The following is a 72,089-nucleotide window of genomic DNA, read 5'->3' on the forward strand; positions in this document are numbered from 1 at the left end:
ATCCGGCCGGATTCAAGGCAGTAGCCTCAAAAATCCATGTTTTCGTCCCCTGTTAATCCGGCCAAGTATCCGGCCAGTTTTGGCCGGATTTGAGGCCGGATTTGCTGCAGAAATTTTTTATTTCTACAGTTTTTCCTTCCCTTTTCTATTTAACCAAGCTTTTAACTCACCCAATTTTCAAATGTTTTCATGTTCTTCAAGAAAAACTCATTTTAAACCATAAAAATGTGCTTTTCTCAACCGAATGCAATTAGAATCATGAAATCATGCATCAATATAATATTAGCATTAATCACTTTACATGCATGATTTGGATCAAATAAACAAGAAAACTCCTTTTTTGCTTCCTTATAAGCGCTTTTGTACTTGAAACAATTTGCATGAACTCTTGCCATTGCCACCAATAAAACACACAAAAACACTAGTTAAACAACTAAAACTTACTAAAAATAAGAAATCGTTGGGTTGCCTCCCAACAAGCGCTTCTTTATAGTTATTAGTTTGACTATATCACCTCATTTTTCAAGGAGGTTTAGTTAACGAGTAATCCACCATTTTAGGCCGTGGTGGATCATTAAAAGGTGGCTTTATAGCAAAAGCCACATGTTTTAATGATAAGAGAGATGGAAGTTGCTTACCTATCTCAAGTGATTCATAAAAATTACCTTGAATGTGTATCACTTGAGAACTTACCAAAGGAAATGCTATGAAAATATCTTGGGTAGCAATACCCTTAGAACCTATACTTTCAATGCACTCCTCAAGAGGGGTGAAAAATGAGTCATTAAAAATCACCTCTTGAGGCTCAAAGTTAGTTCCAAAGATATTATCATGTGAAATAGATATTTGTTCATTAAAATACACTTGAGATTCATCATTTTCATCAAAATGCAACCCATTTTCACATACAACATTCCCACCATTCATGCTAGGATCATTTTGCAAATTCTTAGAGGAAATAACTTCATACAATGCATTCAATTGCTCATGTATTCTACCAAAGTGAGAAGCTAATTCATCTATTCTTTCCTCAATCCTATCAAAACGGTCGGAAGTTGCATTTGCTAGCTTTTCTATTGCTAAAACAAATAGATTAGAAAAATTTTCTACAGCTAGCTCCCAAGATGCATTAGAAGCATTAGCTAATGGTTCACTTTCTAACTCCCAAGGTAGAGATGCATTAGCTAACTTCTCTATTGCCAACTCCCAAGATGGTTTTGATTCATATTGGACACTTTCAAATTGGTAATTATAAAAATATAGATAATCACTACATGTACATTGATTATCCAAACCATAAGCAGGAGAATTGCTCCAATTAGCACTATATCGATCAAAACAAGGATTGTAATGCTCTAATTCATCATGATAATCCACATTTTGTACTTGCATATATGTATTAGTAGCATGATAACCTACACACAAGCCACAAATCACATGATAAGAATTAAAAGCATTAACATTCCTCTCTTGCTCAATTTCATGCATAATTGTGTCCATTAGAACTTGTAGCATCATAACATCAAATTTAACCTTTAAGCACCTTAAACCATCTTCAAAAGACATACATTCAGTAAATTCTTGGTTACCTCTGTTGAAGAAGCTTTGCACTTGCTAACCATCCATTGCCAATCTTCCACTTCTCAAGCATTGTCCTACAAATTGATACATTAAACTCATCCTAATCAAGTTTTACATTTATAAACTCCTAAATACCCCACACGCGATACGAATCGTGAGTGAGTATAGGGTATTAAGGGTCGATCCCACAAGGAAGATTGCAATTACCGGCACTACTAAAGCTTCTCTATCATTTAGACTATCAATGTATTATAAGAAATGAAACCTACTGAATTTTTGCAAAATAACAAATGAAAGCTCCTTAAGTTATTGTACCTCTAGCTACTCATGCAATTGCCATTTCTGGATCATTGACTACTACTATCTAGGCTAGTTATGGTGTAATTTCCTCATGCATATGAAACCTACTTTCGTAGTGAATCAATTATATTCATAACTAATCCATACCTATTCTCATGGTTATGAAATTAGTTACAAGTTCATTTTTTCAGTGAAATTACATGAAATGAATCACTTAAAATCACATAGGTGCATCTCTACTTTCGTGAGTGTACTCTCTATGTTTAGCACTTCTTGAACCAGTGTTAAATCTCAATTTTCATTGCAGAAACAACACCTTAGATAATCACAATTAATGGTACCAGATTAATCATGTTTTAAACAGCCAAAGTGCTAAATAACTTGCTCAAATCATAGCAATCAAATAGCCAAATAATAAATACTAACAATCATAGAAAGTTCAATCAAACCCAAGGCATAAACTTTAAAGATACATATTAAACACAAAATCCATAACTTGGACATTAACTATACTTAAGAATCTGATACAAAAGATAAAGAGTTGGAGAAGAGATAACCCATGTCACTGGAGGTTCAACTCTTTCTTCTTCATCAACATCTTCATCCTAATCTAGCCAATATACAAGAATGGATAAATTACACTTACTCTCTGCTAAACTAAACTAACACTCAGAAAATGCAAGAGTTACATTTCTGCACTCCAAGCTTTCTCCCGTATCTCTCTCTTCTCTTCCTTCAATCTTGCAAGTTTGGACTATATAAAGATGAAAGAAGTCAAGAAAATGAGGCCTACACCACCCTTTTACAGCTGCAAAGGCACTGCATGTGACTTGTTGGAGGTGAAAATAAGTTTTTTGCGTAAAGAGCAGCCTTCACTGACCACAATCCGGCTAGAAATCTAGCCACAAATCCGGCTATGTTCCGACCGGATTGCTATAGTAACATTTTGGTGCACTTTTGTTCAATTTCCAGCTCTACTCCGATTTTGCGTCAACTTCAACTAAACTTTTATTGATGATAAATGCTGATTTAGCTCTTGACCAAAACACAAAACTTGTAACCCTTTGAGTTAGCTTTCCAATGCATCATAAATCACCTCATTTGGATCTGTGTAGGGTGTGAAATGACCGAAATACCCTTGATTGCTCACTGCCCTGTTTCATCTTCGACCAATAGAAATTAGCTACTGTAATTCGCATTTTGACCTAAAAAACCTTCAAACTAGATTCAGATGTCTTCACCAAAGTTGTAGATCTATCGCTTATCTTCAAATTGGTTTAAGAATCATCTCAATCCGATCATTGTAGCTCAAGTTATAGCCAAAATACGAAAATGTGTCAAAACTGTCAAAATGCACAAAATCCAAGTAAAAAGTGATATACGATTTATCGCAAGTATACGAATCGTGAGCGAGTATAGGGTATTAAGGGTCGATCCCACAAGGAAGATTGCAATTACCGGCACTACTAAAGCTTCTCTAATATTTAGAATATCAATGAATTATAACAAGTAAAACCTACTGAACTTAAGCAAGAAAATAACAAATGAAAGCTTCTTAGGTTGTGGTATCCCTAACTACTCATGCAATTGTCATTTTTGGATCATTGAGTACCACTATCTAGGCTAGTTATGGTGTAATTTCCTTAAACATGTGAAACCTACTTTCGTAGTGAATCAACTATACTCATAACTAATCCATACCTATTCTCATGGTTATGAAATTAGCTATAAGTTCATTTCATCAATGAAATTACATGAAATTAATCACTAAAACCACATAGGTGCACCTCTACTCTCGTGAGTGTACTCCCTATGTTTAGCACTTCTTGAATCAGTGTTTAATCTCAATTTTTATTGCAGAAACAACACCTTAGATAATCACAATTAATGGTACCAGATTAATCATGATTATAAAGAGTTAAAGTGCTAAATAACTTGCTCAAATCATAGCAGTCAAATAACCAAATAATAAACACTAATAATCATAGAAAGTTCAACCAAACCCAAGGCATAAATTTTAAAGATACATATTAAACACAAAATCCAGAACTTGTATATTAACTAAACTTGGAATCAAGTACAAAAGATAAAGAGTTTGGAAGGAATATAACTCTTGTCACATGAGTCCATCTCCTTGCCTTCTTCATCCTCCATCTTCATTTTTGCCTAACTAATAAACAAGACTGGAAAATGAATCATTTTGGCTATAATTGGGGAAAATGCTTTTAAGTAATTAAATGAGGTTTTTGTCACTTTCCACTTGGATTTTGTGCATTTTGACAGTTTTGACACATTTTCGTATTTTGGCTATAACTTGAGCTACAGTAATCAGATTGAGATAACTCTTGAACCAATTTGAAGATAAAAGATAGATCTACAACTTTGGTGAAGACATCTGAATCCAGTTTGAATGTTTTCTAGGTCAAAAAGCTGAATTACAATAGCTAATTTCTATTGGTCGAAGCTGAAACAGGGCAGTGAGCAGGCAATGGTATTTCGGTCATTTATCGCCTACACAGATCCACATGAGGTGATTCTTGATGTATTGGAAAGCTAACTCAAAGGGTTACAAGTTTTATGTTTTGGTCAAGAGCTAAATCAGCTTTTATGGATTAGTTATGAATATAATTGATTTACTACGAAAGTAGGTTTCATATGCATGAGAAAATTACACCATAACTAGCCTAGATAGTAGTATCCAATGATCCCAATATAGCACTTGCATGAGTAGTTAGGGATACCACAACCTAAGGAGCTTTCATTTGTTATTTTCTTGCATAAGTTCAGTAGGTTTTACTTGTTATAATGAAATGATAGTCTAAATAATAGAGAAGCTTTGGTAGTACCGGTAATTGCAATCTTCCGTATGGGATCGACCCTTAATACCCTATACTCGCTCACGATTCGTATACTTGCGATAAATCACGTGTGGGGTATTTAGGAGTTTATAAATGTAAAACTTGATTAGGATGAGCTTAATGTTATATGTATACCCCGCGCTCGTTAAGTTTTTTGCACCGTTGCCGGGGAAGATTTGGCAATATCGGTGTGAAGAGCAACTTTATTAGTTTAAACATTTTATTAGTTATAGTGTGAATGTTATTTTCTATAATTTTAGTGTTTTATGTGTGTATGTGTTTTATCACCTATTCTTCTTACTAATCTTGCTCTTAAATTGTTTAAAAGCAATTTTAGGTAATGAGGAGGGTAGGTCTATTTGGAGGACAATGCTTGAGAAGTGAAAGATTGGGAATGAATGGTTACCAAGTGCAAGGCTCCTTCAATAGAGGTAACCAAGAAATTACTGAATGTATGTCTTTTGAAGATGGTTTGAAGTGCTTAAAGACTAAATTTGATGTTATGATGTTACAAGTTCAAATGGACACAATTATGCATGAAATTGAGCAAGGGAGGAATGTCAATACTTTTAATTCTTATCATGTAATTTGTGACTTGTGTGGAAGTTATCATGCTACTAATACGTGTATGCAAGCACAAAATGTGGATTATTATGATGAATTAGAGCATTACAATCCCTGTTTTAATCGATATAGTGCTAATTGGAGCAATTCTCCGGCTTATGGTTGGGATAATCAATATACTTATAGTGATTATTCATATTTTTATTATTACCAACCTGAAAGTGTCCAATATGAATCAAAACCATCTTGGGAGTTGGCAATGGAGAAGTTAGCTAATGCACCTCTACCTTGGGAGTTAGAAAGTGAACCATTAGCTAATGCTTCTAATGCATCTTGGGAGCTAGCTGTAGAAAATTTTTCTAATCAATTTGATTTAGCAGTAGAACAGCTAGCAAATGCAACTTCCGACTGTTTTGATAGGATTGAGGAAAGAATAGATGAATTAACTTCTCACTTTGGTAGAATACATGAGCAATTGAATGCATTGTGTGAAGTTATTTCCTCTACGAATTTGCAAAATGATCCTAGCATGAATGGTGGGAATGTTGTATGTGAAAATGGGTTGCATTTTGATGAAAATGATGAATCTCAAGTGTATTTTAATGAGTAAATATCCATTTCACATGATAATATCTTTGGAACTAATTTTGAGCCTCAAGAGGTGATTTTTAATGACTCATTTTTCACCCCTCTTGAGGAGTGCATTGAAAGTATAGGTTCTAAGGGTATTGCTACCCAAGATATTTTCATGGCATTCCTTTGGTAAGTTCTCAAGTGATACACATTCAAGGTAATTTCTATGAATCACTTGAGATAGGTAAGCAACTTCCATCTCTCTTATCATTAGAACATGTGACTTTTGCTATAAAGCCACCTTTTAATGATCCACCACGGCTTAAAATGGTGGATTACTCGTTAACTAAACCTCCTTGAAAAATGAGGTGATATAGTCAAGCTAATGACAATAAAGAAGCGCTTGTTGGGAGGCAACCCAACGATTTCTTATTTTTAGTAAGTTTTAGTTGTTTAACTAGTGTTTTTGTGTGTTTTATAGGTGGCAATGGTAAGGGTTCGTGCAAATTGTTTCAAGTACAAAAGCGCTTATAAGGAAGCAAAAAGGGAGTTTTCTTATTTATTTGATCCAAATCATGCATGTAAAGTGATTAATGCTAATGTTATATTGATACATGATTTCATGATTCTAATTGCATTCAATTGAGAACAACACATTTTTATGGTTTAAAATGAGTTTTTCTTGACGAACATGAAAACATTTGAAAATTGGGTGAGTAAAAAACTTGGTTAAATAGAAAAGGGAAGGAAAAACGGCAGAAATAAAAAATTTCTGCAGCAAATCCGGCCAAAACTGGCCGGATACTTGGCCGGATTAACAGGGGAAGAAAACATGGATTTTTGAGGCTACTGCCTTGAATCCGGCCAGAAATCCGGCCCAGATTCCGGCCGGATATGCAGAATATAAAAAAAAAAAAAATTTGTTTGCCAGAATCCGGCCGGAAACTAGTCGGATTCTAGCCAGTGTTGTGCAATAAGGGGAATCCGCGCACGGATTCCCCAATTTTCTTCTTCCTCTCTTCTTCAACCTTCACACACACTCACACCTAAAACACACACTACTCCTAAAAATCCATCTTTTCACTCTCAAATCTCCAAACTAAATACACCAAAACACTCCCCTTTCCCTTGAGAGCTGATTCCATAGCTTAAACTTCTACAAAAACAAGTTTAAATTCGCATTTGAGCAACTCAAGAACAAGGGTTTCACATTTTTGAACTCTTCATTTGAGGCCGAATTCGAGTGAAATTTTTGGGGGTTTCTTCACCATTTGCATCCATAATCATCAACAAACAAGTTTGAGGTAACAAATCTTCACCAATTGTTGTTATTTGAATTTTGCCATTTATCACTTTTTTCTAATTTTTGGGCAATTTCGAATTTTTTTCATTTTGTGAAGTTTGGTGCTTTACAGTGTGCTTATTGAGCATATTGATGATTATTGGTGATGTTTAACTCATGGGTTTGTGATTATTTGGTGAATTTAGCAATTTCAGCTAATTTTGAGGATTAATTTGATTTGATACTTATTAGCTAAATTCTTGAGCTAATTGGATTAAAGAAAAATGTAGGAGATTAATGGATTACTCTAGGATATTTACATGCTAAATTTAGGCTTAATTAGCTTATCCTTTGATTTTTGGCATGTTTATTCTAGAAAATTTGGTTAAAGGTGAATTAATGATCTTTTTAAGTCTAAACTCATGGTTAAGGTGCTTTTTAGCATTTCATTATGCTTATTTAGGTCATTAAGTTGGGAGTGAGTTGTGTGATTGTTTAGTTGTTTCCTCTAATTATTTGGACATTTTATGCTTAAATGTTTTATTTGGGAAAATGATAAGAGCACTTGTTGTTCTTGATAATCAATTTTGATACTTACTTATGGTACTGATTGCTACTTATTAAGTAAGTAAGTTGATAAGTTGTCTCTTTAAAGAGAAAGATAAACATGAACAAGTGTTTGTTATCATTATTTAACAATGTACCTATTAAATGAAGTTAACATTTAATAATTTTAATTAGGTACAATGGCTTGCAGTAAGAAAGGTGTGGTGAAATCTCCACCTCTCAATAAGAGAGGAGAAGCTTCGACGTCTAAACCACCGCGCATGAAAAGAAAAGCAAGTAGACATCTTGTACTTGAAGACGAACTCTCGTCCGAAGAAGAGACTCAACAACAAGAAATTCAACAAGAGGCACAAGAGGAGCAAGTCCCATATGATAAGTCGCGTTTCACCTCCACAGAAAATGAAACTTGGTATAATGCTAGAAGGGGAGCTAAGGTATTGGTGGAGAAAGATGTCACTCCAGATGTTGAGGAGGTCTACCATCTCAAGGCTTCTTTTGCCAAATTGGGATGGGAAAACTTTTTTAACATCCCAAACTTCTATTATGAGGAGCTTGTCCGAGAATTTTATGCGAATGTGGAGAACAAGAAGGTTTTTCACTACGACACGGAAGTGATTACCAGTACAGTGCGAGGGAGAAAAGTTCGAGTCCATAGAGCTGATTTGGAGCGCTATCTTCATGTTTCGGATGTGGGGTATAAGGTAGATTTGAAGAAAGCTTTCAAACCCAGTGATTTGGACTCTTGGAACATGCTAGAGGCACTTGTACGCTTGAGGGTTGAGTACAAGGCTACTCGGAAGACCAGGCGATATTCAGTATTGACTTCATCATTTCCGGAATCGGAACGTCTTCTAATTTACCTGTTTGCCTCCAACATTATTCCGAGGGCAAGTGGAACCAATGAAGCGCACACAAGTGATATCTATTTCTTGGATAAAATGGAGCATGGCTTAGGAAACATCCAAGGCATTCCATTGGGAAGCATTATCACCAACCACATGTGGGCTGTGGTTCGCAGTAACGACATCAAACATGCTTTCCCATATCCTCGGTTCTTGACCTTTGAGTTTCAAAGGGTTGGAGTGGATTTTTCTAATGCTATCCCTACAGGTCTCAAGAAGAAGGATGTCTTTACACTGAATTTTTGCAAGTTTATTTTGAAGAGTAAAGACGTAGGTGGTCTTTCGACTCAAGAAGGTGCTTAAGGAGACATTAGACATGCACTACAAGAATTTTGGTCATCAGTGATAACTACTTTTCGTCACAAATAATCAAAAAGTCGTCACTGATGACCATTATTGACAACATTTCAGTTGTCGCAAGGTCGTCACTGAATCTCCGTCGGTAAAAGTATACAGTGACGACTTTAAAGTCGTCAGTAAATAGAACCTTTTTTATGACAATCTATGTCGTCAGTAAAAGATGAAAGTATACAGTGACGACCTTAGAGTCGTCAGTGAATGAAACTTTTTATGACAACATATGTCATCAGTAAAAGCTATAAATCTAGTGACAACACCTTCTCTTGTCAGTGATGCAAGTGATGCATGAAGGGACGATAGTGAGGGCATAGGGGAATTAGTGACAACTTTGTTGTCAATAAACCCCTGATCAACTGTGGCAACAATCCCTTATCAATAGACAGTTTTGATTGAGTGACAATAACAATTGTCAATAAAGACATCCTGCCTAGAAAAATACTACTCATTTACAACACCTTACACATGACTTTCCTACTACAATAATATCTAAAAAATGAAAATATCAGCAATGTTTAATAAATAACAAATGTAGGCACCGTTACAATAGAATATGCCAAAATAATATATTAAATATTCAAATGTCATAAATAAGTGCAACATCATAGTACAAATAGTTTCATAAGTTTGAGTAGAACAAATACTACTCATATAAGTCAAGGCTGCACTAAAAAACATATTCCAAGTCCCAAAACATTTCCTACGCTTCTGAAACATTTTCTAAACTTAAGACAGCACTATAACCACAGTTTTTGAGCCGACATGTAAGCCGTACTGCTAATCTTCTTCGAAACCTCCAAAATGAGCAATATATCTGCAATAAAGTAGTAAAGTTATTAGTAAAGTTATCAGGTGACAAAAGCAAAACAGTCTCTAATTGCTAAATAAACAACAAAAGTAACAAGCATTCACTAATCTGATACCACCGTAATGAATGCAGCAATTGCAGCAGAAATAGAGTGATAAGGGGGAGAGAAACTAGACTTGAGGAAGAAGAAAGAGAGATATTATTCAAAATGATTTTTCCATGTTGCCCAATCCAGATTTCTGCATTCTTATACAGCTCAAGAATAACAAAATAACTACTTGATTGTTGACTCAGCACAACAGTCTAACTAACAAGGAAGATTCCCTTTAACTACTTGAAGGAAATACATTTCGCATGTACTATACTGGTATTCTTCAAGTGAAATACTATACTAGAAATACATTAATTCTTCAAGTTGAAACTGACAATCCACTGCAGAGAGACCAAACAGTACTATACTGGTATTAAAGGCTAGACGGACACAAATTAATGGAAGGGGAGAAGATGGAGAAGGGGAGTATATGTGTAACAGGTGAGCAAGGAGGACTAGGTAGGTAGGTGGCAGTTCTTCTCATGGCTGGTAAGACATAACAAAACTGTTTACCCCAATGAAGAAAAAGCAATCTTTAGAACTGAAGTCTGTAGAGCTGAATCGGATTCCACCCTGCATGGCATCTGGAGGATTGTAAATGGATTGATGGTCTGTGGAAAAAAAAAATTAGTGCACAGGAGTGTGTGTAGGAGGGAAGAGTTGGTGGATTGGATTGATGATCCGAATTTGATTGCTGAAGACATCGGTGGGGTAGAAAAATCTTGTTTCTGCAAATTTTGCCTGGATGTCAAGAAATGATATGTTTTTGCTGCAATGGATGGAAACAGGGAAAAACTGGGAACTGTGATAATTGCAGGCCTTATCTACTACACAAGATGCCTTGGTTGACTACCAAAGAACGAGGAGTGTTAACGGTTGTAAAGAGGAGGTCTGTCACAAATGAAGACCAATTTTGGCATCAGCAATGTTTCTTTAATCTGTCAAAATACTGTCAAAGATGAATAAATCTTCTGTTTTGTTCGTCCATCACTACTATACTACCACTCTGCTATACAAGAGGAATATTCCTTTTAGAATAGTCACGTAATCAAATCAGTAATCTTACAATACAAGTCAGCGATTGATAAAATGTTCACGTAATCAAATGCAGTATTCTCCCAACCCAACACAAGTCGGAGATTGATTAAATTGTTCACTTAACACTTGGGACTGTATATCTTGTTCCGTCAAAAGTTTTTAGCTAACTCATTGGCCATGAAAAGTTTTTAGCTAACTCATTGGCCAAATGACAATAATAATCTTTTCTATTCTTTAGCCCTTCTGTGCTCCTCAAATTAATATCATGAAACAGAAACACTATTGAAGCTTTTTTTTTTGTGTAATGTTATTGTTTCATGATAACAAAGCTATGATAAAGCCACAAATGTACTCCCAGGATCAAAACACCATCTGATTAGAACCTTGTGTTGACAGAAGTAATTCTTAAATGTCCCTCCTCAGTCTTGATATTACAAGTTAATATTGTCACCTACCAATAACTAATTTGCAATAACTTATGTTAACTTTAAACCATAGCAGCCATTATATCTATTTAGACAAGTATATATAGTTGAAAATTGCTTACCAATCAGTTCGTTCAGATGTGCCTTCATCGTCTTACTTGTTGGCTTGCAGCTGTGCTTTCAAAGATTTAAGGAGATCTTGCATTTCACTTTGTTGGTTCTGCATTTCACTTTGCTGGTTCACAAGCTTCTTCATAAGTTGTTGTTGAGATTGGACCGTTATTTCCAACTCAGCTAAGCGCTTCTCCGCTTGTTCTGCTCTTTTCTTGAAATCATCTATCTCTGCAAGCTTTTGGGCAATTATTCCAGCTTTGGAGGGACCACGGCCATGTACAACACAACTATTAGTAAATTCAAACATGTCACAACTACACATTTGGTTCATAAATACAAAAAGGAAACTAACTGTCAAACATGTCACAAATACATGAAGGTTATCTAATTTTCAAATTTGTTAAGTATAATACTATAATGTGAGCTTCACAATATGACCACTTTGCTTTATTCCAAAAAAAAAGTGATGATAATAAATGGATAGGAACAAAACCATCCGAAATGGGACTCAAATCAATATTCAACATTAATTGGTTCACATTTTCCACAAGTCTACATCCCATTTTTTTTAATCTGGATTTGCTTTGAAAGCAAATTGATACACAAATCCAAGATAAAAATAAGAAGAAAACGAGTGAAATATTTCCTCAATAAGGACAGTCTTCATCCAGCATTTGCTGTGATTGAGTTATTATGGGTCCTAGACAAAAGACATTTTTTCTTTCTTTTTCCTTTTCTTGGTGCGAGTATCCATAAATTGTTATTTACCATCTGGACTACACAACTATAACAAAAAATAGTCCACAATGATGCATAACATCAGCCCCAAAAAATGCTATTACCAGCTATTACCAAAAAAAAGTCCACATTGACCACAAGTTACCCAAAAACAGGTCACATCAGCCCCAAAAAATGCTATTATCAAAAACTCCCCATCAAAAGATACAAAGCACAGCTTTAAGAAAGAACAAAGGAGCATCCAAAACTTCAGGTTCCTAAAATTTCCTAAAGGTTTCTGGGCTCCGGCAGACCGAAGCTTTCTTTGCTCCCACAAAGCAAGCTCTTTCTGCTGCAACAATTGTAGCTCAAACCCAAACAGATTCAGCAGCCAAACCGACATTAACTTTCGTAAACTCATAATCAAAATGCCATGTTGTACATACAAGAGGATAAGAGCTAACAAAGTGAAAGTTTGCAAATTCTAATTCATTCAAAAGGTCTCCACCAGTTCTGAATTTACCTATGGGAGTTCACTTAACAAGTTAACACTCACACTTGGTCGGCATTATGAAAAGGAAAACAGCAGTGAAAGTCTTGTTTCATGGTAAAGCAAGTCAAAATCTCTCAAACGGGCTCTTAAGCAAAACTCCACAGAAACGTAAGAAAACAGTTACTTAAACAAGTGAACGAATAGGAGCACAACAGAAGGTAGCAGGCTTACTGATTGCTGTTTTAAATCGTAGCATACTCATATATGAGATTATTATCAAACAACAAACCAACCAAAAAGGAAATTCAAACCATTCCAGAACCTTCAACAATTCAAAAGATCAAAATTTTTATTGCTGCAATAGAGAATAGGGCTCTAATCTGTCTACATTGCTGCAGCAGGACAAGGAGCACCGTCCTTGTTGCAGCAACTCTCAGCTACTGGAATTGCTCGCATAACAGCGAGGGAATGGGAAAAGAGGACAGTGTGCCTTTAGTTCAAGGCTAATGACTTTCTAAACACAGCCCTGATAGCTGATATGTTCATAGTATCCCACTCCAGTTGCAAACGAAAACAAGATTATCAAATGAAACCACAACTTTAGCAATCCCAGAAAGAAAAGACTGCTATAACAAGGCGATAACTTCGAGCTTGTCGCAGTGCATCCTTCGATTGGACTCCAAAGGCCCTAACAGACCCAGGTTACGCAAATAAGGACCAAAGATGTAGTCTTTGGCTTACCAGATTGGAGAAAGTTAAAACCTTTGGATCAAACAACAAACACAGCATCACATCAAACGCTATCTCAGCGACCGAAAGGCAAAAAAAGATTAAAAAAAAAAAGAAGTACTGGAAACAGTTGCAACAAGCAAAAGGTTTCATCTTGTTGCAGGGGTTCTAACAAAACCATTAATCACTACCACAAGTAAAGGAATGGAACGTTGAAACAGGAAATTTATGTGATTTTTCTGATTTTGGCCTGTCAAAACATAAGAGGGCAACCATAAACATCCAACGAAAGACCTCATGGGTTCATCATAGACTGTACCAAGAACCTTAAAATCATAAGTATGGCAAGGCTACCTCGTCATCGTCAAACAGATAGATAAGAAGTAACATACCTGGACAGCAAAAAGGAAGCGGATTGGAAAGCTCTTTAGCGGACAGCGTTGCCCTTCAACGATGATGGAAACCGATGATGGAAAGCGATGGTTTTCTCCTTCACTCGCTGCTTTCCCTTTCCTTTTGCTTAGAATTTCTCAGCCTTACTCTCGGCTCTCTCGGTTTCTCTTCTCAATTTTTCCTTCTTGTTTCAGTCTTTTTCCTCTCAGCTCCAACACCTTGCTCCCCTATGCTTCCTCGACATAAATAGAGGGGCCAAAAGATTGGAAAAAAAAAGGAGAAAAGAAAATGTAGTAGGGATTTGGAAAAATTGGGGAAAATGTATAGGAAGCTCTGTTTTGTGCTCAGTGCAGTGCAGAAGCTTGTTTGTTTTCAGCTCGGTGAAAGTTTGTGTTGCTCAAGTGTTCCGTTGCTTTAACTCAGACCAAGTGTTCCGTTGCTTTTGTTTTCAGAATGTGTTCCGCTGCTTTGGTCTTTGCTTTGCTTTGGATATTGTTTTTGTTGCGCGGCACTTTCACTATGATTTGATCAAAATTTTGACTTCACTCATTTTCCCCCCATTTGATACCAAAAATCATGTTTTTTTCTGGATTTGTAATATGGTTTGAACCATAGATTTTAATGCTATAGTATTATTCTTTATTTTTTAGCAAAAAATAAAAATTTTCATCAACATAGGTGGCAAAATTTGTTAATTTCATATAATTGAAAATGTACTTTTATAATTTGCTAATATTTTATACTAATTTCTTATAATTGCAGCACTAAAGAACATCATGTAATTCAAAATAATTAAACTCAAATTATATCGTTATAACATAGTTTCAATAAAAATAATCATTTTCCCAACATTTGAGACCAATCATCATGCTTTTTTTTTATTTTTAATTTGGTTTGAAGCATAGGTTTTATTGCTATAGTATTATTCTTTATTTTTTAGTACAAAAACACAAATTTTCATCAATATAGGTGGCAAAATTTGTTAATTACATATAAGTGAAAATATACTTTTATAATTTGCAAATATTTTAGCCCTGCAATTTTTTATAATTGCAGCACTAAAGTACATCATTAATTGAAAATAACGAAAGTCAAATTCTATGGTTATAACAGACTTTCATTAAAAATAATCAAATGCTATTAATAAGACATTATTGTTAAGTCAAAATCAAAGAAAATTTAGTGATGACATAATGTTATCACTAATTTATTCAAGATTATAATGACAAGAAAAGTCGTCACTAATTAAATTGCTAGTTTGTAATATTGTCAATTGCTAGTTTTTAATACTTTTGTGAAAATATTGATAATGGTTGAGAAAATTTTGTTACATTACTGCAAGTGATAAATGTACTTTTGTTCTTTTTCAAACATTTATTTTAATGTTTAATTTTGTTTAAAACTATTGTACTCGTATAGATTTGCAAGACAAAACTTAAGTTCTCAATAGTTAAAAAATTCATTACAGAGAAAACACAAAGTAGTAGTTGCAAAATGTGTATAAATTACAGATATTTTAATGTGTATAAATTACAGTTTATTTTAATGTTTAATTTTGTTTGAAACTATTTTACTAGTATAGATTTGCAAGACATAGATTTATGGGTAATTTCTTTTTTTTTTTGCTTTCACATATTTAATTTATGTTAAATACAAAACCTACCAGTTTCCCTTTCATAAAAATATTAGTGCAACACTTTTTGAATTTTACTTACAGACATTTATGTATTTAACATAAATTAAATGATTCAGAGTGAAATGCCCATAAAGAATAGAATATTTGTTCATGTAATGGAGGAAACCCACAAAGAGTTAGTACTTTATGGGCCATTTCTTTTTTTAAAAAAATTTAATTTATGTTGAAAAGATAACCTGCCAGTTTTCGTTTTGTAAGAAATCAGTGTAACACTTTTTGAATTTTACTTACAAACATTTATAAATTTATCATAAATTATATGTTTGAGAGTAAAATACCCATAAAAAGTTGGTACTTTGAATAGATAATACTCATTTGCCCATAAACTACACTCCCTGAAGGCTATTTTGTTAATTACTTTGTAGTACTTTGCTATTCCTTTGCTAATACTACTTGGCATGTAGTACAAAAGATAAATCTGGCATAAATTTCTTATTCCATTGATAAAAAGACCTGCCTGCCTTATAACTATTGTAATGAAAGATATATCTTTAGAGTTTATAACAAATTATTACTTAAGTTTGAGAAAATTATAAAATATTTATGCATAGTTTATCAAGATACCATTCGCAATTTCCTAATAAAAAATAGGGGCTAAATTGTAAAAGCTAGGGTGCCATAATAGAAATAATAAAATTGGTGTATTACATATGGGGGTTAAATTGCAAAAGTTAGAGTGCCATAGTAGAATTAATGAAATTGGTGAATTACATATGGGGCTAAATTACAAAAGTTAGGGAGTAATAATAGAATTAAAGAAATCGGTGCACTACATATGGGGCTAAATTGTAAAATTTAAGGTATCATAATGGAATTAATGGAATTTTTTACAACATTTGGGGCTAAATCGCAAAAGTTAGGGTGGCATAGTAGAATTAATGAAAGTGACTTAGAAATAAGTACTTTAAACAGTGACGATTAATTCTTGTCACTAAATTCAAATCGGTAGAGTGACAGTGACGATATTAGAAGTTGTCACTATATAGATCATTTTAGTGACAACTTTTTCAAGGTCGTCACTGAAGACTTAGTTGCTTTGAGCAATTATGACAACTTTGTTTGTCGTCACTAAACAACCACGTTTTGTGACGACTTTTGCCGTCACTAATGACCATATTTCTTGTAGTGTAGTTTGTGACGAAAATAACGTGTCGTCACTAAACATTTAGTTGCTTTGATGCAATTGTGACAACTTTAGGTGTCGCGACTAAAGAAGCTCCTTTTGTGACGACTTATTGTCATCACTACAAAATGTTATCACTAATAATTTTTTTTTTAGTGATCAGTGACGACAACAAAAAGTCGTCCGTAAATAGGCCAAGCAATAGTGATGATGTTCTTAATGTCGTCACTATTGTGTGTTCTAAACACTCCCGCGCTCTTGCTAAATCTTGGCGGGAATTTACTAGTGACGACTTTTCTAAGTCGTCACAAATGAGTTGGCTCCCACTAGAGGTTTGTGACGAGTTAGAAAGTCGTCAATAAAGGATCCACTTTTGTGACAACTTTTTTTTGTCACAGAGAAAAGTTGTCACTGATGACCAATTTTCTTGTAGTGAAGAGGAGGAAGCTGAAATTGAATGAATTGAAGAAGCTCAAGGGGTTGAGACAACCACCCCACCGGTCTCAACTGAGCCGTCTTCCTCACATCATCCATCCTCACCTCAAGACACTCGGTCATTTCTCAAGAAGATAATGGATAAGCTGCTTTGCGTCGAGGCTGAGGTGAAGAAAAGTCGACAAGAGAACTAACGGAACTCCGAGCGTCTTCGTCGCATTGAGACCAAGCTGGGTATTGAAGCTCCTCCAACTCCACCCTTTTCACCTGACCAAGTGACTACTTGAGGGAGTGCTCGTCACCACTTGACATTGCTGCTGGCTTTTATTTTATTTTTCGTAGTGCTTGTGTTGTTTACTTTTTACTAGTTTTTCTTATTTTTTTTGTGTGAACTAATCCCAGTGATCTTCATCTCTGTTGTGGTTTTAATGATTTCAGATTTCTTAAGGTTGGAAATTCATCACTTGGCCATGGATTTGGGTAGCGTAAGTTCATATGAGTAGTATTTTCTTTACTCTTTATTTATTTTCCTTTTCTCACATTGAGGACAATGTGACATTTAAGTGTGGGGGAGGAAATATTTGAATTAGCATTTTAAATGCTATGTGATGATATTTTGCGGATATATATGCTTAGAAATGTTGGAATTGTGTTTGAATTATTTGCCATGTGGATAAATTGCTTGAATTTGGGTACGTTGGCAAAGAGTTTCGTCCATTTATAGGGGGAAAATCTATCGAAACTTTTCTAAAATATTTTTCAATACAACATTATGGCCCAAAAATTCTTCAATTTTTTTCATTTTATTTCAAAAAGGGCTAAATTGTTCCAACCTTAAGTGTTTGATTCTTCCAATTGTTGAAACTTTATGTGTATTTTGGAAGGTTTAGTCCTCATTTAGCTTGGAAATGATTATTATGCAATTAGGATTTTTGCATTTTAGAAAGTATATTTGGTAAAGTGAGGAAAATTATGTCTATAAATTTTACATGTTTAATGAGATTTCTTCTCTTTACTTAATTTTGAAGTAAGTGATTGATATAGTCGATAACGGTTATACTCCTCCTTTGATTATTTCTATATATTTTTCTGAGAGGGAAAAATAAAAAAAAAAAAAGAGAAAAAATAAAAAAAAAGAAAAGAAAAGAAAGTAAATAAAAATTGTTCTGCTCCAATGATTCTTGTACCAAAGTAACCGGGGGTTGGCATCTACAAATGTTAACTTTCGCGTAAAAAGGTATTTGAATTAAGAGTATGCTAGCAACTTGAATAAGTGAAATGTTGAGTAACCGGTGATCTTCACCTAAAAGTGTCGATTTTCGCGTCAAAAGGCATTCTCACTATTTAAGTAAAATTAGTGTGAATAAACCCATCTTAGTTGTAAAATTTTGAGCAAAAGATGATTATAGGAGGAGGAAAGTTATAAATTGACTATGTGATTTGCTTATTTGTGAAATTAGGTTGGGGTAAGAGATTAAGTTTAACTTGTTAAAATTAGGGTATAATTATCTTTCCTTTACTTGATATTATGAGTATTTAGTGTAATTTGAACAATTGTATAATGATTGTTTTCCAAGTCATGGGGAATTAAATTTGACAAAAGTGCATATATTGTTTCACCTCTTGAATCATTGTAGTTGATTATGTATGGATTGCTTGAGGTTAAGGACAAGCAATGATTTAAGTGCGGGGGAGTTTGATAAGTGACTAATGTACGTTTTAATTGTATGACATTTTATATTATTTTTAGTCACTTTGGTTATATTACTGGAAGAAAATGAATCATTTTGGATATAATTGGTGAAAAATGCTTTTAAGTAATTAAATGAGGTTTTTATCACTTTTTACTTGGATTTTGTGCATTTTGACAGTTTTGACGTATTTTCGTATTTTGGCTATAACTTGAGTTACAATGATCGGATTGAGATGATTTTTAAACCAATTTGAAGATACGAGATAGATCTACAACTTTGGTGAAGACATCTGAATCCAGTTTGAAGGTTTTCCAGGTCAAAAAGCCGAATTACAGTAGCTAATTTCTATTAGTCGAAGCTGAAACAGGGCAGTGAGTAGTCAAGGGTATTTCTGTCATTTCTCAGCCTACACAGATCCAAATTAGGTGATTCTTGATGCATTGGAAAGCTACTCAAAGGGTTACAAGTTTTATATTTTGATCAAGAGCTAAATCAGCTTTTATCATCAAGAAAAGTTCAGTTGAACTTGATGCAAAATCGGAGCAGAGCTGGAAATTGAACAAAAGTGCACCAAAATGTCATTGTAGCAATCCGGCCGGAACTTGGCCGGATTTCTGGCCGGATTGTGGTCAGAGAAGGCTGCCCTTTGCGCAAAAAACTTATTTTCACCTCCAACAAGTCACATGCAATGCCAGACATGTGAGAACTACTTTGCAGCTGTAAAAAGGTGGTGTAGGCCTCATTTTCTTGACTTCTTTCATCTTTATATGCCAAAACTTGCAAGATTGAAGAGAATAGAGAGGCATACGGGAGAACTTGGAGAGTGCAGAAATATAGCTCTTTCATCTTTTGAGTGTTAGGTTAGCATTAGTGTAGACTAGTATAGTTCATCCATTCTTGTATATTGGCTAGATTAGGATGAAAATGTAGATGAAGAAGGAGGAGTTGAAGCTCAAGTGACATGGGTTATCTCTTCTCCAACTCTTTATTTTTTGTATCAGATTCTTAAGTATAGTTAATATACAAGTTCTGGATTTTGTGTTTAATATATATCTTTAAAGTTTATGCCTTGGGTTTGGTTGAATTTTCTATGATTGTTAGTGTTTATTATTTGGTTATTTGATTGCTATGATTTGAGCAAGTTATTTAGCACTTTGACTCTTTAAATCATGATTAATCTGGTACCATTAATTGTGATTATCTAAGGTGTTGTTTCTGCAATGAAAATTGAGATTTAACACTGGTTCAAGAAGTGCTAAACATAGGGAGTACACTCACGAAAGTAGAGGTGCACCTATGTGGTTTTAAGTGATTCATTTCATGTAATTTCACTGAAAAAATGACCTTGCACCTAATTTCATAACCATGAGAATATGTATGGATTAGTTAAGAGTATAATTGATTTACTACGAAAGTAGGTTTCATATGCATGAGAAAATTACACCATAACTAGCCTAGATAGTAGTATCCAATGATCCCAATATAGCACTTGCATGAGTAGTTAGGGATACCACAACCTAAGGAGCTTTCATTTGTTATTTTCTTGCATAAGTTCAGTAGGTTCTACTTGTTATAATTCATTGATAGTCTAAATAATAGAGAAGTTTTAGTAGTGCCGGTAATTGCAATCTTTCTTGTGGGATTAACCCTTAATACCCTATAGTCGCTCACGATTCGTATACTTGCGATTAATTAAATTAGGTTCGGGTAAGAGATTAAGTTTAACTTGTTAAAATTAGGGTATAATTATCTTTTCTTTACTTGATATTATGAGTATTTAGTATAATTTGAACAGTTGTATAATGATTATTTTCCAAGTCATGGGGAATTAAAATTGACAAAAAGTGCATATATTGTTTCATCTTTTGAATCATTGTAGTTGATTATGTATGGATTGCTTGAGGACAAGCAATGATTTAAGTGTGGGGGGGTTTGATAAGTGACTAATTTACGTTTTAATTGTATGACATTTTATATTATTTTTAGTCACTTTGGTTATATTACTGGAAAAAATGAATCATTTTGGCTATAATTGGTGAAAAATGCTTTTAAGTAATTAAATGAGGTTTTTACCACTTTTTACTTGGATTTTGTGCATTTTGACAGTTTTGACAGTTTTGACACATTTTTGCATTTTGGCTATAACTTGAGTTATAATGATCGGATTGAGATGATTCTTAAACCAATTTGAAGATAAGATATAGATCTACAACTTTGGTGAAGACATCTGAATCCAGTTTGAAGGTTTTCCAGGTCAAAAAGCCGAATTACAGTAGCTAATTTCTATTGGTCGAAGCTGAAACAGAGCAGTGAGCAGTCAGGGTATTTCGGTCATTTCTCAGCCCACACAGATCCAAATGAGGTGATTCTTGATGCATTGGAAAGCTAACTCAAAGGGCTAAGTTTTAAGTTTTGATCAAGAGCTAAATCAGCTTTTATCATCAAGAAAAGTTCAGTTGACATTGATGCAAAATCGGAGCAGAGCTGGAAATTGAACCAAAGTGCACCAAAATGTCACTATAGCAATCCAGCCGGAACTTGGACGGATTTGTGGCCGGATTTGTGGCCGGATTGTGGTAAGAGAAGGCTGCTTTTTACGCGAAAAACTTATTTGCACCTCCAACAAGTCATATGCAATGCCAGACATGTGAGAACTACTTTGCAGCTGTAAAAGGGTGGTGTAGGCCTCATTTTCTTGACTTCTTTCATCTTTATATAGCCAAAACTTGTAAGATTGAAGGGAGAGAAGAGAGACATACGGGAGAGAACTTGGAACTACAATGATTCAAGAGGTGAAACAATATATGCACTTTTGTCAAATTTAATTCCTCAAGACTTGGAAAATAATCATTATACAAATGTTCAAATTACACTAAATACTCATAATATCAAGTAAAGGAAAGATAATTATACCCTAATTTAACAAGTTAAACTTAATCTCTCACCCTAACCTAATTTCACAAATAAGCAAATCACATTGTCAATTTATAGCATTCCTCATCCTATAATCATCCCTTTTTTTTATTATTATTTTACAACTAAGAGGGATTTACTCACACTAATTTTACTTAAATAGTGAAAATGCCTTTTGATGCGAAAATCGACACTTTTAGATGAAGATCTCCGGTTACTCAACATTTCATTTATTCAAGTTGCTATGCATACTCTTAATTCAAGTACCTTTTTACGCGAAAATCGACATTTGTAGATGCCAACCCCCAGTTACTCGGTACAAAAATCATTGGAGTAGAATAATTTTTATTTTCTTTTCTGTTTTTTCTTTTTTTTTTCTTTTTTTTTTTATAAGACAATAAATAGATTTTTCTTTCATACGAAATTATATAAAAATAATCAAAGGAGGAGTATAATCTTTATTGACTATATCAATCACTTACTTGCAAAATTAAGTAAAGAGAAGAAATTTCATTAAACATGTAAAATTCTAGACATAATTTTCCTCACTTTACCGAATATACTTTCTAAAATGTAAAAATCCTAATTGCATAATAACCATTTTCAAGTTAAATGAGGATTAAACCTTCCAAAATACACATAAAGTTTCAACAATTGGAATAATTAAACACTTAAGATTGGAACAATTTAGCCCTTTTTGAATGAAAATGCAAAAATTTGAAGAACTTTTAGGCCATAGTGAAATATTGGAAAAGATTTTAGAAAATATTTTACAGAGTTTCTCCTTATAAATGGATGAAAACTCCTTGCCAGCAAACCCAATTTCAAGCAAATTATCCACATGGCAAATAATTCAAACACAATTCCAATATTTCTAAGCATTTAAATCCACAAAATATCATCACATAGAAAGTATTTGCAAGTTCAACTATTTCCTCCCCCACACTTAAACTTCACATTGTCCTCAGTGTAAGAAAAGGAAAATAAATAAAGAGTAAAAGAAAATAATACTCATATGAACTTGCGCAGTCCAAATCCATGGCCAAGTGATGGATTTCTAACCTTATTTGGGAAAGAATGGAGAGTTTAATTATTGTACCCTGGAAAAAGACAAAATCAAAACAAATCAACTTCTTAAAAATAAAAGTTTGCAATCAACAAAAACAAGCAATTCAAGGAAAAAGGAAAAATGATCAAGCATGTGGAACCATACAATGTTCAAGGGATAAAAACATGAAATGAGCTAATCTTTGCTAATCAAATATATGCATTAGTATCCAAAGCAAAGGGAAGCTAATTTCACACAATAAATCCACCATCATGAACAAAATAAGTTCCATTTATACATTTTGTCATCAATGATCAAGTCCCCTCAAGTACAAAAGTAATCTCAAAATGGAGGCAAACACACCAAACCAAAATATAAATGACCTTCGTGAGAATTCATGAAATACTAAAAATCATTGAACCACAAAAATTGTAAGTGTATTTATGAATTTCATCAATTGAGGCCATCTTCAATTCACCTCTTCTTTTAGAATTACTTAAGAATTCAAGAAATCATTCAATCAAGCACCTTTTCATTCATTAGATAATCTAAATTACTCACATGATTATCAAATACTCCCACTAAGCTAATTAAAATGCTATATTGGCCACTTAATATGCAACTTTGTCACCAAGCCAAATTAAGCATAAAACTAGCAAGAATTCACCAAATAAATACAATAAATGCAAATCACAAAATATATTTATCACTAACAATCACCAATAGCATCAATAAGCTCAAATAAATACACCTAACTTCACATATTAAAAATTGCCTAAAAATAGAAAATATTCAATCATGGCAAAATTCAAATAACAAAGTTAGGTGAAGAATTGTTACCTCAAATTGGTTTGGTGATGTTAAGTGATGAATATGATGTGAAAACCCCTAAGAAACTTACTCCAATTTGACCTCAATTGAGTGATTTCAAGAAGGTAGAACCCTAACTAATGGTAAACTTGAAACCACTTAAGAGTTGTTTTTGAAAGAATATGAACTATGAAATTCACTCTAGAGGATGGGAGAAAGTGATTTGGTGAAGGTTATTTGAAGATTAAATGGTGAAAAGTGATGTTTTAGTGAGTGGTGTGTGTTTGAGGTGTTAGTGTGTGAGTTGGGTTGAAAAAGAAGGGAGAAAAATTGTGAGAAATCCGTGAAACGGATTCATCTTACGCTGGTTACTGCTCATAATCCGGCCAGATATTAGAGGGATTCGTGGAGGGGTTGCTGGAGGGATTCTGGGCAGAAATTTTTTTTTTTTTTTTTCTGTTGCATATTGGGCCGGATTTGCTACAGTGTTTTTTTTTTTTTTTACAATCCGGCCAGTTTTTGGCCGGATTTCTTGCCTGATTTACGGCCGGATTCTGGCCAGTAAGCCCAAAAAAAATTTTCTTTCTCCCCTGACTATCCGGCCTTCAATCCGGCCAATATTTGGCCGGATTTGCTGCAGAAAAAGCTGTTTTCTGCAGTTTTTTCTCCAAATTTCCTTGGCCAACCTTCCGCATTCCACTAGTATCCACTTGCTTTTCATATTCTTTGAATAAAATCCAAGTTTAACATGATCATGCATGATTATAATTTTAACATGAAACACTTTAAATGCATGAAATGTAGCAATTGAACATGAAAACTTCCTTTTTGCCTCAATATAGACACTTTTGTCATTGAAATCATTTGCATGAACCCTTGCCATTGCCACCTACAAAGCACACAAAAACACTTGTTAAACAACTAAAACTTACTAAAAATAAAAAATCGTTGGGTTGTCTCCCAACTAGCGTTTCTTTATAGTCATTAGTTTTTTATATCACCTCATTATCAAGGAAGTTTAGTGAACGAATAATCCACCATTTTATGCCTTGGTGGATCATTAAATGGTGATTTTATAGCAAAAGTCACATGATCTAATAATGTGAGAAATGAAAGTTACTTACCTATTCCAAGTGTTTCATAGAGAAATGAAAGTGACTTACCTATCCCAAGTGTTTCATAGATATTATCTTGAATATGCACCACTTGAGAATTCACCAAAGGAAATGCCATGAGAGTATCTTGGGCAGGAATACCTTTATAACCTGTACTTTTTATACACTCCTCAAGAGGGGTGAAAAATGAATCATTAAAGTTCACCTCTTGAGATTCAAAATTAACTCCAAAGATATTATTATGTGAAATGGACATTTCCTCATTGAAACACAAGTTAGAATCATTATTTTGATCAAAATGCAACCCATCACATACAACATTCCCACCATTCATGCTAGGATCTTTTTGCAAATTATTAGAGGAAATAACTTCACACAATGCATTCAATTGCTCATGTATTCTACCAAAGTGAGAAGCTAATTCATCTATTCTTTTCTCAATCCTATCAAAACGGTCGGAAGTTGCATTTGCTAGCTTTTCTATTGCTGAATCAAATTGATTAGAAAAATTTTCTACAGCTAGCTCCTAAGATGGATTAGAATCATTAGCTAATACTCCCTCCGTCCCGAAATAATTGTCGCACTTCGGGAGTTGTGTTTATTTTCAACAGTGTCTGGATTTCAAACGATTTTGGTGTAACTTCCAGCAATGCCCCTATCCGGTTTCTATGGAGCAGCGTAACTTATTGACTATTAGAATGATAATGGAGTGGTGACAGACCTGTGGGACCCATGTTTCAACAATGTCTCAGCCGCTTTTATGGAATGTTCCTTGCACGACCATTGTTTCCATTTGCTGTGAAACTCACGCATATCAAGTGCAATCCTTGTAATTTTTTGGGGCCCATCAAAATCTTAAAAGAATCTGGTATATTTAAGGGCATGAGATGGAAATGGGGGAAAGTTTTTATTGCCAATTGTGGTAAGTGACATTAATTTTGGGACAGACCAAAAAGGAAAGTATGACACTTTCAATGGGACGGAGGGAGTAGTTCACTTTCTAATTCCCAAGGTAGAGGTGCATTAGCTAACTTCTTTATTGCCAACTCCCAAGATGGTTTTGATTCATATTGGACACTTTCAGGTTGGTAATCATAAAAATATGGATAATCACTATACGTACATTGATTATCCCAACCATAAGCAGGAGAATTGCTCCAATTAGCACTATATCGATCAAAACAGGGATTGTAATGCTCTAATTCATCATAATAATCCAGATTTTGTGCTTGCATACATGTATTAGTAGCATGATAACTTCCACACAAGTCACAAATCACATGATAAGAATTAAAAGCATTGACATTCCTCCGTTGCTCAATTTCATGCATAATTGTGTCCATTTGAACTTGTAGCATCATAACATCAAATTTAGTCTTTAAGCACCTTAAACCATTTTCAAAAGACATACATTCAGTAAATTCTTGGTTACCTCTATTGAAGGAGTTTTGCACTTGGTAACCATCCATTGCCAATCTTCCACTTCTCAAGCATTGTCCTCCAAATTGACCTACCATTCTCATCACCTAAAATTACTTTTAAACAATCTCAAAAGCAAAATTAGTATGAAGAATAGATAATAAAACACAATATCATTGTGACTAGTTTGTTGAGTCAGTCTTGAACAAAACTCCTTCAATAGAGGTAATTAAGAATTTACTGAATGTATGTCTTTTGAAGATGGTTTAAGGTGCTTAAAGACTAAATTTGATGTTATGCTGTTACAAGTTCAAATGGACACAATTATGCATAAAATTGAACAAGGGAGGAATGTCAATGCTTTTAATTCTTACCATGTGATTTGTGACTTGTGTGGAAGTTATCATGCTACTAATACATGTATGCAAGCACAAAATCTGGATTATTATGATGAATTAGAGCATTACAATTCCTGTTTTGATCGATATAGTGCTAATTGGAGCAATTCTCCTGCTTATGGTTGGGATAATCAATGTACGTATAGTGATTATCCATATTTTTATGATTACCAAGCTGAAAGTGTCTAATATGAATCAAAACCATCTTGGGAGTTGGCAATAGAGAAGTTAGCTAATGCACCTCTACTTTGGGAATTAGAAAGTGAACTATTAGTTAATGATTCTAATGCATCTTGGGAGCTAGCTGTAGAAAATTTTTCTAATCAATTTGATTCAGCAATAGAAAAGCTAGCAAATGCAACTTCCGACCGTTTTGATAGGATTGGGGAAAGAATAGATGAATTAGCTTCTCACTTTGGTAGAATACATGAGCAATTAAATGCATTGTGTGAAGTTATTTCCTCTAATAATTTGCAAAAAGATCCTAGCATGAATGGTGGGAATGTTGTATGTGAAAATGGGTTGCATTTTGATCAAAATGATGATTCTAACTTGTGTTTCAATGAGGAAATGTCCATTTCACATAATAATATCTTTGGAACTAACTTTGAATCTCAAGTGGTGAGTTTTAATGACTCATTTTTCACTCCTCTTGAGGAGTGTATAAAAAGTATAGGTTTTAAAGGTATTCCTGCCCAAGATACTCTCATGGCATTTCCTTTAGTGAATTCTCAAGTGGTGCATATTCAAGGTAATATCTATGAAACACTTGGGATAGGTAAGTCACTTTCATTTCTCACATTATTAGATCATGTGACTTTTGCTATAAAGTCACCATTTAATGATCCACCAAGGCCTAAAATGGTGGATTATTCGTTAACTAAACCTCCTTGATAATGAGGTGATATAGTCAAGCTAATGACTATATAGAAGCGCTAGTTGGGAAGCAACCCAACGATTTCTTATTTTTAGTAAGTTTTAGTTGTTTAACTAGTATTTTTGTGTGTTTTGTAGGTGGCAATGGCAAGGGTTCATGCAAATGATTTCAATGACAAAAGTGTCTATATTGAGGCAAAAAGGAAGTTTTCATGTTCAATTGCTGCATTTCATGCATTTAAAGTGTTTCATGTTAAAATTATAATCATGCATGATCATGTTAAACTTGGATTTTATTCAAACAATATGAAAACAAGTGGATACTAGTGGAATGCGGAAGGTTGGCCAAGTAAATTTGGAGCAAAAACTGCAGAAAACAGCTTTTTCTGCAGCAAATCCGGCCATAAATCCGGCCAAATATTGGCCGGATTGAAAGCTGGATAGTCAGGGGAGAAAGAAAATTTTTTTTCGGGCTCACTGGCCAGAATCCGGCCGGATTGTAAAAAAAAAAAAAAAACCACTGTAGCAAATCCGGCCAAGAATCCGGCCGGAAACTGGCGGGATATGCAACAGCAATGAAAAAAAAAAAAATTTCTGCTCAGAATCCCTCCAACAATCCCTCCACGAATCCCTCCAATATCTGGCCGGATTATGAACAGTAACCAGCGTAAGATGAATCCGTTTCACGGATTCTTCACAATTTTTCTCCCTTCTTCTTCAACCCAACTCACACACTAACACCTCAAACACATACCACTCACTAAAACACCCCTTTTCACCATTTAATCTTCAAATAACCTTCACCAAATCACTTTCTCCCATCCTCTAGAGTGAATTTCATAGTTCATATTCTTTCAAAAACAACTCTAAAGTGGTTTCAAACTTACCATTAGTTAGGGTTCTACCTTCTTGAAATCACTCAATTGAGGTCAAATTGGAGTAAGTTTCTTGGGAGTTTTCTCATCATATTCATCACTTAACATCACCAAACCAATTTGAGATAACAATTCTTCACCTAACTTTGTTATTTGAATTTTGCCATGATTGAATATTTTCTATTTTTAAGCAATTTTTAATATGTGAAGTTAGGTGTATTTATTTGAGCTTATTGATGCTATTGGTGATTTTTAGTGATAAATATATTTTGTGATTTGCATTTATTGTATTTATTTGGTGAATTCTTGCTAGTTTTATGCTTAATTTGGCTTGGTGACGAAGTTGCATATTAAGTGGCCAATATAGCATTTTAATTAGCTTAGTGGGAGTTTTTGATATTCATGTGAGTAATTTAGATTACCTAATGAATGAAAAGGTGCTTGATTGAATGATTTTTTGAATTCTTAGGTAATTCTAAAAGAAGAGGTGAATGGGAGATGACCTTAATTGATGAAATTCATAAATGCACTGACAATTTTTGTGGTTCAATGATTTTTAGTATTTCATGAATTCTCACGAAGATCATTTATATTTTGGTTTGGTGTGTTTGCCTCCATTTTGAGATTGCTTTTGTACTTGAGGGGACTTGATCATTGATGACAAAATGTATAAATGGAACTTATTTTGTTCATGATGGTGGATTTATTGTGTGAAATTAGCTTCCCTTTGCTTTGGATACTAATGCATATATTTGATTAGCAAAGATTAGCTCATTTCATGTTTTTATCCCTTGAACATTGTATGGTTCCACATGCTTGATCATTTTTCCTTTTTCCTTGAATTGCTTGTTTTTGTTGATTGCAAACTTTTATTTTTAAGAAGTTGATTTATTTTGATTTTGTCTTTTTCCAGGGTACAATAATTAAACTCTCCATTCTTTCCCAAATAAGGTTGGAAATTCATCACTTGCCCATGGATTTGGACTGCGCAAGTTCATATGAGTATTATTTTCTTTTACTCTTTATTTATTTTCCTTTTCTCACATTGAGCACAATGTGAAGTTTAAGTGTGGAGGAGGAAATATTTGAACTTGCAAATACTTTCTATGTGATGATATTTTGTGGATTTAAATGCTTAGAAATATTGGAATTGTGTTTGAATTATTTGCCATGTGAATAATTTGCTTGAAATTGGGTTTGTTGGCAGGGAGTTTTCATCCATTTATAAGGAGAAACTCTGTAAAAATTTTTCTAAAATCTTTTCCAATATTTCACTATGGCCTAAAAGTTCTTCAAATTTTTGCATTTTCATTCAAAAAGGGCTAAATTGTTCCAACCTTAAGTGTTTGATTCTTCCAATTGTTGAAACTTTATGTGTATTTTGAAAGGTTTAGTCCTCATTTAACTTGGAAATGATTTTTATGCAATTAGGATTTTTGCATTTTAGAAAGTATATTTGGTAAAGTGAGGAAAATTATGTCTATAAATTTTACATGTTTAATGAGATTTCTTCTCTTTACTTAATTTTGCAAGTAAGTGATTGTTATAGTCGATAAAGGTTATACTCCTCCTTTGATTATTTCTATATATTTTTCTATGAGGGAAAAAAAAAGAAAAGAAAAAAAAAAGAGAGAAACAATAAAAAAAAAAGAAAAGAAAAGAAAGTAAATAAAAATTGTTCTATTCCAATGATTCTTGTACCAAGTAACCGGGGGTTGGCATCTACAAATGTCAACTTTCGCGTAAAAAGATATTTGAATTAAGAGTATGCTAGCAACTTGAATAAGTGAAATGTTGAGTAACCGGGGATCTTCATCTAAAAGTGTCGATTTTCGCGTCAAAAGGCATTCTCACTATTTAAGTAAAATTAGTGTGAATAAATCCCTCTTAGTTGTAAAATTTTGAGCAAAAGATGATTATAGGAGGAGGAAAGTTATAAATTGACTATGTGATTTGCTTATTTGTTAAATGAGGTTGGGGTAAGAGATTAAGTTTAACTTGTTAAAATTAGGGTATAATTATCTTTCCTTTACTTGATATTATGAGTATTTAGTGTAATTTGAACAATTGTATAATGATTGTTTTCCAAGTCATGGGGAATTAAATTTGACAAAAGTGCATATATTGTTTCACCTCTTGAATCATTGTAGTTGATTATGTATGGATTGCTTGAGGACAAGCAATGATTTAAGTGTGGGGGAGTTTGATAAGTGACTAATTTACGTTTTAATTGTATGACATTTTATATTATTTTTAGTCACTATGGTTATATTACTGGAAGAAAATGAATCATTTTGGCTATAATTGGTGAAAAATGCTTTTAAGTAATTAAATGAGGTTTTTATCACTTTTTACTTGGATTTTGTGCATTTTGACAGTTTTGACATATTTTCGTATTTTGGCTATAACTTGAGCTACAATGATCGGATTGAGATGATTCTTAAACCAATTTGAAGATAAGAGATAGATCTACAACTTTGGTGAAGACATCTGAATCTAGTTTGAAGGTTTTCCAGGTCAAAAAGCTGAATTACTGTAGCTAATTTCTATTGGTCGAAGTTGAAACAGGGCAGTGAGTAGTCAAGGGTGTTTCAGTCATTTCTCAGCCTACATAGATTCAAATGAGGTGATTCTTGATGCATTGAAAAGCTAACTCAAAGTGCTACAAGTTTTATGTTTTGATCAAGAGCTAAATCAACTTTTATCATCAATAAAAGTTCGGTTGAAGTTGATGAAAAATCGGAGCAGAGCTTGAAATTGAACAAAAGTGCACCAAAATGTCACTGTAGCAATCCGGCTAGAACTTGGCCGGATTTCTGGCCGGATTTTGGTCAGGGAAGGCTGCTCTTTATGCAGAAAACTTATTTTCACTTCCAACAAGTCACATGCAATGCCAGACATGTGAGAACTACTTTGCAGCTGTAAAAGGATGGTGTAGGCCTCATTTTCCTGACTTCTTTCATCTTTATATAGCCAAAACTTGCAAGATTGAAGAGAATAGAGAGAGAGATACGGGAGAAAGGTTGAAGTGTAGAAATGTAGCTCTTACATTTTCTGAGTGTTAGGTTAGTTTAGTATAGAGTAAGTGTAGTTCATCCATTCTTGTATATTGGCTAGATTAGGATGAAGAAGGAGGAGTTGAAACTCAAGTGACATGTGTTATCTCTTCTTCAACTCTTTATCTTTTGTATCAGATTCTTAAGTATAGTTAATATGCAAGTTCTGGATTTTGTGTTCAATATGTGTCTTTAAAGTTTATTCCTTGGGTTTGATTGAACTTTCTATGATTGTTAGTGTTTATTATTTGGTTATTTGATTGCTATTATTTGAGCAAGTTATTCGCATCTTGGCCCTTTAAATCATGATTAATCTGGTACCATTAATTGTGATTATCTAAGGTGTTGTTTCTGTAATGAAAATTGAGATTTAACACTAGTTCAAGAAGTGCTAAACATAGGGAGTACACTCACGATAGTGCAGAATTTACAATCACCGGCAATGTCTCTTTTTCTCCAAGAAATGCATATTTGAGGTGTTTAGGCAGTGGCTTAAGCTCAAGCTGTGGAACTTGCTCACACGATGGTGGAGGTAATCCTTTGCTCAGTCCAAACTCCTCATACGCGTTTCTCCTTTTGTATGGAATCTGTGCCTGCAAAAATTCAATCATTTCTTCAACTTCTTCCTCTTGTAAGCCTATACCATTAAGACAAAGTTCAAGAGAATCATCATCAAGATTAACTTGACTCATCTCTAATGCCAATTCATCACATATGTCAACAGAATAAATATGGTCAGTAAAAGAGGGATATTTCTCAACTTTACTCAAATCAAACTCCACTTCCTCTTCACCAATTTGGAACTTGAACTTACCACGTTTAACATCTATTATTGTACCTGCAGTGGCCAGAAATGGTCTACCAAGTATAATATATACATTGACATCCTCATCCGTATCTAAAACAACAAAATCAACAGGAATAATGAATTTCTGCACTTTAATGAGCACATTCTCCAATATGCCCATTGGATGTCTAATAGACCTGTCAGCCAATTGTAAGGAAATGTTAGTACGCTTTAACTCTTTCAACCCCAATTGCCTAGCCACAGTTAAAGGGATCAATGACACACTCGCACTAAGGTCACAAAGTACTTTAGAGAATTCTACATTACCAATAGTGCAAGGAACTGTGAAACTCCCTGGATCTTTCAACTTTGGTGGCAATTTGTTTTGTATAATGACACTACATTCTTCCGTTAATGCAATTGTCTCACTATCTACTAATTTCCTTTTCTTAGTCATTATCTCCTTGAGAAACTTTGTGTATGAAGGAATCTGCAAAATAGCATCAACAAAAGGAATGTTAATATGTAATTGTTTGAAAATGTTGACAAACTTCTCAAATTCTTTGTCATTTCTCAAAGGTTTCAATCTTTGTGGAAATGGCACCGGTAGAGGAATTGGTGTTGTATCTCCAATTTGTGGTTCATTTTCTTCCATCTTTTCTTTCCCTTTGATTTTCTTGCCATCTTCTCCTAATTCACTCAACTGGTTATTTTCTCTTCTTTCAAATTCTCTTTCACTTTCAACTACAAGTTTCTCCCCCACTTCCTTACCACTGCGGAGGGTTATGGCCTTCATTTGTTCCCTTGGATTCACCTCAGTCTTGATAGGTAAGTCCCCTTGGTTGCGATTGTTGACCGCATTAGCTATTTGCCCCAATTGAACTTCGACATTTCGATACATATTGGTGAGTTGGTCCATCTTTCCTTCAATTCTTTCAAACTGTTGAGTAGTGACACTGGCTAACTTTTCAATTTTATCATTTGATACATCTGCCAGCTTTTCAATTGCCAATTCCCAAGCTAGTTTGGACTCCGGAAGTGGTTGTTTTGGTTGAAAATCCGGTGGATTAATTGGTCTTTGTTGGTTCCCTTGATCCTTCCATCTAAAATTTGGGTGATTGCGCCATCCTGAATTGTAGGTATTAGAGTATGGATTATTTTGGGGTGGACGGTTGTAATTGTTGAGCTATTGAACCTGTTCGCTGCTAGAACATATAGAATCATCATGATCTCCGCTGCAAGTAGTATAACATGCAACAACTACTCTTTGATTAGAGCTAGAACCAACATGCCTATTAAGCATCTTAACCACATTATCCATCTTTGCACTTAACATATTCAAGGTATCTACTTCAAGCATACCTGCGGTTCTCCTCGTATTACCTCGTTCTTTGGCCCATTGGTAATTGTTAGCAGCCATTTCTTCAATTAATTGTTGAGCTTCCTCGGCTGTTTTTTCCATCAATGCTCCTCCCGCTGCCGCATCTACATGCGTCTTTGTTGGATATGTGAGACCATTGTAAAATGTTTGGACCACTAGCCAATTTGGTAAACCATGATGAGGACATCTTCGTTGTAATTCCCGATAGCGCTCCCAAGCTTCGTACAATGTCTCTCCTTCCTGTTGAGAGAAATTAGTTATATCCATTCTTAGTCTAGCAGTTTTTCCAGGTGGAAAGAATTTATTGAGAAAAGCCTTAGCTAATTCAACCCAAGTAGTAAAAGTGTTCGGAGGATGAGATTGTAGCCAAACCTTGGCCTTGTCCCTTAGTGAAAATGGAAACAATCGAAGTTTAATTGTATCATCACTAACACCATTAAACTTAATTGTATCACAGATTTCAAGAAATGTTGACAAGTGAGAATTTGGATCTTCGGTAGCATTACCTCCATATTGAGATTGTTGTACCATTTGAATCAGTGATGGTTTAATCTCAAAATTATTAGCATTTACCGTTGGCCTTGCGATGCTAGTTTGAGAATCTTGTGTTCCCGGTAAAGCAAAATCTCGTAGAATTCGCCTAGTTGGTTCATTTTCCGCCATTTCTTCCTCAAATGGTAATTCTATCAAGATTTCTTCTATCGGCTGCCAAACCTCTTGTTCCTCTTGATGCGGTGTATTCCTCCTTTGTCTCCGAAGTGTCCTCTCAATTTCTGGATCGAAAGGTGCAACTTCTCGATGTGTTCGATGCATACACTACAAATAGAAATAAGAGAAATTATGCAGCTTTAATTGTCAAAAACTATATTAATGCAAAAATCAATTAATCGCAAGTATACGAATCGTGAGCGAGTATAGGGTATTAAGGGTCGATCCCACAAGGAAGATTGCAATTACCGGCACTACTGAAGCTTCTCTATTATTTAGACTATTAATGTATTATAAAAAATGAAACCTACTGAACTTATGCAAAATAACAAATGAAAGCTCCTTAGGTTTTGGTATCCCTAACTACTCATGCAATTGCCATTTTTGGATCATTGAGTACTACTGTCTAGACTAGTTATGGTGTAATTTCCTTAAACATGTGAAATCTACTTTCGTAGTGAATCAACTATACTCATAACTAATCCATATCTATTCTCATGGTTATGAAATTAGCTACAAGTTCATTTCTTCAATGAAATTACATGAAATAAATCACTAAAATCACATAGGTGCACCTCTACTCTCGTGAGTGTACTCCCTGTGACAGCCCCACCTTCCCCTAAGGCGAACCAAAGGGGTTAGCGGACTGCCTGCCCAGCTCTCGCCAGGACTAACGGTATAGTTTACGACAATCTATAACGTTCCGGAACATCCCATTGCGCGCAAACAAGTCAAAAACACAAAATAAAAAAAAAACAAAATTTGAAGCCCAAATGAATAGTGCAGGACACGTCAGAATCCGGCCAGAATCTGGCCGGATTTCCGGCCGGATTCTCGGCCGGATACAAGGCAGAGAGCAATCCGAAATTTTTTTCAAACCCTTCACAATCCGGCCAGTTTCTGGCCGGATTCCTGGCCGGATTCAGTCCAGTGCCTTTTCGTTCAAAATTTTTCTTTTGCCGTTTGAAAGCCGAATCGTTCCGAAGTTCATCCAAACATCAATTTAACATATACACATTGAAATCCAACATTGTCAAGCCAAAATGGCATACCAAAATAGCTATTTAGTTCATACATAAACAAGTAGCCATTTACACACCAAACATTGGTGAATCAAAACACTTAGGGTTTTCACCCTCAAGGAGCTAAGCAAAATACATATACATGAGCTCAACTTGTCATAACCGTTTCCAATTTCTGTAAGGAAAACAAATAACACGGAATGAGCTAAAGCCCAGTGGTACACTATTACATAAGCAACCAAAGTCACATAAGGATGAACTTTTATTTAAAGTGCACAAATAAGCAGTAAAGCAAAACGGTAAAAGGATACGGTCGGCTCTCAAGAGCCCAATTCCACGCTTGCCATCTTGATCCAATCTCATTGACCCTCCGTCAATGTTAAGAGTACCAAACCGTAGACCTCACTATACTTCCATTCCTTCCACCCAACATACCCCAACCGGGCCCGCACTCCAATTCAGTAGTTTTTGGTAATACTCGAGTTTACCGGAACCAAGGGTCTCATTACCACAAGGTTCCCCAGTACAGTCCCCGTGGCAATTCAATCTTCACGACCAAGCCCTCGCCGGCTCGATCCAATTGACTACCAAACGGGGTTGAGCTCAGTAATACAGTAAGGTCGTTGGACATCGTCCAAACAACACCAAATCAGTTTCCATAAAATGGAATTCACCAACCAATATATCAAGTTCAGTAATGCAGTAAAACGGTAGCCAATCAGTGACAATATCAAAAGAGGTGAGGGCGGTCAAGTACACCCTCACCTTAATCAATTTCAATATCCAAGTAAGCCTTCAAGGCATCACTACACATAGCACAAAGCCACATTATAACAAGTAAGTGAGTAGTATACTCACCAAGCAAGAAAGTGGTGTTTCATACACCGTGGTCACCAAGACGTCGTGAGCTACCGTCACGTCCTAACACATGTAACACATTCAATGAGACTCGATTCCGAGCCATATAGCAATGCCAATCATAACCCTAATAGGTTTTTACAACCATATACAAGCATGATAGCAAACCAGAAATTAAGAAAGGCTTTAATGTAAGCCTTGATAAGAAAACCGGTTTTGACGTCATAATGCGGTAATGGCACAACTCTCACTACAATTATCGGTTGGGGGTGTAAAACCCACCGTTTCGAAGCTATGAAACAGGGCTACAACAATGTAGAAGGCCACTCAGTCCAGATCCTAGCACAACTAGGTCAAATACGCCAAATACTAAACCAGCATTACCAAAAACGGTTTGCAAAACACACAAAACTGTAATGAACACAACTCAGGCTATACATGTCCAAATGCCGAAATTCCAAAGGCATATAGCTAAGATATCCAGCTACATTTCATCAGAAGACACCAACTTCAAAATCCAAACCAAATCCAGTCAAAACAGGCAATTACTATCGCAGTTCGGACATTCTGTTCACCAAAAACAGCAACAGTAAAAACGGCATAACTCTCTCTATACTACTCCAAATTCCCTGAAATTTTGCAGGCATATCAAACTCATCAATACCTACAACTTTAATGTTTTAAGTAAAGTCCAATTCGGCCTCTATCTATGACCTAAAATTTCGGACAGATTAGGGGTTCATGAACCCTAACTTCTCACATTTCATTCCAAATCCAAAATTGATTGCATTTCACAACAATTCACACCTACTAGAGCCAAAGCCCCTTATTACCAACCATCATACTAGTCCACAACATAAAAATCATATGAAACCAGAAAATTCCTCATAAAATGGAAAACTTCACCAAATCAAGCCAAACCAAGAAATAAATCATATATTCCAACACTCAAGCCACTTCTAAGCATAATATAACCATCATTAGGTGTAGTAGAGGTTCAAGCATCACTTACCAAGTATCAAGAGATGTAGAGAGGTGTTGGCCACCTTAGAGCTTCAAACAAACTTCACTAATACACTTACTATCACTAGAAGGAAAGATTGTATGGAGTAAAAACTAAGTTAAACACTTGATTTGGTGGATTGGACAAGTTGGAAGCTTGAAATGTTGAAGAACTTTCTTCCTCCTTGCAAGAGAGAGGTTCGGCCACAATGAGAAGAAAAATGGTGAATTTTGTGAAATTTTTGGAGATATTAACTAATTTTGGTCAAAAGTCAAAAATGTGAATAGTGTTTCTTAAAGTCCAACCAATGAGAAGATGACACTTGTCACCTCATTAAATGCATTCTTATCATTCTTTTCTCTCTCACATCAATCACTTCACACACACTACTTATCTCTTAACACCCGATAAATTTTTCACAGTATCCGAAACTTAACCTTATTGGCCGAATTTTCCCGAACTTATCGCACTCGTGGGTCCCACGTCCAATATATATTCTTAATTTTCTAAAAATTCACCAATACTAGAAAAATCATCTTAAAACTATAATTGCTCATAAAATCCACCAAGAAAATATTCCTAGGCCAGAAAATGCAGAAAACATGAAATTTAAGGGAAAAAACCCTAGAAAAAAGAAAAAGAAAAAAAAATTAGGGTAAATCTGGGTTCTCACACTCTCCCCCCCTTAAAAGAATTTCGTCCTCGAAATTTCTCACCTTAGTTCCCGAAAAGGTTTGGGTATTTCTTTCGCATTTCCTCTTCCATCTCCCAGGTGGCTTCCTCAATTCCGTGGTTTCTCCATAGCACCTTCACTAGCGGAATCCGCTTGTTTCTAAGCTCTTTGACTTTTCGATCGAGCACTTGGACCGGTTTCTCTTCATAGGCCAGCGATTCGTCCACTTCAATCTCCTCCGGTTGCAATACATGGGATGGGTCTGGATGATACTTCTTTAGCATCGAGACGTGAAATACATCATGGATTCGAGAGAGACTGGATGGCAGTTCCAATCGATACGCGACCGCTCCTACTCTTTGTAGGATCTTGTAGGGTCCGACGTACCGCGGTTGAAGTTTCTTTCCTTTGCCCGTTGTAAGACTTCGTAAAGGTGTGATTTTGAGAAACACATGGTCTCCAACTTCAAATTCCAAATCTTTTCTTCGATTATCCGCGTAGCTCTTTTGGCGACTTTGAGCGGTTTGGATCCGTTGCCTTATCAATTTGACCTTCTCTTGAGCCTCTTCCATCCATGGAATAGTTGCCGGGTCTAAAGCTTTCCTTTCGCCAACTTCATCCCAGTAAATCGGCGAGCGGCATTTGCGTCCGTATAGGGCTTCATACGGAGCCATTTGAATCGACGAATGGAAGCTGTTGTTGTACGCAAACTCTACTAAGGTCATGTGCTGACCCCAGTTGCCTCCAAAGTCCAGAATGCACGTTCGTAACATGTCTTCGAGAGTTTGAATCGTCCGCTCTGACTGTCCATCCGTCTGAGGATGATAAGTCGTGCTCAAATTCAGTTTAGTCCCCAAGGTTTCTTGAAACTTCTGCCAAAACCGAGATACAAACCGTGGATCCCGATCAGAGACGATGCTCACAGGAACACCGTGTAGTCTCACTATCTCGTCCATGTACAGTCGGGCCAACTTGTCCATTGAATACTTCATGTTCACCGGCAAGAAATGAGCCGACTTGGTTAACCGATCAACGATCACCCAAACGGCATCGTGTCCTCTTTGCGTCCTCGGTAAACCTGAAACGAAGTCCATCGTGATGTTTTCCCACTTCCACTCGGGTATCTCCAAGGGTTGCAATAAACCCGATGGTTTCTGATGTTCCGCTTTCACTTGTTGACAAATGAGACACTTTTGTACATATTGAGCAATTTCCTTCTTCATATTGTCCCACCAATAAGTCCCTTTCAGGTCTTGATAGATCTTGCTGCTGCCCGGATGGATTGTATACTTGGACCGATGAGCTTCCTCCAAAATCTCCATTTTTAACGACTCCTCCTTTGGTACCACTATTCGGTTTCGATACTTCAAAAGGCCTTCAGGATTCAAATTGAAATCCGTTGTTTCTCTCTTATCCACTTTCTCTCTCCATTTCTGTACCATCAAATCCTCGCCTTGCGCCTCTATTATACGTTCCAGTAGAGTGGAGGTCACCCTTACATTGCTAAATATCACCTTATGACTCCCAAGACAGGGTTTCCACTCGCACACGGATTCTAGCAAATCCCACTCCTTAATCATTAGTCCTGCTACTTGCACCTTACGACTCAAGGCATCTGCTACCACATTCGCCTTTCCCGGATGGTAATTGATCGTACAGTCGTAGTCTTCCAGGAATTCCATCCACCTTCGTTGTCTCATGTTCAGTTCCTTCTGAGAGAAAAGGTATCTAAGACTCTTGTGATCCGAATACACTTCGAAAGTCACCCCGTATAGGTAATGCCTCCACTTTTTCAGAGCAAACACCACTGCGGCTAATTCTAGATCATGAGTCGGGTAGTTTTGCTCGTGAAGCTTCAATTTTCTAGAGGCGAAAGCAATCACATTCCGGTTCTGCATCAAAACGCACCCCAGTCCTTCTCGCGACGCATCCGCATATACTGCAAACCCGTCCACTCCATTTGGCAAGACCAGTACTGGAGCCATGGTCAATCTTTTCTTTAATTCCTGAAAACTTGTTTCGCATCGGCCGTTCCAGATAAACTGGCCATGCTTCTTTGTCAAGTCAGTTAAAGGTCCTGCCAGTTTAGAAAAATCCTTAATAAACCGTCGGTAGTACCCAACTAGCCCTAGAAAGCTACGAATTTCTGTGGGGGTTTCTGGCCTCTTCCAATTCGTCACGGCCTCAACCTTCGCCGGGTCCACCGAAATACCTTCGTGGGAGATCACGTGACCCAAAAATGCTACTTTCTCCAACCAGAACTCGCATTTACTAAACTTGGCGTACAGTTGATGTTCCCTCAATGTCTGCAATACCATTCTCAAATGCTCCTCATGCTTCTCACGTGTCTTAGAGTAGACCAAAATGTCATCAATGAACACAACGACAAATCGGTCTAGATAGGGTTTGAAAACCCTATGCATTAGGTCCATGAAGGCGGCGGGAGCATTGGTCAGTCCAAAGGGCATAACGGCGAACTCGTAATGCCCGTATCTTGAATTGAAAGCAGTTTTCGGAATGTCCTCCTTCCTAATCAACAACTGATAGTATCCCTGCCGGAGGTCCAACTTGGAGAAGACCACTGCTCCTTGCAGCTGGTCAAACAACTCGTCGATGTGAGGCAGTGGATACTTATTCTTGATGGTCACGTTGTTCCGCCCCCGGTAATCAATGCACATCCTCAAGGTTCCGTCCTTTTTCTTCACAAATAGGACCGGAGCTCCCCAAGGAGATCCACTCTCGTGAATGAATCCCCGCTCCAAGAGATCTTGTAATTGCAACTTAAGCTCCTTAAGTTCTGCAGGCGCCATTCGGTAAGGGGTTTTCGAGATAGGTGCAGTGCCAGGGAAAAGATCTATTCGGAATTCTATCTCTCTTTCCGGAGGTAAAGCTACTAACTCATCAGGAAATACATCTGGAAATTCTCTCACTACGGCCACATCTTCCACGTTTAACTTATCCGTAGGGGTATTAATTAAAAAGGCCAAAAATCCTTGCGCCCCTCTACTTATCAGTTTCCTAGCTCGAATGCCAGAAATGAGAGCAGATGAGGCTAATCTACCCCTTATATCCAACCTTAAGGTTCCCTCGCCAGGAATGCGAAATTCTACTATTTTCATTTTACAATCCAGTTGGGCGTTATATTTGGCTAACCAGTCCATACCCAGAATCACATCGTACCCCTTAATAGACAAACTAATCAGGTCTCCTAAAAATCTCCTCTCTCCTACCCATACATCGCAATCCTTATAAATCATAGTAGTCACCAACCGTTGATTCCCCGTAGGTGTACTAACTTCTAAGTCATATGGTAAGCTAGCAGGTTTTATATCGATGCCACACATGAAATCAGGGTTAACAAACGAATGAGTGGCACCAGGATCAATTAAAACTTTGGTAAAGCGGTGGAAAATAGGGATCGTACCTTCCACCACCTCGGAAGACTCTGGGACCTGATGGGGCTCTAAGGAGTAAACCCTAGCTGGAACTTTCGGTTTGGACCCATCTCCCTTGGCGGGTCCTGTATTGGTCCTCGGCAGTGGTTGGCTTCCTTTTCCATCTTGTTTCAGGACCGGGCAAGTAGCCAGTTGGTGGTCCGCGCTTCCACACCGCAGACACTTACCCTGCTTCCTCCAGCAGTTATCCTCGGTGTGGTTTGCTTTCCCACAGTGCCCACAGGGACCACGAGGTGCCGAAACTGAGCCACTCTGAACATTGCCCCTTTGTCCACGCCCAGCTTGACTACCCCTAAATGGAGTCCCTCTGCCTGAACCAGAGTGTCGGCCGCCACCCGATCCTCGTCCAAACTTAGAAGGAGTGCTCTTCTCACCTTGTCCAGACGTACTCCCAGGAAAACCACGCTTCTTAGCCTGGAAGTTTTGGACCTGCAGCCGTGCACTCTCAACTCGTTGGGCTTTTTCCATTGCCTCGCTAAACGTGGTAATTTGAGCCGCCGCGAGGTCTTTTTGGATCTCGACGTTCAAACCCTGAATGAAACGCCTAACCCGTCGTTGCTCTGTTATGATTAGCTCAGGCGCGAATTTAGACAGGCGGGTGAACTGACTCTCGTACTCTGCCACAGTCTGAGCCCCTTGCCGGAGCCGGATAAACTCGTCCTCCTTCCTCTCCTGGACTAGAGGAGGGAAAAACTTTGCATTAAATTCGCGGATGAAGTTCACCCAAGTCCTAGGTGTCTGCTCCCGTTCCCATTTCTGTCTAATTACGTTCCACCAGGAACGAGCAGCCCCCTCGAGTTGAAACACGACAAAAGTCACCTGCCGTTCGTCTGGGTAGTGTAGAGCTGCAAAAATGTCTACCATCTTCTCAAGCCATTTCTCAGCCATGTCAGGGTCGGGTCCCCCAACAAACTTTGGCGGAGAAAACTTTTGAAAACGTTCTAGAGCTCTATCTTCGCTCTCGACATGGTGGCCAGGGTTTCCGGGGTTTCCAGGGTTAGGGTTTGGGTTCTGAGCTTGTTGTTGCACTACTTGTGCAAGCAGGTTTGTCATTTGCTGCATAGCAGCAGCTATCTGGGCATTAGGGTCGGCTTGGGGTTCAGGATCAGGTCCAGTCGAGGTTTCCCCCGCACCCCTAACCGGTGTGGGTTGTCTAGCACCGCGCCCACGTCCCCGACCACTCCGAGTACCTTCCATAAGTTTCACTCGGTCTAGGCAAAAGTACTAAACCAAAGTCATAAGACGGCATCGTAAGTAACATGTAAACTTTGCACAATAACACATTTAGACAGTCCAAACATAAGCACAGACACACATATATACAAGCCAAACACATATATATATAATCAGTCAGTCAAGTACGGCCAAGGCACGTACGTACACAAACGATCCACCGGAGGATAGGCCTATCAAAAGAAATTTACACGTAGCTAATCTAACGACCCAAAACGATTAGCTAAGGCGCTATCCCTATCCCTATGAACATACAAAAACCACCACTATCCAAAAGATGCCTAAAGATCAAGGCCTAGTCAGTCGCCGGGGTCTGGGATCCGGGCGATGGGGTAGACTCCTCCCCAGGGTCGGCCTCCGCACACGACGCCTCGTCGCTACACTCTTCCAGGCCATCGTCACACAAGTTAAGGATCGCCTCAGCGCGACCCCTGACCTTGCGAGCTCGCTTAAGCTCTCGCTCTCGGGCTTCCCTTAATTGTGCGCAAAGATCATCTACTCGATCCTCGGCCTCAAGCACATCATATTCTAGCTCCTTAATACGCGCAGCTTGCTTATCGCTGGTCGCCCTATCCTGGATCGCATCGACCTCAAGTCGAGCATTCTCCCTAGCCAACACTTTGCGCTCTTTATCCAGCGCGAACACGAGGGTGTTCGGGTAGGCATACCTCTCCTTACACGGGCACCGTCGAAGACGGTTCGACGGGCTCCAGCGAATGACGGCCCCTCCCGGCCGTATCTGATATGGGATCACGGGGAGTACTTTGCGAGGTCTAGCCCCCGAAGGACTAGCACTAGGGTCACCCTGTCCGGCCATCCTACATCACAAGAACATGTAATCGTAAATATAAGCTTAACGGCCAAAAACAACAATCCTCAAGTCAAACAGTCCTATAACACCCAGGCTAATTCAAACCTAGGCTCTGATACCACCTGTGACAGCCCCACCTTCCCCTAAGGCGAACCAAAGGGGTTAGCGGACTGCCTGCCCAGCTCTCGCCAGGACTACGGCACAGTTTACGTCGATCTATAACGTTCCGGAACATACCATAGCACGCAAACAAGTCAAAAGAGTCAAAATAAAAAAAACAAAATTTGCGCCGAAGATGAATAGTGCAGGCCACGTCCGGCCAGAATCTGGCCGGATTTCCGGCCGGATTCTCGGCCGGATACAAGGCAGAGAGCAATCCGAAATTTTTTTCAAACCCTTCACAATCCGGCCGACAATCCGGCCAGTTTCTGGCCGGATTCCTGGCCGGATTCAGTCCAGTGCCTTTTCGTTCAAAATTTTTCTTTTGCCGTTTGAAAGCCGAATCGTTCCGAAGTTCATCCAAACATCAATTTAACATATACACATTTAAATCCAACATTGTCAAGCCAAAATGGCATACCAAAATAGCTATTTAGTTCATACATAAACAAGTAGCCATTTACACACCAAACATTGGTGAATCAAAACACTTAGGGTTTTCACCCTCAAGGAGCTAAGCAAAATACATATACATGAGCTCAACTTGTCATAACCGTTTCCAATTTCTGTAAGGAAAACAAATAACACGGAATGAGCTAAAGCCCAGTGGTACACTATTACATAAGCAACCAAAGTCACATAAGGATGAACTTTTATTTAAAGTGCACAAATAAGCAGTAAAGCAAAACGGTAAAAGGATACGGTCGGCTCTCAAGAGCCCAATTCCACGCTTGCCATCTTGATCCAATCTCATTGACCCTCCGTCAATGTTAAGAGTACCAAACCGTAGACCTCACTATACTTCCATTCCTTCCACCCAACATACCCCAACCGGGCCCGCACTCCAATTCAGTAGTTTTTGGTAATACTCGAGTTTACCGGAACCAAGGGTCTCATTACCACAAGGTTCCCCAGTACAGTCCCCGTGGCAATTCAATCTTCACGACCAAGCCCTCGCCGGCTCGATCCAATTGACTACCAAACGGGGTTGAGCTCAGTAATACAGTAAGGTCGTTGGACATCGTCCAAACAACACCAAATCAGTTTCCATAAAATGGAATTCACCAACCAATATATCAAGTTCAGTAATGCAGTAAAACGGTAGCCAATCAGTGACAATATCAAAAGAGGTGAGGGCGGTCAAGTACACCCTCACCTTAATCAATTTCAATATCCAAGTAAGCCTTCAAGGCATCACTACACATAGCACAAAGCCACATTATAACAAGTAAGTGAGTAGTATACTCACCAAGCAAGAAAGTGGTGTTTCATACACCGTGGTCACCAAGACGTCGTGAGCTACCGTCACGTCCTAACACATGTAACACATTCAATGAGACTCGATTCCGAGCCATATAGCAATGCCAATCATAACCCTAATAGGGTTTTACAACCATATACAAGCATGATAGCAAACCAGAAATTAAGAAAGGCTTTAATGTAAGCCTTGATAAGAAAACCGGTTTTGACGTCATAATGCGGTAATGGCACAACTCTCACTACAATTATCGGTTGGGGGTGTAAAACCCACCGTTTCGAAGCTATGAAACAGGGCTACAACAATGTAGAAGGCCACTCAGTCCAGATCCTAGCACAACTAGGTCAAATACGCCAAATACTAAACCAGCATTACCAAAACAGGTTTGCAAAACACACAAAACTGTAATGAACACAACTCAGGCTATACATGTCCAAATGCCGAAATTCCAAAGGCATATAGCTAAGATATCCAGCTACATTTCATCAGAAGACACCAACTTCAAAATCCAAACCAAATCCAGTCAAAACAGGCAATTACTATCGCAGTTCGGACATTCTGTTCACCAAAAACAGCAACAGTAAAAACGGCATAACTCTCTCTATACTACTCCAAATTCCCTGAAATTTTGCAGGCATATCAAACTCATCAATACCTACAACTTTCATGTTTTAAGTAAAGTCCAATTAGGCCTCTATCTATGACCTAAAATTTCGGACAGATTAGGGGTTCATGAACCCTAACTTCTCACATTTCATTCCAAATCCAAAATTGATTGCATTTCACAACAATTCACACCTACTAGAGCCAAAGCCCCTTATTACCAACCATCATACTAGTCCACAACATAAAAATCATATGAAACCAGAAAATTCCTCATAAAATGGAAAACTTCACCAAATCAAGCCAAACCAAGAAATAAATCATATATTCCAACACTCAAGCCACTTCTAAGCATAATATAACCATCATTAGGTGTAGTAGAGGTTCAAGCATCACTTACCAAGTATCAAGAGATGTAGAGAGGTGTTGGCCACCTTAGAGCTTCAAACAAACTTCACTAATACACTTACTATCACTAGAAGGAAACTAAGTTAAACACTTGATTTGGTGGATTGGACAAGTTGGAAGCTTGAAATGTTGAAGAACTTTCTTCCTCCTTGCAAGAGAGAGGTTCGGCCACAATGAGAAGAAAAATGGTGAATTTTGTGAAATTTTTGGAGATATTAACTAATTTTGGTCAAAAGTCAAAAATGTGAATAGTGTTTCTTAAAGTCCAACCAATGAGAAGATGACACTTGTCACCTCATTAAATGCATTCTTATCATTCTTTTCTCTCTCACATCAATCACTTCACACACACTACTTATCTCTTAACACCCGATAAATTTTTCACAGTATCCGAAACTTAACCTTATTGGCCGAATTTTCCCGAACTTATCGCACTCGTGGGTCCCACGTCCAATATATATTCTTAATTTTCTAAAAATTCACCAATACTAGAAAAATCATCTTAAAACTATAATTGCTCATAAAATCCACCAAGAAAATATTCCTAGGCCAGAAAATGCAGAAAACATGAAATTTAAGGGAAAAAAACCCTAGAAAAAAGAAAAAGAAAAAAAAAATTAGGGTAAATCTGGGTTCTCACACTCCCTATGTTTAGCACTTTTTGAACTAGTGTTAAATCTCAATTTTCATTACAGAAACAACACCTTAGATAATCACAATTAATGGTACCAGATTAATCATGATTTAAAGGGCCAAAATGCTAAATAACTTGCTCAAATAATAGCAATCAAATAACCAAATAATAAACACTAACAATCATAAAAAGTTCAACCAAACCCAAGGCATAAACTTTAAAGACACATATTGAACACAAAATCCAGAACTTGCATATTAACTATACTTAAGAATCTGATACAAAAGATAAAGAGTTGGAGAAGAGATAACCCATGTCACTTGAGCTTCAACTCCTCCTTCTTCATCTACATCTTCATCCTAATCTAGCCAATATACAAGAATGGATGAACTACACTTACTCTATACTAAACTAACCTAACACTCAGAAAATGTAAGAGCTACATTTTGCACTTCAAGTTTTCTCCCGTATCTCTCTCTATTCTCTTCAATCTTGTAAGTTTTGGCTATATAAAGATAAAAGAAGTCAAGAAAATGAGGCCTACACCACCCTTTTACAGCTGCAAAGTAGTTCTCACATGTCTGGCATTGCATGTGACTTGTTGGAGGTGAAAATAAGTTTTTCGCGTAAAGGGCAGCCTTCTTTGACCACAATCCGGCCATAAATCGGCCACAAATCCAGCCAAGTTCCTGCCGGATTGCTACAGTGACATTTTGGTGCACTTTTGTTCAATTTCAGCTCTGCTCCGATTTTATGTCAACTTCAACTGAACTTTTCTTGATGATAAAAGCTGATTTAGCTCTTGATCAAAACATAAAACTTGTAGCCCTTTGAGTTAGCTTTCCAATGCATCAAGAATCACCTCATGTGGATCTGTGTAGTCTGAGAAATGACTGAAATACCCTTGACTGCTCACTGCCCTGTTTCAGCTTCGACCAATAGAAATTAGCTACTGTAATTCGGCTTTTTGACCTGGAAAACCTTCAAACTGAATTCAGATGTCTCACCAAAGTTGTATATCTTTCTCTTACCTTCAAATTGGTTTAAAAATCATCTCAATCCGATCATTGTAGCTCAAGTTATAGCCAAAATACGAAAATGTGTCAAAACTGTTAAAATGCACAAAATCCAAGTAAAAAATGATAAAAACGTCATTTAATTACTTAAAAGCATTTTTCACCAATTATAGCCAAAATGATTCATTTTCTTCTAGTAATATAACCAAAGTGATTGAAAATAATATAAAATGTCATACAATTAAAACGTAAATTAGTCACTTATATCAATAGTTTTTAACATATTTGTAAAGACAATATTAAGTGATTAGAAGCCAATTTAGGTATATAACTATCATGAGTTTTCCTCTCATTTGCTTTAATTTAACTCTACTCGTGGAACTAGATATAGTCGTTAAATCTCAGACCAACCGTAGCTACCATTTATGAAAGCTTACAAGGTTCGAAATTTGAAGAAATGCTGGTTAAAAGTTGGTTTCTCACGGCTAGCATCTTAGCAAAGTACATTCGGGAACAAAAGGAAAGGCAACGAGAAAGGCAACTTTGCCATCTTCTGGTATTCTGATCATAACTGGAGCTACGGTTATCGGATTGAGACAAATTTTATAGCGTTTCGAAGCTAAGACATAGACCTACATTTCTTATGAAGACATCGACACTCAGTTCTTGCATTTTCAAGGTAAAAAATGTACGGTCAGAAGCACCTTCTGTTTCACTCTCTCGGCTGAAGCTAAAAGAATTTCAGCATGGCTTAGCAGCTGCATTTTTCCCTTTTCATTCCTCCTCAGTTTTCTGTTCTAGATTATGTACAAAACATATTGATTCATCTTCAAGTTAACTTAAGCAAAACGGGGCAGATTATGCTCAAAACTCAAAAGGAAAGCTGACTAAAATTCAGCTCTGCGCAAGGCTGCAAAACTGAAGTACCGCAGCTTGCCTCAGAGTTCTTTCACGTATGGTTCTCTCCATTTCACACTCATTAACCTACGACTGACCCCTTAAACTGAATAAGGAAACAAATAATCTGTTGCATGCATCCCATAACGTTATTAACCCAAGAAATTTGACATCAGTTGCAAGTTCCAGCTCAACACTCAGTTTCTGCAATTTTTCTGAGATTTCACAGTTATTGCCCGGCATTTACTTCAGCTACAAGCTCTTCTCACTCAAGTTATCAACCCTGCTCTAAGTTCTCAGGTAAGACAAGAAAATAGCATATAGTTTGAGCTTCTAGCAGAAGATTTCTCCCTACTTTCGGTTAACAAGCTGCATGATCAGTTTTTTTTTCCTCGGATGGAGCTGAAAGGTAACCACTCCCTAAACAAGTTTTCCCTTCAATCAAACTGAATTTTTCTTAGCTACATTCCAGCATTCCACAGTAATATCTAAGTGTACTAGTTGTTTAGAAGGTTATTGCAGTCACGTACCTCGTTCCTTCCTCCTAACGTTTGAAAAAAAATGCAGATCGCACGTTTGGTTTCCTGCTCCTAGCTTCGTCCCTCTAACTCTTGCACCAGCTCTCCCTTTTTTTCTCACGTTTGGCTCGCGGTGTTGAGGCTACCAGCTGAAGAAATGAAGCGAGCCAGTGCCTCTCTCTCACTCTCACTCTCTCGGTTGCAGACTGGAGGCAAAGAGAAACCAGAAATGTTTTCTTTTCCTCTCACTCGATTATGTTTGAGCTGAATGGGTGTCCAAATCACTCTCTCAGCTTTGCTCCTAGTGCGTGGTTGGTAAGAAAAGAAATGAAATGTTTTTTCTTCACTCGGCCACCGCCCAAACAATGTCACCGCTGTCTCTTTTCTTCCCTGATCATCACTTCACTTAGCAACTAAATGGGCAGCTGTCATCCCAGGTGTTATTCACCGCCCCAGCACACAGCCAACCTACTTGTTTTTGTTTTCCTTCCACCGCTTAGATAGCTTCCATTCGGTTCCAATTCAGTCAAGTATTATGCCTCTTTCTGTTTCATTTTATGTAGTACGTTAGTTGGTTTCTTGGCTGCATGGAAGATTAAACAAAGGTCTAAGGTTGGTTTGGTCTTTTTAATTTTTGTTCATTTGTTTGCCAAGAGTCCGTAATTTTATTGTCTCACACATTGATTCAAAATTTCGTTTATTCTAATTTGCATTTACCCTAAAAATTTCTTACATTGATTTTGACACGTTTAGCTTTAAGAAAAACTTATTAGACATGCACTTGTTAAACTTCTAGTGTATGTTACGTGTCTAGTAATATTTGCAATTAACACAATTTATGATATGCACGTCATATATTTATTTAATTCGTAAAATTTTTCTACACTTCTAGACATGTACTTATTGAATTTATTTTTTAAATTCTCAATTATAGGGATTCAATTAGGCATTTAAGGTAACCGTTTATTCGTTATATATAATTTTTCTAATATCAAAGTAAATAAAATAAAATAATTTTAGGATATACATATAATTTTCTCGGGTTCTCACAGTCCATAAATTTAGAATATTAATAATTAGAGGAAAAAACTCCTTTTTTCTTTAGAAAATACCACCTTCAAAATAATAGAAATGAGGGTTGAAAATGAGTTTGAAATTTTGTGCATGTTCAATAATTTTTGAATAATTTTATAAGAAGGTGAAATGAACTTTATAATATCATGAGAGCATTTTGGATTATTCATTCAAAATTTTAACCATTAAATAGTTTTAGTTACCAAAACGGTAAACTCGAGGAAGGTATATGTAATTTTTTAAATCTCAAGAAAATTAGGTGAAATTGTTAAAAACCTCAAGGGAGGTTTCTGAAATTATCCCTTTTTGTCCCTTCCCACTCTCCTATTCCCTCCTTAACCCCCTACCCCAACCCTGCATGCCATGAGGCGAACTCCTGACTTGATAAGTAGGAGCGTAGGTCCCTCACCAATAGTCCAAAGAGGAAAATATGACACATAAAAAATAGAGATAAAAAATGTAGTAAACCATGCAGTCATTGTAATTACGTGCTTACTTTGTGATTAAGCCCTTAATGACTAACAAATAGGGGATCACGTGTTGAGTTTGTGAAGTGATCAACTAACCTGTTATTCTTATTAACATCTTGCTGACAAGGTTGGAGATTATCTTATAAGTAATCGTGAGAACCAGCTTGTTAATACCAACTAAAGAGGAAAACATGAGAGGCAAGTTTCTTGTTGGGGGAGAGGCAAAGTGAGTCACAAGGAGACAAAATGGGTTTTTGAAATAAGGCATTTAATGAAAAAAATGGATTTTTGAATATTGAAAATATGTGAAAAAGGGCCAAAATGGGACTTTTATAAATGCGACAATGTGGGCCTAATAAAATAGTCTAAAAAAGGATTTTTGAGAAAAAGGGAGTTGATACTTGGTATTAAGTTTAAGTGTACCAAATCAACGATAAAAAGTTTTTCATAGAAAAAATGAGAAACCCCTTATTCAGATTACTTTAAATCTTTGAAATTGAGAGAAAAAGGTTTGAAAGTCATGGTTAAAGAAAGAAAAGGCAAAAGATAGATTGATTCCAACCTAAGACATCTTTTCAACCTAATCTAAGCTAATTGTGAGGTTTATCAAATTTTCCTAATCTAACCCTTAAACTAATAATATTTGGATGTTTTTTACATGAATGCAAATCTAAATCTAAAGGAGACATCAGAAGAAACAAAATGTCCCTATAAGATCTAATTAGTCCCAATCATATTAATTGTGAATCCCAATAATAATCCCTTGAAGGGGTCACAAGCATGTAAGGATGAGAGTTGAAGAAAAGACAATTAAAACTTATATATATATTGTGAGGCCCCAGTCCGTTCTTAGGTTTGATATTAGGTTATATTCATTATTTGTGCGGTAACATTAGGTTTTGGGACTAATTCGAAAACCCTAAGTTGGGGTTAGGATTGAAACCCTAGTTTTTGTATTACTTATAAGTTTGAGTGGTCACTACAAGAAAATTGGTCATCAGTGACAACTTTTCTTTGTGACGAAAAAAAGTTGTCACAAAAGTCTATCCTTTATTGACGACTTTCTAACTCGTCACAAACCTCTAATGGGAGCCAACTCATTTGTGACGACTTAGAAAAGTCGTCACTAGTAAATTCCCGCCAAGATTTAGCGAGAGGGCGGGAGTGTTTAGAACAAGCAATAGTGACGACATTAAGAACATCATCACTATTGCTTGGCCTATTTACGGACGACTTTTTGTTGTCGTCACTGATCACTAAAAAAAAGTTATTAGTGACAACATTTTTTAGTGATGACAATATGTCGTCAGAAAAGGGGTTTCTTTAGTCGTGACACCTAAAGTTGTCACAATTCCATCAAAGCAACTAAATGTTTATTGACAACAAGGAGAGTTGTCATAATTGCTCAAAGCAACAGAGTCTTCAGTGACGACCTTGAAAAATGTTGTCACTAAAATGATTTATTCAGTGACAACTTCTAATATCGTCACTGTCACTCAACCGATTCGGATTTAGTGACAAGAATTAATCGTCACTATTTAAAGTACTTATTTCTAAGTCACTTTCATTAATTCTACTGTGCCACCCTAACTTTTACGATTTAGCCCCAAATGTTGTAAAAAATTCCATTAATTCCATTATGATTCCTTAACTTTTACAATTTAGCCCCATATGTAGTACACCGATTTCTTTAATTCTATTATTACTCCCTACCTTTTGTAATTTAGCCCCATATGTAATTCACCAATTTCATTAATTCTACTATGGCACTCTAACTTTTGCAATTTTACCCCCATACGTAATACACCAATTTTATTATTTCTATTATGGCACCCTAGCTTTTACAATTTAGCCCCTATTTTCAAATTAGGAAATTGCGAATGGTATCTTGATAAACTATGCATAAATATTTTATAATTTTCTCAAACTTAAGTAATAATTTGTTATAAACTCTAAAGATATATCTTTCATTACAATAGTTATAAGGCAGGCAGGTCTTTTTATCAATGGAATAAGAAATTTATGTCAGATTTATCCTTTGTACTACATGCCAAGTAGTATTAGCAAAGGAATAACAAAGTACTACAAAGTAATTAACAAAATAGCCTTCAGGGAGTGTAGTTTATGGGCAAATGAGCATTATCTATTCAAAGTACCAACTTTTTATGGGCATTTTACTCTCAAACATATAATTTATGATAAATTTATAAATGTTTGTAAGTAAAATTCAAAAAGTGTTACATTGATTTCTTACAAAACGAAAACTGGCAGGTTATCTTTTCAACATAAATTAAATTTTTTTAAAAAAAGAAATGGCCCATAAAGTACCAACTCTTTGTGGGTTTCCTTTACATGAACAAATATTTTGCTCTTTATGGGCATTTCACTTTGAATCATTTAATTTATGTTAAATACATAAATGTTTGTAAGTAAATTTCAAAAAGTGTTGTACTAATATTTTTATGAAAGGGAAACTGGTAGGTTTTGTATTTAACATAAATTAAATATGTGAAAGCAAAAAAAAAAAGAAATTACCCATAAATCTATATCTTGCAAATGTATTATAAGAAATTTGGTCATTAGTGACAACCAATTGTTATTCTGTTTTTGCTCTCTAATGATTTTTTTAATTATTAGGAACTCAAATTTTGTCATGTAAATTAATATTAGTGCAATAATTTGAAGTGAAATTAACCATTTGAAACAAATCATCTCTCCTTATTATAAAATAAAAAAAATTCTGGAGTTTTGGGCAAAAATAATGAAAAGAAAGATAAGTAAGTTGTAATTTAGTTCACAATTTTGAGAAAGTGATATCAATATTAATATGGGATCAACTGTTTGATGTCATAAAAAAATTACCTATTATGAATATTTTTACAAAAATATTTAAAAGTTGCAAGTAATAATATATTAGTAAAATGTTAATTCAAAACTAAAAAACTTGGGTTGAAATTTTCGTACGAGTAGGGGGGGAAATGTAAGGAATTGAAATTTCATTCAAAGTCAATAGTTTGAGGAGAAGCGCGGAATTGACTTGAACACTTAGTGAAACCAACAACTCGCGGTCATGTTTAGTCATTCACCGAACAAAAGGCTACCAGCCATGAGCCAACAGCCAACAAGCAACACTTAGAACCAAAAAATTTGTACAACTGCTCCTCATCTCTGCCGAGAACCAAAAAACACACTGCTCATCTCTGCCGGAAACATCTCCTCGCCGAGAACCAAGAAACATCTCCTCGCCATCTGCTAATCGATCTTGGCTGGGAAATGATGAAATAGAAGACCACATTTAGCAGCAACTGTCTACAAAAAAAGGTATGCTGATTCTCTTTTGCCTCCCTAATTTTCCCCCAAATGGTTTGCCCCTAATTAATTTCCCCGTTTAGATTTAAATTCCATCCAGACTCGAGAATGATAAGTTTGATATTTTATCCAAAAACTTCGATAGAACTGAAATCTGAGTTAGGAAACGCTCGTCGTCAACTATAGCTGATCAATTAGCTTTAATTTGACACGTACATTTGGCAAAATTTTCTGCTTTTTGATCTAGAGACTGACAAAATAAAACCTTCCGCTGCTAAAAAAACTTAGTTGTTTGATTGGTTATTCATTGAAAACTTTACAAGATTTCGATCTGCTATATGTTTCTGTAGTATGATAAACAGATTATTTATGGGGTTTAAAATAGAAAGGTCAACTTTAGCTTCTCCAACTGCTATATATTTGCATCTCGCCTTGTGTGTGTGTGTGTGTTCCCCTTGTTTTGGCTAATTTCTTGGTATTCTGTGCATTTCACTTTGTCATTCTTCTCAGTCTATTCTTGTTTAGAGGCTTGTGAAGTACTTGTTAAATGTTGTCGAGTCGAAGGAGGCAGGGACCTAGAAATTTGTTGTTAGTGATACTGATCGGAGGTGGCATGGCATGCTTACAATAACGCTGATAAATTGCAAGGAAGCTTGTGGATCCCTTGATACAGTCTCAAGTTTAGGACTTTTTTCAAGTGAATTGAGAGATAAAACCAGTACAACTGACCAAATATACTTGGCCATTACTATCCAGATTTATTCTTCACCTTTCTTTGTTCTATTTTATTGGTCTTCTGTAGGAAGTAATGCAAAGCATTCTAAGATGTCGTATTTCAGTTTCACATTTTTCATGGAAGTTCATCTGGTAGGTTTTAGAAAGACCGAGTAGTAATGTTCCCATTCGTAATTTTGATTTGTTGGGTAATGCGGAATATTAGTAGCAGCAGACTGCGGTTTTGCACACGGACTTGGATGGCATGGGTGCATTGTGAATTACGTGATGTTCTAGCACAAGTTATTGGATACGGAAGGTGGATGCCATAGCATTGATTTTGCAATTTGACTTCTTAGGGGAATGAATGGTGGTGATTTCAAGTCGTGCAAGCCACTTACTCTTCATGTATAGATTGAAACTTCTTTTTCAGCTTCTCGACTCAGAATAGCTTCTTCTTTAATTTACTTGCACATAAAACGAAACGATGCCATGAATTTGCTGGCAAATTGGAAAGTTATTTGGAACTTGTATGTATGCCTTTCAGACCTTGTGCCCTGCCCTGTGTACGAGTTGGGCGCAAGGATAAAGGTTTCGCTTCCTAGTTATGATGCCTTTTCGTGCACCAGTCATCCCTCATGCTAACACAACGAAAGGGAAAACTTGTTTCCACCCCATTCTGCCCCCTAAACTCCCGCTTGGGTTATCCAGACTTCCCCTGCTACTGGTATCCGAAGTTACAGGTTGACTGACTTTTTGTATTTTCCCCAGCTCCTTACATATATCATCTTGCTTAACACTGGACATATTTTTGCTAAAAAATACAGATGACTTCTCCAAAATGATAATTTGACCTGAGCCTTCCTCGTATCTCTTCAGCAAGTACATTAGCTCCTTAGCCTGACTGGGCTCAGCTTTACAAAATATTAGAGAATCATCAGCAAAAAATAAATGAGAGATTGATGGTCCTCTTCTGCTGATCGTCATTCCAGTGATTTTCTTGCCATCTTCTGCTCTCTTAAGTAGATTTGACAGCCCTGCAGAGCACAAAAGGAATAGATAAGGTGACAAAAGAACATACATACAAACAATATACATACAAAAGAACATCAATTTAGGCACATTATCAGAAACTAGTCATATATCTATATGTATTTTTTTTAAAACCTGTAACTGTAGGGTTCTAGATAGCAGTGCAATCACCGCGCCAACACAAATATTTAATGTCCAAAACTGTAACTAAACAAGACAAATAAAACATTAAACCCAACTCAAAAATTGCAACATCTTACTACTAGTTTTGCAAGTAAAATGTTACCCTCCCAAAGACGCTAATAGTAGCAAAATTAGGCAGTAGTAGCCGCCTGGGCAGCAATCCTTTTCCTTTGTTCCTCTATAACTGACAACTTGATACCTTTGCCCTTTGGGGGAGACACCCAGGGCTTTGCACCTTTTCCAATGATGAAGACATTACCAAGACGAGTAGCAAACTCGTGACCTGTGGCATCTTGGACATGGATGGTCTCAAAGCTTCCCTTATGTTTCTCTCTATTCTTGATTACTCCAACCCAACCTCTGTTCCTTCCCCCAGTCACCATGACAACATTCCCAACATCAAACTTGATGAATTCAGTAATCTTGTTGTTCTCCAGGTCAAGTTTGATGGTGTCATTGGCCTTGATGAGTGGGTCTGGGTAACGAATGGCTAAACCATCATAGGTATTCAGGTATGGCTTGCCCTTCTGTCCAAACTGTACTGATCGAACCTTACACAGCTTAAACTTTGCCTCCTCATCCCTGAAACTTCTGGTTTGATTAGCTGGCCCTGGCTATGTTGTTAACTAAGCTGATATGGTGATCATTGTCTGTGTGGCCCGGGATACAGTAGTGCTTGCCAAGAAAATCTCACAAGACTCCAGAATTAATTCCTATCTGCCTTACATTGTGTTTTGCATTGCACACAGCCTCCTCACATGCTTACATTGTGACATGTTTGAATTTAGTAATAGCTGTGTTGTATTTTGTTTAATTTTTATTATTGTTGTATGGGAAGATTAATTTCCTATATTTATTATATGTGTTGTTGTAATATCATGGTTGCATATTTTTTTGTGTTAGGATCAACGGTGCTTTTGAAAAAACATGGATAGGAGTTGGATGACAATTAAAGATTACTTGCATCCTAGATATTTGGCAGGAGTGAAAGAATTCGTTCAGTTCGCTTATTTAGGCAAGGATCCCACATATAAGCTCCCTTGTCCATGTAAAGGGTGCAACAACTTTGAGGATCAAACTATGGAGGTCATGAAAAGTCATTTGTGTGGGGGAATTGTTGAGAGCTATACTAGGTGGGTATATCATGGTGAAAGGTTTGAGGATTCTGATGAGGATGAAGATGATAACATAGTTTTAGATGAAGAAAACAGTGAGTCAGATGATATTCAAGAAATGTTAAATGACGTTGGTACTGCAAACTTTGGCGAGAATTGGAGAAATTCGGGGGAACATAATAGGGATATACCAAATAAGCAAGAGGGGGAAGCAAGTAAGTTTCTTAGATTATTATCTGAAGCTGAAAAAAGTCTCTACCCGGGTTGTGATAAGTACTCAAAACTTTCCTTTGTTGTCCATATCCTTCATTTGAAAACTATGAATCGGTGGACTTGCAAATCCATCGATATGCTGCTGAAATTCCTCATTCAAGTCTTCCCCATGGCATCAATTCCTAGCTCATACTATGATGCAAAAAATTTAATTCGTGAGCTAGGACTCAAGTGTGAAAAAATACATGCATGTGAAAATGATTGTGCACTTTATTGGAAAGAAAATGAAAGCCTCGATCACTGCCCAAATGAAAAATGTAAAGCACCTCGTTATAAATCCCCGGGTTCTAAAATTCCTAGAAAAGTGCTTCGCTATTTCCCCTTAAAGTCAAGGTTGCAAAGACTATTCATAAACAAGGAGATAGCTCAAGATATGAGGTGGCATAAAGAGAGACGCGTTCCCAAGGAAAACACAATGACACACCCTGCTGACTCAATAGCTTGGAAGGAGTTTGATAACAGTCACCCATCTTTTGCCGAAGATTCTCGTAATGTTAGGTTGGGGCTTTCAACTGATGGTTTCAATCCCTATGGAAACATGAATAATGCATATAGTATATGGCTTGTAATCCTTGTTCCTTACAATCTACCACCTTGGAAATGCTTAAAGGACCCTTTTTTCCTGTTATCAATGATTATTCCAGGTCCTAAGTGCATAGGAAATGATATGGATATATTTTTTAGGCCTCTAATTGATGAGTTGAAAGAGTTTTTTGACACTGGCTTTGAGACTTATGATGCAGCCGTGGGGGAAAAATTTATGTTACGGGCTGCTCTATTGTGGACTATAAGTGATTTTCCAGCATATGCCTATTTGTCAGGGTGGAGTACGAAAGGTTATAAGGCCTGTCCTATTTGTTTAGATGATACAACCAGTGTATATCTGAGAAATGGATTAAAATGTTGCTATATGGGGCACCGGCGATTTTTGCCAGCGGACCATAAATGGCGCAGAGAAAGAAAGTCATTTAATGGCAAGAGTGATCTTAGACAGCCTGTTAGAACTTTATCCGGTGAAGAAATCTTTGAACAACTTCAAGAGTTTGATCAAATGGTGTTTGGTAAGGCACCTGAATTGCTTAAAGAGAAGAAAAGAAAACGCATGCAAAATCAGTCAAATTGGTTGAAGAAAAGCATTTTTTTTGAGCTGCCATATTGGAGTACTAACAAAATTAGACACAACTTGGACATTATGCATATCGTGAAGAATGTGTGTGAAATTTTGTTGGCTACAGTGATGGGTACGGGACACAAAAATAGGGACACTTGGCAAGCTAGAGAGGATTTGAAGGAAATGAGATTGAGGGAAGAATTGCATCTTCAAACTCAAGGGGATTCAAAGGTGATGCCCGCTGCATGCTACACTCTTTCACGCAGCGAAAAACAAAAACTATGCCAGTTTTTGAGCTCACTCAAGTTCCCCGATGGATTTGCCTCAAACATATCTCATTGTGTTAAGCCAAAAGAGTGCCAAATTTCAGGGATGAAGAGTCATGATTATCATGTATTCTTGCAACGTCTACTTCCATTAGCAATTAGAGGCATGCTGCCAAAGGATGTTTCCCAAACTTTGGTAGAACTAAGCAATTTTTTTAGGAAAATTTGTTCCAGGACTCTTTATGTAGATGAGTTAGATGCACAGGAGAAAAACATTGTTGTAATACTCTGCAAACTTGAAAAAATTTTCCCTCCAAATTTCTTCGATGTAATGGTCCATTTAATGGTCCATTTACCTGCTGAAGCAAAACTTGCTGGCCCAGCACAATACCGGTGGATGTTCCCATTTGAGAGGTAGTGTAAAGGCTATTTTAAGACTGAATCTTCTTTTGCTTCCTAGGGTCGTACTGCTGTGACATCTTATGGCTGCATTTTTGTGACACAGAAAAATGGGTCAATACAAAGGTTATGTGCACAACAGAGCTCGACCGGAAGGATGCATTGTTGAGCGTTACTTGGATGATGAATGTCTAACATTCATTTCCAGGTACTTGCACAATGTTCCTACAATATTTAATGAACCAGAAAGAAACACCGAACGCTTTGAGGCTGCTGGAAAGTTGTCTATTTTTTCTGGAATGGCTCGGCCTTTTGGGGCAGCAACATTTTGTTGCTTAAGTGAATCAGAGTTGATGAAAATACATTTATTCATCTTGAAAAATTGTGAAGAAATTGATGATTACATAAGGTAATAAATTTATTACCTTATGTATATGAGAAGTGTTATATGTTTAGTCAATTATAGCACTAACCGTAGCACATAGATAACTAATAATACTATTGTATAGGATGCACAAAGAATTGCTTCAGCAGCAAAATGTGTCGAATGTAGAGCAGATGCACGATTTAGAGTTTCCAAAGTGGTTTGAAGATCGTGTAAGTATGGAACAAACTACTAGAAAACTTGTGGTATTTATATAGTTGTTAATTTGTTCAGTCATTCTAATTTCTTATTTGGGTCATATAGGTCACTTACATGCATACACAAGGCAGATGCTGTGATGAATTGTTGTCTTTGGCCAAAGGACTGGATTTTAGAGTGATCAAATATCCTGGTTGTAATGTCAATGGGTTTAGATTTCATACCAAAACACGTGAGGTAGACAGAAAAACCCAGAATAGTGGCATTATGGTGAAGGGTGAGCATGCTGATGTAGAAATAAACTTCTATGGTGCTATTACAGATATCTTAGAGGTTGAATACTCCTTCAGTCAAAGCCGAGTAGTTCTGTTCAAGTGTGATTGGTGGGACTTGAAAAATAGCTCATGTCTTAAAATAGACAAACAGAGTAATCTAAGCAGCGTCAATTTGTCAAAAAAATGGTATATAGACCAGCCATTTGTATTCGCTTCCCAAGCCGAACAGGTCTTTTACGTAAAGGATATGAGGCTTGGAGGTGATTGGCATGTTGTCGAGTCAGTCTGTCCACGTTCATCATATGCTGTTCTTGAAAAGGATGAGGATAAATCATGTGAAGAAGAACAAGTTTACCAAGAAGATTATCTTGAAGACCTAATTGGGGTTCAAGAGAATGTCGATTTGTCTAACTTGAAAAGAGGTGATATGCTAGCTGATGAAGCTGTAGAAACTAGCATCCTAAATTCTGATTCTTCAGCTAAACATGCCAGGAAAATGGATGATTTTTTTGTTGATGATGATGAGATTCAGCAATTGAGCTCGAGTGAAGATGAAAGTGAAAAATTTGTAGAAAGTGATGACTATGAGTCTGACTAAACGATGTTGTAAATAACATTTTCAGTTTCTATTTATAGTTACAATGTAACTTTTGGTTCAAATCAAGTGTATTTCTTGTCTTGAATTATTTTTAGTCACTCTTATCTTCTAATTTGCAATATCTATTGTAAAATACAAGGCATATTAATTAAGTTCCTCCTTCGGGTGAGCATGCTGGTAATTGTACCTTGTCCTGGCATTTTAGACATATTTAGTCTAAATGCATGGCTGATTGATATCTTTTTATCATGTAGTTACATGGCTGGGCCAGGGAAGAAAGGAAAATGTCCTATGCGACCAACTCGAGGTGCTGAAATACCTAATGCAGCAGAAGCTAGAGAAAAAATAGGTGAACAGGTGATGAAAATTGACTTTGCTATGTACTTGTACCTTCACTTCTTTATACCATTGGTTTTAAACAATTAAGCATCTAAACCTGCTGTGTATTTCTTACCTGCTGAATAGCAAGTTGGTGGCCCAAAAGATAGTCTGGCTAGCAATGCCAATAATGGTGTACAACTCAGCCTATCTAGAAAGTCAGTTCAAATTCGCCTATTTGATGAGACTGAGGTTAGTTCTTACTTTTGGTAGTTGGCAATATTTGAAAAATACATTTCTAATGTGTAGTTGGCTGGATTTTAGGATCCTACTACCTCAAATGGTCGCAAAACTGCTACAGGATCATCAAGACATGAGTTGACAACTCCTACATCTATTGAGCAGCAAAATACTACTCCTACTTCAGTACAAGTCGGATCTAACCAGTCCATTGCTTGTGGAAGTGACCGGATTAATGAGAGCGATGATGTTCAACAGAATGATACCGGTATATGAGATTTACTTGTAATTTATATTACACAGCTAATTTCATTTCAGATTTTTTCACTCACATTCATAACTGTGTACTATGTTTTGGGTAGGTGGTATCAATGTAACTAGGAAAAGAGGATATACTCGCAATATTGCACTGTCCAAGGAAAAGAAGGCCGGCAAAAAGGTAAAAGTCCAGGTCTCTGAAGTTAGTGGAAGAGTAATTGGAGAAGGGGCACAACAGTACATCTCAGAGACAAGTTGTGTCATTCGTAAAGATGGCAAATGGAAAGCAGAAAAATGGTCCAAACTGGCCAGCTCTGATAGAGAAGGAATGCTAAAACTTGTTAATGTAAGTGAAATTGTTTTGAAGGCTTGTTTTTCTTCTTCACTTGGTAACAACTAGTTCTGCAACAGGACATTTATGCACTTTTTCTGACATTTACAATAAATTTTTTACTCATATTTCAGAATAGTTTTGCTTATGATGAAGGAGAACATGTTAAGCCAGCACTTCTTAAGCAGTTAAATACACAGTACAGAAGTCGACGATACAATTTTCACAAGATTTTCAAGAAATTTAGTACAAAAAGAGGAAGCACTTGCAAATCGTCCACAATATGTTGAAGAATCTGATTGGATTTACCTTTGTGACTATTTCTGTAGTCTAAATTTTATGGTATAGACGCCGACTTTTGATCATTTACTATTGTTCTTTCTCATGTTTTTTGTGTGTTAAATTTTGATCACGGCTGAACTTGATAAGTGCAGAAGATAAGTGAGAGGAACAAGATCAATAGATCAAAGCAAAAAACTGCTCATACAGCTGGAACAAAATCCTTTCTTCGTCATAAAGCTGACCGGGTATTTGATTATCTTGAAGACATGTCTTTTGGATTGTTTAGGCAGGTTATTTAACTTCTTATTGTAACAGGAAGCACAAGAAGGGAGGGAAGTTGGACCAATAGAACTTTATGACATCACCCATTACAGCAAGAAGAAGAATGCAATGGTTGACGAAACATCTGCTATGAACTTAGTAAGAAAAATGGAATTGGTACATGGTATATTGTTGTACAACTCTTATGAAAGTCTAACTTCAGAATTTACCTTTGTGACAGAGCATGATGAAGGAGAAAAAGTTGGAATCTGAATCCAGTGGTGCAAATAGGACTGAAGAAGACATTTCCATTGAAGTAACTGGACGTGTAACCGGATACGTACATGGCCGTGGTCCCTCCAAAGCTGGAATAATTGCCCAAAAGCTTGCAGAGATAGATGATTTCAAGAAAAGAGCAGAACAAGCGGAGAAGCGCTCAGCTGAGTTGGAAATAACAGTCCAATCTCAACAACAACTTATGGAGAAGCTTGTGAACCAGCAAAGTGAAATGCAGAACCAACAAAGTGAAATGCAAGATCTCCTTAAATCTTTGAAAGCACAGCTGCAAGCCAACAAGTAAGACGATGAAGGCACATCTGAACGAACTGATTGGTAAGCAATTTTCAACTATATATACTTGTCGAAATAGATATAATGGCTGCTATGGTTTAAAGTTAACATACGTTATTGCAATTTAGTTATTGGTAGGTGACAATATTAACTTGTAATATCAAGACTGAGGAGGGACATTTAAGAATTACTTCTGTCAACACAAGGTTCTAATCAGATGGTGTTTTGATCTTGGGAGTACATTTGTGGCTTTATCATAGCTTTGTTATCATGAAACAATAACATTACACAAAAAAAAGCTTCAATAGTGTTTCTGTTTCATGATATTAATTTGAGGAGCACAGAAGGGCTAAAGAATAGAAAAGATTATTATTGTCATTTGGCCAATGAGTTAGCTAAAAACTTAAAATATTGTCATGTTTAAGACGTTTTATGGTCAAGATACAGAAACGCTTGCATCTTGCAGGTTTCAAAGGTTCATGGCAATTCTGGACCTGTCTCTCCCTTTCATTCTTGTAGGTGCCACTTATTATTCTCAGTGTTTTGAACACAAACTAGTGTAGTGTCTATGTCACTACTGGTCGTTGTGGACAGAGTAGGAAGATTTGATATCTGCTTACTAATTTAGGTTAGGAATGAACAGCAAAAACAAAATACTGATTTAGCTTTTTGAATACTTGCTAAACATTAATTTCATGCAATTTCCAGTTAAGCCTAATGATTTGCTATGTGGTGTCCTGATTCTAGTTTTTCTGTTTTGCAATTGCTGCATTCATTACGGTGCCCTCATACCATAATCTTGTTTTGCCTAAGTTTTGGTTGATCGAATTCTTGAAAACTCTCAAAATAGATGTGTAAAAAAAAATTTATGTTTCTTCTCAAAGAAATTTTGATTTGATTCTTGGATTTTTTGGAACCGACGATACCAAATTCATACAATTATCTTGGGTTAGTTGCTTATGGCTAATTTTACTAGCCATTGAATTTTTTTTTTATTGTTTTTCCGGATGCCAGCAAGTTGGATTTGATTACCAGTAAGCAAGCCAGTAAATAGTAACATATCTGTTTAGTCTAATAAAGCAATTAGAATGGTTCAGCAAAACATACGTAACAGATGAGACTAATTAAATCTCAATCTAGAGTAAATCTACCAATAGGATTCTACTGAAGTTCTGCTTAGGTCCCACCCCCCAAAAAAAGAAAAAGAAAAAGAAAAAATAATTTTCTGTTTGCCGAGACCAAAAATGTGGTGTCATGTACTTTACTTACAAAGGGAGAGAGAGAGACAGAGAGAAGCTAGACCTGAAAGGACAATACATGTTTTTATAGTATTTACAAAACAAAATATTTACGAGTGTCTTGTCGTCTGCGGTTAGCAAATTTTCACATCACAACACACTTGTCTTTGGATGACTTTGTCTCCTGCAATTGCTGCATTCATTACGGTGGTATCATATTAGTGAATGCTGCATTCATTACGGTGGTATCATATTAGTGAATGCTTGTTACTTTTGTTGTTTATTTAGCAATTAGAGACTGTTTTGCTTTTGTCACCTGATAACTTTACTAATAACTTTACTACTTTATTGCAGATACATTGCTCATTTTGGAGGTTTCAAAGAAGATTAGCAGTACGGCTTACATGTCGGCTCAAAAACTGTGGTTATAGTGCTGTCTTAAGTTTAGAAAATGTTTCAGAAGCACAGGATATGTTTTGGGACTTGGAATATGTTTTTTAGTGCAGCCTTGACTTATATGAGTAGTATTTGTTCTACTCAAACTTATGAAACTATTTGTACTATGATGTTGCACTTATTTATGACATTTGAATATTTAATATATTATTTTGGCATATTCTATTGTAACTGGTGCCTACATTTGTTATTTATTAAACATTGCTGATATTTTCATTTTTTAGATATTATTGTAGTAGGAAAGTCATGTGTAAGGTGTTGTAAATGAGTAGTATTTTTCTAGGCAGGAGGTCTTTATTGACAATTGTTATTGTCACTCAATCAAAACTGTCTATTGATAAGGGATTGTTGCCACAGTTGATCAGGGGTTTATTGACAACAAAGTTGTCACTAGGGGTTTATTGACAACAAAGTTGTCACTAATTCCCCTATGCCTTCACTATCGTGCCTTCATGCATCACTTGCATCACTGACAAGAGAAGGTGTTGTCACTAGATTTATAGATTTTACTGATGACATATATTGTCATAAAAAGTTTCATTCAGTGACGACTCTAATTAGAGTCGTCACTGTATACTTTCATCTTTTACTGACGACATAGATTGTCATAAAAAAGGTTCTATTTACTGACGACTTTAAAGTCGTCACTGTATACTTTTACCGACGGAGATTCAGTGACGACCTTGCGACAACTGAAATGTTGTCAATAATGGTCATCAGTGACGACTTTTTGATTATTTGTGACGAAAAGTAGTTATCACTGATGACCAAAATTCTTGTAGTGGGTGATTAAAGCTAGTTATGCTAGTGTGTGTGTTTTAGTACAGGTACGTATAAGATTTGATCCATTTTATATAGGTTAAGTGAGTTTAAAAGTTAGGAAATCCTAAACTAGAAAAGTTTCTAAGTTTAAATCCCTAATTTTGCCCTTGACAAAAAGGTTGTTATTAATTGCTTTTATGTGAGATAAAGTATGTTTAAGGATAGGTGATTAATATAGGAGGGGGATTATTGAAGTAATTAAGTGTGGTTAAGTGTTTTAGATTAGATTAAGTTATAACCTATGGAGTTAATTGAAAGATTATCCAATGTTTAAGGGCAAGAGTGGAACAAAAGCTAAGTTGAAGATGTAAGGGCTTGAGAGCAAATTGGGAGCTTTTATGTGATTGGTGTAGTAGAAAATATCTTCTCATGTCTTGACTAGGCTTATGACTAAGCTTATATCTAGAAGATCCAAGAGAAACTAAGCTATTAAACAACAAAAATAAGAAAGAAATAGAGAGAGAGAGAGGGCCGGATTTGAGAGAAAGGAAAAGGAAGAGAAAAGCTTTTGTTTCTTGCATTTGTTTTCATTAATCTTGAGTTTGGATCTTGGAGGAACAACTTGGAGCTTGGGTTTTGGAAGATTAACCTAAGAAACTTGCAACTTGAAGGTAAGTTATCTCTTTTGAAAGTTAAATTTTGGGGGTTTTAATCTTGAAGTCATGAAAGTGAAGTTTTTGTTGTAATTATGAATTTGTATGGTTTATGTGGTGATTATTGAGTAGTTTAATGGTTAATTTTAGTGAGTTATTGCTGCTGGAATTTCGGTCAAGAGATGAAAGAATTAGGGTTTCTTGTTAAACATTTTAGTTAGCTCTAATCTTGTGTTATTGAACTTGTAGTGGTTGTGTTTGATGATTGGTTTCATTGGTATGGTGAGTGAGTGGTAAAAACTGATTATGGGTTAAGAAACCCTAGGCTTCCTTAGGTTGGTTTAGCTTGGCTAAGGTTTGGTTAGTTAGGGTTTGGTTAGTAGGTGGTTGGATTAAGTTTGGTGATGCAAATGGAGTTAGTCTAAGGATCATGGTTAGTTTTGGCAATTTTGTAGTGGCTTAGAGGGAAAACTTCGGACCATTTGTAGGTCATTTAGAAGTTAGTATATGTGCGCTTAGTTGGTATGAATTTGGTTGGAAACCTTGCATAAGAACCATAGAAATGAACCATGCGTTTGCGACATTGGAAACCGGCAAAACGGGTAACCAGGGCAGTTCAGCATCTGAACTTCGGTTCCATTTTTCTTGATGTTACGTACGGATTCAGGGTTTCCTCAAAACATGAAAGTTGTAGCCCATTAAGTTCTTGTTGTGCCTGAAAAATTTCAGCACAATCTGATCAGCAGATCCTGAGTTATGACTAAAACACTTATAGTCATGCAAAACTGTGGTTTTGGTGACGTTTTTGGGTTTTGCCTCTGACCATGTTTTGTCCGTCTTGATAACGTGCGAAATGGGTGTTGATCCCTTCATAATAAATGTAGATCTTGGTCTTAGCTTCGAAACGGTACAAAGTACATTCAAATCCGAGTCCCGTAGCTTCAGTTATGACCAAAACAAGATCGATTGTCAGAACTGCCTGCGCATTGGACAGTTCTGACAAGAATGTTTGGACCCGTTTTCCTTCATGCTCTGTATTGATTCAGCTTTTGGTCCAAACATGAAAGTTATAGCCTTATGTCTTAGCTTTCTAAAGTCTCTGGAATTTCTTGACTCCGATTTCTGAGGCGTGAGTTACGGTCTTTCAAACAGGGCCCTGTTTGGTAACCCGAAATGAAATAGCTGGAACTATTTTGTGCATTTTTGACCAATACCTATTGAGATCTGGGTTGAGATGTCTAAATAAAAGTTGTAGCCCTTCCTCGTAGCTTCGAACCGGTATCTCACCCACCTTGATCTGATATTCCTAACCTAACTTTTGATTAAAACGGTTTGAGATGGCAGATTTGGCCGTTTCCGTTTGCCGTTTCCGCACTTGCGTGTGTCCAACTTGCCGTTTCCGCACTTGCACGTGCCGATTTTGCCGTTTTGCTTGTTTTGGGCATGTTAGTAGCCGTTTGTGATATAACGTGATGCAATCTTCTATTTCAGACCGTGGTGAGCTAGGCGGAGCCGGTGGGGCCTACTACTAGCTAAAACGCACAAAGTGATTTCCACTCTTGTACTACTTTTGTGTTTTGGGTAAGTATTCGGGCCATTTTGTATATAACTTGCTTATGTGTTTAAGGTGAATGAAAGGGTACCTAGGCGAGGGTGTACTTCATCGCACTGGACCTAAACCCTAATTTACGTGCATATTTATACCGGACATGTCTAAATGAATTATTTTGGGTTTGAACCCCTTGAGTTTGGAGCTCGGGGTGACTTTCGTGAGTTCGTGAAATATGTTGAAGTTGTGGGCCCGATCTCAAGACCTAGATGGACTATTCGAGCCGGTCGGGGCTTGGTCGGAGCCAGTCCAACCTAGTCTGAGGTCACCCAGTTCGTAGGTTCAGGTTATGAACCAAGTTTGTGACCCAAGCTTGTGATTCAAGCTCAAGTTTGTGATTTCGTTCGCTCGAGCAAGTTCGTGAGGTGACTGGCCAGTGAGGGTGATAAGATGTTAGGTGAGTGTACAAGTGGAGTTCTACGGACCTTATTCGTGGTCGACGGAGTGTCGACAGGAGGTCACGCATGGCAAACGACTTGGCTTTGGAGCCAACCTGCATCCTCCCTTTGTATTGTTACTTTTGCACTTGACTTGGCATTTTGTGAAATAGTTGTTTATTTTCATATGAAATTTACGTGTTTACCCCCGTGTACTTACTAAGCATATAGCTTACCCCGTTTCCTTTGTTTTCCTTAGCAGGGGGCGACGCGGGGAAACTTTTGGACACTGCCACTAGTATAGTTAGGGTTAGTTGTAATAGTTGGTCGGTTAAGATGTTCCTTTTTGTTTTGGTGGTTTGTATAAGGACCCACCTTAGGGTCCACCTTCCGCTGATTGTTATTATAATGTAATATGGTGGTCTGAATAGATACTTTTGAAGATGTAAATAGAACTCTTTTGGCGTTAAATATATTGTGAATAGTGCTCTTTTGGTTTAATATAGTTTTATTGACTTTGTGTTTCGAGTCCTGGCGCAAGCTAGGCAGGCGTCCCGCCGATACCCTAGGGTTCGCCCTTGGGAGAAGCGGGGGCGTCACATATATAGCTACAAATGACCCTAGAAAGAGGGACATGACATAATGGGTATGGAGAACTAAAACTTGTCACACAGTTTTCTTTCTTATAGAGGGGTAATACTATGCTAAAACTAGTCGTTTTTTTTTTCCATATTCAAATGGTGACTCTTTTATCTAAATAACCAATTGAACTATCTAATTTACTAATTCATAAATGAGATGCAATTCTAAATGAAACAATTAGGACACGCACAGGATAAGGGTATAAAATAGGAGAAAACAATATGCAAATTAGAAAATATCTTAAAAATAGAAAAATATGCATGAAATGAAATGACAAACAATTCATGAATCTAGTGTGCGAAGGGGGTCAAGGGTCTAGCATTAGACTAATTCACTTCTACATCTCCTCACTAGTGTTAGACTAATAAGGAAATGAGCTAGAAAGGCCAAAACTCGCGTTGGACTAGTGTGGTGACATCGTGTATTCGTCATTTATAATAAAATATATAAAGTATAAATTAAAGTAAGTAAATACATAAATGCACATAGAGCACATAACATATAAGAATAATATCTAGATGTAAAATTCTAAGAAAAGTAAATAAAACACATAAACACATGAAAACATAAGCACAGACTTAACTATTACATTAGGGAACTTAACTACAATCTAATAGGAGAATATAAGAAAATAAACTTATCTAACCTGTATATTACATTGCCTATCTAATTACAACCTTTGCAAAATATAACCTTTATTTATTACATTTACCTATCTAATTACAAATTTTGCAAAAAAAAAAACCTATCTATTACATCATGAGTATTCGGGTACCCTCCAAGTTATTATAGAACTTGAATTGAATAAATAAATATGACAATGAATAAAAGTCCAAAATAAATAAAATAAAAATAATAGTAAAAGAAAAACATAGGCGTATAGAAGAGCATGTAAGAGCATATAATTGAAATTAAAGGATAATAAGGGTACCTCTTTTTTGAACTAGTGACCAAATGAGGGAATGGGGGATTATCTATTATTCAAAATCAATAAAAAGATCAATGCACCAATTTAATTAGAAATACTTTAAAAGAGAGCATTAAAATATACTAAATTTACATTATCAGGCCAAACACACAAAGAAAATTAAAATGTCCCAAAATTACAAGTTAAATGCATTTAAGAGAGCATCATTAACAATTAAAGAAAGGAAATTACTAGAATTGAGAAATCACGAAGTTGTTAGGAACTAACAGTTTTTCAAAAAATAAGAGGCAAAAATTAAAGAAATAGAAAGTCTAGGGCCAAATTATAATCAAAATAAGGACTTAAATGCAAGAAATCTAAAGTTTTGGGGCCACAATAAAATTATTTAAAAAACTTAGGGTCAATTTTCAAATTTCCTAAGAAAAGCAAAAAAATGGGTCTGCGTCCTTTATAGTGTTTTAGGCCACACCATTTTAATCCAAAAGAAAAAATGCAGCCCACATCATGTAAACAAACAAGTCCAACTAACTAAAATAAAAACAAGTCCATCCTTTATTTTCTTTCTTTTCCCTTTTCTCTTTTGTTCTTTTCTATTTTTCTTTCTTTCTTCTTCCTCTCATTCTTTCTTCTTTCTTTCTGGTAGACTTAAGCTTTATCGCTGATGGCCATGGCTGCTCTGGTGCCGTCGCTACCAGCTGACAACCTCATCAGTCGCTAAAATTTGCCAAAATAACATCACAGTCTCAGTTCTTTGCATAGATTGCGTTTGAGGGATTAGTTTTCACAAAAAAGAACAAAAAGTGATAAAATTACAGATTTACAGCCAGGTCACTCTTTTTGAAACTTATTTAAATCTTCACCAAAACCCACAAAACTTACACCAACATGACCCTTATTGATTCTATAATGCAACTATGGTGTTAGTTTGACAAGAAATAGCAAAAAAATGGCAAATTAGACTAAAAATAGATCCAATTTAAGAAATCGATTTCCCAGCTTTTCATGTACAAACTTGCAAATTTCTACTTTTAAGTATTCTCATAAAGCTAATAATCATCAGAAAGAACCAATAAGTAATTGATTTTCCTTTTCAAAACCAGAAAACAAATTTCGGTCCTCCAAAACCCTGTTCATCTTGAAAACAGAGAACTAGAAAAAACTTCAAGGCAATAGACAAGCAAATCAACGAAGCCACTTTAACACCAATAAGAAAATGGAGGAAAAGAAATAATGTCAATGTTAATTGTAGCCTTCCAGCTTAAAGATTTTGATGAAAAAGCTCCCAAGCCCAACTCATTCCCTCGCTTCCTTTCCTTTGCAACTAGTATTCTTTCAATTTTCTCAGATGTTGTGCTAATTGATAGGGAGATCCAAGGAGCAGGAGTGGTGGTATGTGTGATGTGTGCGCTTGTGTGTGAGGACCCGATGTTATTTTTATATTTTATCTTTTAACTACTTGCCTTGAATTCTTGATTGCTTTAATGGTTGAGTCATGTTTTTATCCTTTTTTCTTATTTAACTTGGTGTATGTTGAGTTTCGTAGTGCATTATGCTAGCGTGATCAACTAGTGAGATGTGTGCAATAAATTTGGTGAATTAGATGGAGTTTTGTTGAAAAAGGGATTGTTGGAAAGAGGTGTTAATAGATAAATAGGAGAAAGAGAGATATTTGGGTTATTAGATAAACATTAGTTCTAATTTTGCTACTTATCAAGCATCCAAAGCCTCCTGACCAAGACTAGCTTTAAACTTATCCAACTTAAGCTTTCTTTCATCACTATTTCTTCATGTTTATTTTCCTTGTGGTGGCCGAACTTAGAGAGGTGAAAAGGGAGAGGAAAAACTCAATATCAAGCCTTGATTTCTTGTCTACTTGGTGAGAAAACAAGAGAGAAACCCTAATCTACTCCATCAAACCTTGAATTAAGCTTGGAAGGAAGCTCTTGGAGGAGTTCTAACTTCTAACGCTAATCTACTCCATCAAACCTTGAATTAAGCTTGGAAGGAAGCTCTTGGAGGAGTTCTAGGAGGAAGAAAGCCTTGCAACCTTCTTGATTTGCTTTCCATCCTAGGTCTTAGAGGTAAAGAGGTGAAATTTGCTAGAAAACTAATTTTTCTTTCCTTATCTTTGAGTTTAGTTGATGTATGATGTTACAAAAGGTAAAGGAAAGACTTTTATGAAGGATTTCATGTTGTTTCAAGTTATGTTGCAAACTTCTAGTTTTGGTGCATAATCTATTTAGCTTAGTTTATAACTTTATATATGTAAAATTTTGATGGATTCTTTTGCCTAAAACATGAAACATACGCCTCATGACATGGTAGTTTTGATCAATAGTTTATTTGCCATGGAAATAAGGTTGAAAGTTGGTGGTTTAAATAGAGAAACTTGAGGCAACTTGCCTGAAAATTTTTCCTTGTTGATCAAGTGAGAGAGGGAGCGTTTCAGTTTTAAGTTTAAGGCGATTTTGACATACTTTTGCTCAAGTTACTTAAGAAAACCTTCATCTCCATATGCATGTTGATTTTGAGCCAAAACAAAGAAGTTTAAGTGGAGGAAAATGATGTTTGCTCCAAAACGTTTTATAGCTGGAAATTTTCAGCTTTGAGCCTCAATACTCTTGTTACTTTTCTTCAAAATTCTTGCATATGTTTTGCTCCATACATAGATTTGCCTGAGCCCTGTTTAGTTATACTTGTGCCTCATCCGTGTCCTCACTTTCCATCCTTTCTTTAGCATGCAAGACTGATGATTCTGCCACCTTAACCGCTTCGAAGACATTCCCAAACTCCTGCTTGTTCCACTCCTGAATTGCTCTCCTGGTCGCTAGCAACTTGGAGCACAATATCGTTAAGGGCGAACCCTCTACCTCCTGTGTCCATGCCACCCTAATTACATCCAAAAGCGAGGTTTTAGATGTCCAAACGTTCAAGAACCTGAATGCATGCGGCTTGTTATCCAGCCTAGAGGCGAAGGAAATTTTTAGCGGAGCATGGTCTGAGGGGTGACGAGCCAGATGCACAACCAAAATGGCCGCGGTTAATCCTGCACATTCCCCATTTATTAATACCCTATCCAGCTGCTTTC

At 36.4% G+C, this 72,089-nt stretch overlaps 2 protein-coding genes and 1 non-coding gene across 3 annotated transcripts; 1 reads left to right on the forward strand and 2 right to left on the reverse strand.

The window, feature by feature from the left end:
- Positions 1 to 31,660: 31,660 nt before the first annotated feature.
- Positions 31,661 to 32,956, reverse strand: LOC113759991. The gene has a single exon (XM_027302569.1). It carries the CDS (start codon positions 32,954 to 32,956, stop codon positions 31,661 to 31,663), a length of 1,296 nt encoding a protein of 431 aa, XP_027158370.1.
- A 631-nt stretch (positions 32,957 to 33,587) lies between these two features.
- Positions 33,588 to 33,694, forward strand: LOC113764320. The gene has a single exon (XR_003467591.1). It is a non-coding gene; the product is annotated as a small nucleolar RNA R71 (small nucleolar RNA).
- A 21,893-nt stretch (positions 33,695 to 55,587) lies between these two features.
- LOC113759993 (40S ribosomal protein S4-like) lies at positions 55,588 to 56,232 on the reverse strand. Its single transcript, XM_027302571.1, has 2 exons — positions 56,223 to 56,232; positions 55,588 to 56,066 (listed from the first exon to the last, which is right to left on the reverse strand). Exons 1-2 carry the CDS (start codon positions 56,230 to 56,232, stop codon positions 55,588 to 55,590), a joined length of 489 nt encoding a protein of 162 aa, XP_027158372.1.
- Between the last annotated feature and the right edge of the window lie 15,857 nt (positions 56,233 to 72,089).

This window comes from Coffea eugenioides, chromosome 2 (genome assembly GCF_003713205.1).
Source record: "Coffea eugenioides isolate CCC68of chromosome 2, Ceug_1.0, whole genome shotgun sequence".
Classification (NCBI taxonomy): domain Eukaryota; kingdom Viridiplantae; phylum Streptophyta; class Magnoliopsida; order Gentianales; family Rubiaceae; genus Coffea; species Coffea eugenioides.

What these genes read in the sequence shown, in the direction of transcription:
- LOC113759991 (XM_027302569.1), bottom strand. Translation starts at nt 32,956, where the DNA reads ATGGACCAACTCACCAATATGTATCGAAATGTCGAAGTTCAATTGGGG.